Source organism: Ruditapes philippinarum, unplaced genomic scaffold, assembly GCF_026571515.1.
Source record: "Ruditapes philippinarum isolate M1 unplaced genomic scaffold, ASM2657151v2 ctg138_1_1_1_1, whole genome shotgun sequence".
In the NCBI taxonomy this organism is placed as follows: Eukaryota; Metazoa; Mollusca; class Bivalvia; order Venerida; family Veneridae; genus Ruditapes; species Ruditapes philippinarum.
In genome coordinates this window covers 1-72,089 of record NW_026854192.1, presented here as the reverse complement: position 1 = coordinate 72,089, position 72,089 = coordinate 1, and the positions used below count along the sequence as shown (strand labels likewise).

Sequence of the window (72,089 nt, the reverse complement as noted above, 5' to 3'; positions counted from 1 at the left end):
CGTTGGTTATGTGCTTTCGTCTGTGTTTTAATGGATAAAATAAGAGTAATTTCTCCATTTGTATTGGAGAAATAAATTTCCGTTTGTGCCTGAGAAGTAGATGGTGACACAAAGTGTCACAATAAACATTTATTGTTCACTGAAGCCTACTACAGTAACGTTTGTATGTTTTCATATATGCGTATTGTGACACAGCATACACACTTGTCTGAAAAATCATTTACCAACTTTACTCTGAACCAGTAGCGCATGAAGCACAACTATAAAGTTTAATTTGTCTGCATTTCTTATATTACACGAGATAAGGTTCTGTCAGGTTGCCAAATAATAAAAGGGCTCTTTTTGTTCTCAGGGATATATTGTAAATTATTATCGGCGTAAAAGAAAAATAAACCTGGTGAGCAATATTTGCCCTCTGTGTGTATGCTAAAGATATACATTTTAAGTAAATGAACAATTTCAAAGCTAAATCATTATCATATTGCACAAGCGGCGGAAAAACACAAATGCCCTTTATTGTCAAAAGAAAACCATTTAGAATACGGATGAAAAAGGACATGGGAACTATATTATAAATATAACATTTCCTACACAAGGAAAATTAGAACAGAACATGACTGTTCGTACTTCGTATCAGATGGTAAATCTGGAATATCCGGCATCCATGTCAAATAGTTGATATCTTTATTAAATACGTGTAACAGATATATATAAGCTGTTGAAGAAAATATGTAAATCATATTGCAGAACATCTTTTTAAAGAACGTTGCTTGCAATATTCTAAGTGTATTGTTGATTCATTAATATCTATCTAAACTATGGCTTTCATATCATTGTTAAGATCATGTTACCGTTATGAAACAAACAAAATTTACATTTCTCAGTTGAAAATGAAATGCACTTTTTTCAGGTAAATTAAACACTCGTGACATGGTTACTTTGTCGTACTTTGACTGTTCACATTGTCGCACTTTCCGTGCTTTCGTCTGGCGCCCCACAGAGCGAAAGGCGAAGGGACAAAATACGACAAATTAATCACTTTGTCGTATTTTTGCGATTTCGTTAGGCGACCCGCGGTGCAAAAGGCGAAAACACGAAAATACAATAACCTGGTCACTTTGTAGTATTTTTATTATTTTCGTTTTGCGGCCCGCGGAGCAAAAATACGACGTGGCACAAATCAGTCACTTAGACGATGAGGAGACAAGGCATGACTAGTGTAACATTAAAATCTACAGCCGACATTAATATTCCACATGCACGAACATGTTGACTTTTATACGTCCGATTTTATTAGTATTGAATGTTTACGCAATGAATACAAAGACGGCAGTATTGTACAGTATATATAGACTCTAAGCAATATAGACGAAAATTCACTGACGAAAATAAACTTATATTATGGTTTATATATGCTAGCTTACCAAAACATATTTATGTAAACTGAGTTTAGAGGCAACACCTTTCGTTAGGTTCATGTAACATCATTATTTTCAAAGTTGTGCAGGTTGGGCAAAAAAATATGATTTGCTGTCATTGGTTTCCATGAGTTGAGGAAACATTGTCACAGTTTTCCTCTTTACTGTCAAAGAGATAATAAGCATTACATAAATGTAGCATGCTAAGCTTATATTTGTCAGACAACGGAATATACGTGTCTATATAGGTTTTCTATTTTCTTTGTTGCCTTCCAATTTTTGCAGAAAGTTGATAATCATAAGTAACCCATTCAGAATGACAATGTGACATAATGCATTAGATCCATATCAATATTACTTTCATAAGGTTATTGTAACAACATCTGAAATAAAAAAAACTATTTATGAAAACTTATGATGTGCATTTAAACAGTAATAGGATAAAATAGAATATGTATTGCTTTGCCAAGAGCCCGTTTGGCGTTAACAAATGTTTAGATATAATTCAAAGTGGAGCAAGGAATTTTGTTGGCTGCACCCTTCATACACATAATATCTGAAGATAATTACATCGTCCTTTACACTATAATCACATTGTTTAAACATGATGACGCAAAATTGGATTGTTGAAACTTGAAACAGAACACGATGTCGTGATAAACCTTTGCGAATTACTATATTAAACAAGCATAAATTTTATAATTGTGCATACATTCACGTAGCTGTAAAAAAGGAATGATACGCATCTTGTTACTTCTAATGGTGCATGCCGTCGCTAATGGACACTAAATAGTTAATTGTTGTCAGTAAAAAAATGTATAACATAATAATAAGTCTGAGGTATAAAAGAAGCAAAGATGTTTTTGAATTTATGCTTTACAAATATTTCCTGACAAATCTGGTTAATAAAATGGTTTAAAGATTCTCGGGTTCCAGCTCAATGAGATTTTTTACGTATTTGACTTTGTTTAAATAGTAAAAACAGGAAAGATTAAAGGACGCCTGACAAAGCAAAATTGTCATGTTTTCAAGTTCTGTTTGATTTAGTCTGTCCGCAATGTCAGAGAGGGTGAAGCAGAAATCAACAAGACATAAAATATGGTACTTGTATGACGTTAGAACCATTTGCAGGTGTGTTCTGACGTTGTGGATCATCGAATCTCTACAATATTTTTATAACTCGTCATTAAGTGAATAGCAAAAGTACTTCGTTCGACCATGAATCTACAGAGCGCTTGGAAAACTTTTAGCAAAATTTACATCATTCTATTAGCGACAGTGAGTTGTTGATTTTGCTTAATCTTGATATACAATGTAACGAAGCATTTCGTATCAGACATCTTAAAGTTAAAAATAATCCTAAAGCGGTAGTCTATTCAGTGTTGTATCCGAATGATGTCATTAGAAAATAAAATAAATATAATTTGAACTTCGTAACAACATTAATATGAAGTATGTTTATATGATAAAAAAGAGAGTTTACTTTGTTTTAGTATGTTTTTGTACGTTTATGTTTACGCCTTTCTGTTTTTATTTCACAACGTTTCTCTTCATCTTTGATAAAAATGCTTTTCAAAAAGTGCCGAAAGCATGGTATGCGACGGACAGAATGATGAGCATAGACAGTGAGGTGTCATATCCTATTGCTGTCTCGTCCTATTCGTTATTAAGATGATTAAGATACAGAAATTCTAACGATTACGAAAATCTAACGAAACTGATTGGCTCAAAATATTTATCTAAAATTAGAATATACTTTATTTGGTTAGGTTTTGCCTCACAACATGGCGAGGTCATACGGCGATTTTTTTTATCTTCACTGATATAAAATGACCTCAGGTGTCCCTCTGTGCAATTATTTCAGACTCAAACGGGCGGCTTGGTAGGACCACCGACGTTCCGTACCTGGATAGCTTCCTCGTATGACATGAAAGAATTAAAAGTGAGGGGCAAGTTGTTTGAAGTCAACGACCTTAACCACTCGACCAAGAACGCCCCTCTGTATATATTCCGTATTAATTGTCGTTTTCGTTTGTTTCATCGGTGTACATAGGCTCACAAAACTTTACATGTACATGTACATGTCTTTATGATTCAGTTAGTTTAAAATATCAAGATATAACATGTATAGTGTATTGGAACAAACCTGTGTATTATTTCTTTTGGGTATTATCGCCTAATGCCACCCCAATGTATGAACTCTAATTAAATGAATGTACGTTGCTAAGCCTATTGTACGCCTTAGGGGCACTTCACACAAGCATATATTGAAGAACATTTTTATCATTCCTCGCTATTTGCTGTGAGTCTCCAGAGAAATGAAAATAAGAGAAAAAAACGAATTTATGTGACATTAATAGTTATAAATAGTTATATTTAAAACGTTTGAATATTATTTATTTGCAAATTATTTAAATACATACAGACCTTAGACTTCACAAATATGTAATATTACGTTTACAGTATGTTTTTGAGAAACGCTTAAGTACTCATGAAATATGAAATAGCCTAAAAGGAATGATTTTGGCTAGCTTTGAGCATATTCTTATACGGTATAATGCATACAGAGTGAGTAATATACATCGGTCTAAACGATAAGGCAAGGATTCATAAAGTGCACGGAAAAAAACTTGATATGCTTGTATTGTTTATATTCTACAACAGATAAGATTCAATCTCGTTGCCAAAAAAACAACATTCGTTCTATCAAAAAGTGATGTAAAACATAACATGTGCAAAAGTAAAACATAGTAAACAATGTTTCCAGTCATCAGAGCTGTTATATTTATTAATTTATCATTAAAAGAACGATTTCATCATCCAAATTATCTATAACTTTGTGATTGTGGAAATACTAGACGGTATTTCGTTTAAAAGAAATTGCAAACTGTTTACAATAACATTGCCAAAGGAAAAGTCAATACTATTTTACTTTGTAGTAATCGAAAAGAATGCCGACTTCAGATATATTATTTCATTTTCTTCAGTTGTTATTCTGTTGAGTTCATAATTGGTTTTATCTGGCTGTTAAAAATAATAAGTGAAAATGTTTTGTAGATTTTACATAAACTATTAAACAGCCCCATGACTAAATAACAAAGCTAAATGAATAGTTCAATGTAAAATGACTTAAGCTCTCTTTCTATACTTTTTAGCGGCAATGTTGATATGTAAGCAATACAATGGGGTTTTGGAGAAAAGAGAGACATTTACGATGTTTCATATGATGAGGCTCAATATAACCGAGCGAGCGATTTCTTACTAATTCATGTGTATGTTTTCATCGTTCTATCGAGACATTTACGACATTGCTTCATGAAGAATATATCATGCTCGAATTTGATATAATGAAAATACTGATTATTGCTAAAAAGTCTTTTTTAAATACATTTTGTATAGAAAAATAGAAAACGACATCTCTGTACATACAGAGAAAATATATTACGACACTGGTAGGCAGTTTTGCGACATTAACAAATAACATGACCAGTTATAAAGAATGCAGTTTCAAAAACATAGCGTTTGCATTATCTTATTCAAATAAGACAGTTTCAGCAAGCATTTTCTACATTTCAATAAAGTTCATGAGTACGTTTTGTAGTTTTTGCATAGATTAAAAATTCCGTTTGTCACCTATTATGAAATTGAAATGTTCATGAGCACATTGTGTAGTTTTGTATAAATAAAAACTCCGTATTTTCACCTATTAATCACATAGGTAAATAATAATACTCAACATAACATATTATAGCTCTAACATCATATACAGAAAAAAACATATTCAGTTATTTAGAAAACACAAAAGGATAAACATTTATGAGCCAAAATGAAACACCAAACAATATTTGGGCTACAAAGGCTTGCAAAAGACCATGTATTACAAAAAGGACCAGTATTAATTTGGCTCATATTGTCAGTTTAGTTTTGTTCACTATATACCGCACTTTCTTACATATTGTATTTTTAACCACAATTTTACACCGCCGTTATTTATGTAATAAGGGCTTTTTGCATGTTTGCACATTTTTGTGGGTTGTTGACTTAAATAATTTCCTTTGTTTACTATTTTGACAATACATGTATTCTACTGTTAAGAATACTTTCTATTTTTCATATTAAGATTTGAATGAATGTTTTACTATCCGAATCTTAGATGTTTTGGCTGCATGATATCTAGGATTGTATTTATTTAATAGCTCGTATTCTGCGTATTCTGATAGAATGATTTAATTAGGTTCGTAAAATGAGCGTGCTGGGAACCCATTTGATGGCAGCAGTACGTACGTGCCGATATCTATTATACGCTTCCGATTCGGTTGTCACATTATAGACAGTTGCACTTACAAATAGTCCTTACAGAAAATAGATGATATGGTACGTGACTTAAATGATGTCAAATATGTTATGTTGCACTAAATCATCAATCAGCCGAAATATATGGTATTGTGTTGAATAACAGTTTCGGTTATTGTTTTTTTTACAAATATATCTATCTAATCAGCAGCTTTTATTTGCTAACAAATTTGTTGTTGTTGCATTTTTATTTTGTTATTTCTGTTATTGGACGTTGTTGTCTATGTCGAATTAATTCTTAAATAGTATCTTTTATGTAACAAAATCTATTTTTAAAAAAACAAGCCCTTAGGAAAGGCCATGAAAAAAAGCTCTTTTATTAAAATTTATACTTATTGTACTGGCATATTTCAACTGGTAATGTCTGTTGCCAAGTGGTTACATAAAACTACCGGCTGTAATTTACCTTCTCCACCACCGCTACAGGTTGAATTCCCGTCAGGGACAATGGATTTTTTTATGCGAGAAAGCTATCCAGCTAGCTTACGGAATGTCGTTGGATCTTCTTAGGTGCCAACTCTTGCCTGTATTAATGCACTTAGCGGCATCTGAGGTATACCTCCACCAGTAAGGCTGGAAAGATGTCATTTGATCTTGACAATCTCGACATGATTTAAAACCAACACAAATATTTAGCATCATCAAAACATGACCCTAATTCTGCAAATTTTGGCTTTAAGAATCATTAAACTCGAGAACAGACCAAGTTGTTATTTCAAAGCACGTCAACATAATCTAGGAGGTGTTATCAATAAGCAGCAAATTACAAAACGTTACATTATTTTTGTATTCTGATTAAATTTCAATGAATATGGAGTTAAAGTTAATGCTCTAAAGAAATTTAAAAAAATAGAATTTTAGAAAATTGTTTTAAATGCGACATGCGTATGTTTTTATTGTTTAAATAGGCGTCATAAGTTTTAGCAGCAATTACTTTAAAATCAATGATAACATGTTTATTCTTAGCATTTAAGCACATAGTTTCCACAGGGAATCGTAATACAATAACACTTTTTGTATAACCAATTATTACTATTGCCGTAAAAAATGAAAAACAGGCAGACAAGCTTTACTTTACAAGACACTCTTTAAAAAATCACAGCTCTCTGTCTTATCCCCACTTACATACAATAAACAGCTATAGAAATATGACTTCTTTCTTTCTTAAAAAGTAACAATGAAGATGTTTAGCATTTGTTTTGTTTATTTTTCAAGACAGGTTTCCGAAAATGCATGTGTTAAAAAGACATTTCAGTTCCGATGTTTTTATCAACAATAAGTTAGTTAATACTTGATTAGTCTTGATTCGTCCTATGACAAAAGTATAAGATCTGTCATTGTCTCATAAGTTCAAGTACGGGATATGCCAATGTTTTATATGAGATGGTTTCGATATAAATATGTCTAAATTCATTCGTTCAATTATTTTATTGATAAAATTGCAATTACTGGCACTTATTGACTTGTAATTATGTGAGGTAATACAAGAAACAGTGGCAATATATAGATTATTTATATAAATCATTGGGGTTTTGTTATTTTCGCATGACAAAAAGGCGATATTTTATTTCAGTAGCATGTTATAAGAATAAAAAACATTTTATCAAATTTTCATTAAAATTTAAAAACTTGTTTAATGACGTCTGTTTGGCAAAAACAGACCACAAAGAAACTTTATTTCGTGCTGGCATTCCCCTAACCACTGATTTTTTTTTCTAAAAATGTTCTTTGTTATCACTTTCACTTTTTTTAGTTGATGTGCTTGTGCTATTTGTTGTTGGTTTTCTTTCTTTTTGTTGATGGTGTTTTTAGGGGGTTCTCTTTTTATCTTTAATACTTTGACAGGAACTCCAAAGAAGTATTTTTATATGACGGGACTAGAAATAGTTGCTCGAGATTTCTGTATAATTCATGTGCAACTCCAACGCAGTAGTGTCCCTTTGTTTCGCTACACTGACTACTGCCATCACAGGATTTTTTATTAAAATTTAATTCATAAAGAATTTTTTTTATTGAAAACGTTAATATATTATTTAAATTGTTGAATTAAGACAATAATAAATATATCATGTTGCGGATACGTTCGGTCATGTACGTAAAAGGTAGTAATATAAAAGTAGAATGCTTGTAAAAAAAACATCAAAACTTTTGTTTGAAATTGTATTCAGTTTAGTTTATTACACTTGTTTCCAAATTTGAAGTTGTTGTTTTTTTTGTCACAAAAATACTTGGTCATGAAGTGTAAAGCTGATGCATGTGAATTTTAGGTGTTGACAATTTGTTTACGCATGATTTAATTTTAGCCTGGTTCCACGTAAACTACAGACAGTTGCACAGGCCATTTGTATATTTGTATTATTTGTATACGGGTATACTAAAACACTGGTCTTCCCAATTGAAAATGTAAATAAAAATGTTTTGCAACAAGGCAAGAAATTTAAAATTGGTCATGAAGTGTAAAGCTGATGCATGTGAATGTTACATTGAATTTTTTTTATTGACGACTCGCAAAATAAATCGTGCCATTCCGCGGTAAATCATGCGTCTTATAAGACTCGGCTGCTTTGCCGAATCAATGATACCAGTTTGATGCATAAGCAGGTCACAAGAGCTAAAATAAGACTTTGAAAAGATCCTCCCAGAAACTACGATGCCCACAGCCTAGATATTTGGCATGTAGCATCAACTTGTAGACTACTACAAAGGTTATGTAAAACATGCCACTGGGGTCAAAAATGGTCCCGCCCAGTGGGTCACGTAGTTTACATTGGCTTATAAAAGAAAATAATCATAAGTATTTTTGTATGAAAATGCTATGCCTAGAGATAAGATATTTAGCATGTAGTATTGCCTAATAGACCTCAACAAAACTCACCCCTGGGGGAAAATATGGCCCCACCCTGGTGTGAAATTATTTTACATAAACTTGTTAAGTAAAATAACCGAAACGACCTTTCTTCAGAAACTACAATGCCCTGAGCTTTGGTGTATTTGGCATGTAACATCGCTTTGTGGTCTTCTACTAAATTTATATAAAAATAATGTCCCAGGCTCAAAAATTCTCCCACCCGAGTGTAACTAAGTTTAAGTAAAGTTGTTTAGAAAAAAGGTTGATGTCTTTTTTGTGAAATTACATGCCAACAGTTTAGCTTTTTGGCCTGTAGCATCTAATTGACCTCTACAAAATTACATAGGTCATGTCCCTGGGATTATAAAAGCCCCACACCGATGTCACTTATTTAACACAGACTTGTATAGTATTGTTGTCTCTAAAATCTCTTCTCAAGAGCTTAGATACATTGCACGAAGCATCACCTTGTGGTCCTCTATAAAAGTTATATAAACCAGGCTCCGTGGGTCAAAATTCATCAAACACGGGGGTCTCTTAGTTTCTATAACTTGTATAGAAAGGTGCGTTTAAGTCTTCTTTAGTGAAACTACAATGACAAGAACATAAATATTTAACATGTACTATTAAATTGTATAATTCATGTCCCTAGGTCAAAACGGCCCCGCTCTATGGGTCACTTATTTAACAATTAATCAGCCTGGAGAAAGGAAGTGACAAATCCAATGTGAGCTCATTACTGGCTTTAACCTTTTCTAGCAATGTTTTCAGGTAGGCGGTTGAGCACCTTCATGACCCTTTTGTTTGCTTCTGAAGAAGGTTGGTAATTTTGTTTCTAGAACAAGGCCTGCAAGGATAAGATATACAGCTGTGTGATTTAACATGAAAACAATTCGGTGTCGTTTGTTTCCGTTATTTGCAGGAATCTTGTCAGAGTTCCCTATTTACTGACAAAATGAGAATTAGTGTATAAACCCGATAATGGAAAGCGGCAAAATATGTGCCAATAATAGATAGCAGTTTTTTCTTTCTCATACAAAGAAAAAGCATTGATAACTTGATTAAAAAAGAACGGTGCATTTAAGCAGAAAAGAAATATTACTAGTACAATAATATATGTCAGCATTTTAATATTGCTTATCGCTTTAAAGGAAAATTGTGTGATACATGTAAAATACAGGCCCATCATTTGTATGGCTTGTGAGTGAGTATGTGTTACTCTTTCAGTACAAATTTGTTTTATGCTAAATGGTTTTACGCTAAAAATTTCAAATCAGTAATGTCAGTATTTTGGTAACATGGTTATCACACACCTGTTATTACCTCTCAATGGCCGACATACGAAAATCAAACCAAAAATAACTATTATCAATAAAGAATTAATTGAAACCCAGATATGATTTCAATTGATTTTCCGAAGTAGAGGAAATTGAAACAGCGAAAAGGTCAATGCACACACCAATGTGAAAACAGCGAACAATTAGAAATCAACCCAGGCGCCAATAATCAAGAGAATGCTACGCAACATATTAAAAGCAACGGTTTAGCGCCTTGAAACTTGTATGAGGAAAAATGTGTTAAATTATTGAAATAGAGCTTGGAAGTGACAGCTGTTAAATGTTTCCATTGTTTTTCATTTTCTCGTTGATCAGACGGATTTGAATTTTCATGTGTGTCAAAATCAATATAAATGCTATATTATGTTTGTATTCTTTTCTTGAAATAAACGGGCCTTAAACATGGTTCCAAAAAAAAAGAAAATATTTTCTATTCTCTTCAAAGTCTTTTTTATTCTATTATCCAATCTACTACGTTTTATACATTAACTCTCGTCTTCAATGTGATTCTAATATATGTTTTATGTGAATAGGTTCGTGATAACAGATTCCACTTTATTATTTTAAAACAGCTATATTCAGATCTCTAAATTATTTATTAGAATATACAATAAAGATAAATGAAGTGTGTAGATGGACGTCTTTTGGTAAAAGATAAGATCATTACAAATAAGTAATGTAATTGTGCAAAATTTCTTAAACAGCTTTATTGTTTCAATTATGGTAATAGTAATCAAACATTTAAAGAATTAATGTCTTGAGGATAAGACTAAACCTAATGGTCTCGATTTTCATAAAAGTAGACACGAGAGATTTAAATCTAATACAAAATAGAAAACGTATAGACATAAAATAGTTGGATATGAAGCCGTGTTGAAATATGAGTAGACTTTAATATAAGAATCGTGGACAAAAGTAATTATGTTTCAACAGTGATTAAAGTAAATATTTTCGAAACAATACAAACATCTTATTAATTAACTACAAATTTTATTAATTCTTCTTACATTTAGTATGAAGTTTTTTACAATTATTTAAAAAAATTTAAACGCTTTATTAGTTTATACATTTTTTACTATTTACTAGTGTATAGCTTCCATTGTTGAGCAAAATCTCAGGTGAATAGAACCACTCACGTTATGTAAGCTAGCTTCATACTTATTCAGGTGAAAGATTCCGTAGTCAATGGTAGGATTCGAACCCACAAAAGTGAGAGGCAAGTGATTTCAAGCCAACGATCTTTAACAACTCACGTGAACGCACATATTGATAATTCCGTTTAGAATACAGTTTATCGCATTTTATTCACATTTGGCTTATTAACAAATATTTTAATAATATAATGCGACTGCAAGTGAAATCTTGTGTAATCTTCAAGTAAAAAGTGGTCATTTCGGTGGAACGGTCATCACATTTTATTGCAGCAAGAAAATGGTATGCAGTTTTCTTGTTTTGATCACATATCATTTCTAGATCTAGCTTTTGCATGTTATATACAGAGTAAATGATTATTTACAATCAACAGGGAGGCTGGCTAATTTCAAACATCTTAATAGATTTTTGTTAACACATATTTTCTTGAACATTAGAAGTGGCATGTCTAGAAAACATTAGTTGTCTCGCGGGAAATGTTTGCCAAAAGTTATTGTAATCTTTTGTAAATCTTGTTACATCTTAAATTGAAGAATATCTGTTATGATGTATTGGGGCAACTTGATGTGAGATAATTTCATAAATTCTGAACAAATAACGAGCTATATTTGTGATATTTCCAAATAAAGGATTTTCTAAGAGTTGTATTTCTTTTTGCGACTGACAATGGTTTGTTGTACAAAGCTGCATGATACATTTTTGTGCTGTGTTTATCATGCTATATGTTTTGAAATTAAGAGGAAATAATTTTATCATACATTTATAAAGTTGTGCACTTTATTTCAGAAAATAAAATTGAAAAAAGCAACAACATAAATCTCTATACTTCATTTTTCCTGCCTGTTTTATGATTATGATATGGTAAAAACTTAAAAGAAACAGAAACAAGAGCCATGTCAACATGGCCATCCCCCGCCGAATGTGTTTGCTCATTGGAAGAATGTATATGTAGTAGAGCAGAATAACTCCATTTTAAGAGGTCTTTTGGTAATGAAAACTGATGGCTATAGTGGTTACAGATTTGAAACCTATGTGACTACTGATGGCTGAAAATAACAAAGGGCAATAACTGAAAAATAATGTAGGGTAGGTTATCATTCTTGTGTGCTGCATCCCTCCTCAGTAAAATCTATCCACCTAAGTTTCAAGTTGATACCTCAAATACTTTTAAGAAAGAAATTGAATTGAAAAATTAAGTATGAAAAATAACAAAGGGCAATAACTCAAAAATTATAAAAGGTAGAGTTATCATTCTTGTGCACTGCACACCTCCTGAGTTAGATCTATGCACCTATAAAGTTTCATGTTGATATCTCAAAGGCTTTTTGATTTTTGCTCTGGACAAAAATTAATTTTGAAAAATAACAAAGGGCAATAACTAAACAATTATGCAGGGTAGAGTTATCGTTCTTGTGCACTGCACTCCTCCTCAATGAGATCCATCCAGCTATGAAGTTTCAAGTTGATACCTCAAATACTTTTTGAGATAAGCTCAGGACAAAATAGCATGACAAAGAACAAAGGGCAATAACTCAAAAATTGTATAGGGAAGAGTTATCATTCTTGCGCACAGCATTCCTCCTCAATAAGATCTATCCACCTATGACATTTCATGTTGATATCTCAAACACTTTTTGAGTTATGCTCCACTCAGGTAAAATATTAAGTATGAAAAATAACAAAGGGCAATAACTCAAAAATTATGAAAGGTAGAGTTATCATTCTTGTGCACTGCACACCTCCTGAGTGAGATCTATGCACCTATGAAGTTTCATGTTGATATCTCATAGGCTTTTTGAGTTATGCTCTGGACAAAAATCAATTTTGAAAAATAACAAAGGGCAATAACTCAAAAATTATGCAGGGTAGAGTTATCATTCTTTTGCACTGCACTCCTCCTCAATGAGGTCTATCCACCTATGAGGTTTCAAGTTGATAACTCAAATACATTGAGAGATATGCTCCGGACAAAAATGTCGGACGGAAGGACGGAAGGTCGGACGGACGGAGACTATTACTATATCCCCCGCCGCCTTTTCGGCGGGGGATAATAAACATCTTACTGTAAACTGCTTTGATAGATTGGCTTACAGTGTATTGATTTCAAAATTAAAACAACACCTTAAATTCTTAAGTAATATCTTAGTGACAGTTAAAACCGAAAAAATCGTACTGGGAGATAAAGTAAAATCGTCTTTCATATCATGGTTTATATTTGCTTGGCGAATAAAAAACCCCTCAGAAAATGGTCTCTTGACAAAGTAAATAAATCTTGTTACCACTATGAAGACTTGTAGCAAGGTTTGTATTCATTAAGTAATGGTTAATAGAAGACATCATGAAAATTAATTATTAATATCACCAAGATTTATAAGCACTTTTCATATTATAAAGCAGAGATACCTTTAAATAAAATTTCTCAAGACCACCGATCAGGATATCTTTGTTTTTGGATACGGTGCATATTATACAAGCAATCATTAAGACATAAAATTAAATTATATATTCCAAAGCTTTCCTTTACTCTGTTTGATCGGTTAATAATGATAATAATCAAATGATATCTTTAATGGAGATAGAAAATGGCCTAATAGAGAACAAACTTTTCATGGCATGTTATAATGAGTCAAAATTATATGAAAAATTCTATAAGCATGAATTTAATTACATTTTTCTTGGTGGTTTATCAACATATATTAAAACATTGGTAACGTAAAACTCTGTTTGATGAGTATTATTAACGCAGAATGATGTGCTTCTATCTGTCGAACAGTGCAATATACCTGTCTCTTAATATGATTTTTACTAAATTAACACGTAGTAACAAAAGGCTATCCAAAAAATATAAGGATTCTCGGAGATCAATAATCAAATGCAATCAATGATATGGGTATGTTCGTGAGATTAGTTTGTAAATATAGGACAGTCCAATTGTTAGGGTTTCAACAGTATACTAATTATGTCAGAATTAAAAATGAAGTTATTTCTTCTTAAAATGTCGGTATTTCACTCGCCGAGAAAGAACATACATTTTACATTTACTAGATAGAGCTTACATTATATCCAAAACATCGACCTTTCTTACAAATTTGGCTTATGTTAACAGTCTAATACTAGCAGTTCTCAAACGCTTATTGTTGTAAATGTGTTCGTAGTTTCTAGCGTCAAACATGCAAATGCTTGTACATAATCAAAAACAATTTACCATAATTAACAGACATGTGAGATTGATCTCAACCCAACGAATATCAAGCAAACATTGTTATTGCACGGATGTTCAATATTTAGAAAACAATTAATGAAGATATTTGTTTTGAAAAAAAATACAAGGACTTCAATTGCATCTCTAAAATTAAGGAAATAAAAAGGGTCATTAAACACACTATTGTCAATGCAGCAAACAACTTTAAATCATCTTAGGTGTCAAAAATCGAGAGAAAGAAAATTAAATTCAACGTTCATTTGCACAGAAACATGCAGGAACAAAATATGTTATGTCTCATTTTTAAGCAAGGCAAGACGAAAAACAGAAAATGTGATTGAAAACAATTGTATGAAATTATAAAAAAAGACAGAATCAAAATATTCTTAGTTACTCTGAACACTTTTTTTCAGGCATTGTGTGCCATTGAACAAAATAAAATTGAATAAAATTTCCATTCAGATTTCTGTTTTGAAACATTCACTTTGGCAAATATGATGCCAGTAACCTGTCACATTAAAAATTTCTTAAAGGCTTATTGCTAATTCTCCAACAGGTGTCTACAAAATTTGGCTGATTTAACCCTATTCAATTTGTTGTAAAAACGCTTGCTATTGATTAACACAATAATCTGGTACTAAAATGTTAAAAGGATAGGATTTGTTTTAATTGTTAAATAAACAATCCATAATTTATTTTTAAAGCGGTAACAAAAGCCACGACAATAAGATTAGCTTGAAGTCAGGGTTATTCGGGAGTGTCAAAAGTTTTATTTGTCCAAACAACGTTTAAACAATTTTTTCGTAAAGTTACAAATGGTCAATCAAACTGTATTAATTGCTCTTCTATAAATATAGACTTATTTGGACGTTTTATGCTTCTAATAACGGAAATGAAACGTTTGAAGGATCGGTCGGGATAAAATGGAAACATAATATGTATAAATGTCAGGCCAGTTGAAACTAAGCTAAGTAGTTCTAGTTTATATAAAGTACAAACTGTAAAGTACACATATCTTAGACCGATGCAAATACGTTATTGATCAAATCACTCCTACCGTATGGTAATGGTGAAGATGGTTCTCAAATTAATTTGTTAAGAATTAAGAGTATACGAGTACATGTAGTTAACAAGAGTTACATAGTGAATCAAATGAGGAGGGCCCACGTATCACTGGCGGTATAAAGTACATATTTTGACCTTCCCGATTTGCTGCTTGCCGAAGACCTTAATCAGTCCTATGTGTATCATTGTTGGAACACTTTGGACACATTGGCACCTGAGTTAAACCACTGACATTATGTCAGCTAACTGGATAGTTCCCTCAAATAAACAAATCCATGATCTCTATCGGAATTAGAGCCAAATCCATTGGGCAAAAGTGATTTGATGCAAGTGATCTAAGCAACCCTAATAGAATATTCATCAAAAATATATACACAATCATGCATGCAACCATGTTTTTAATACATGATGGAATCGTGACGGTTTAGAAAATCCAGTTTAAATTGAAAGATGCAACAGTTGTAAGGTAGAAAATATATTTTATACGCTTAGATCCCAGTGCATAATATCTACCAAGACCTATTGATGCCTAATGTATGTAACTTCAATTATAAAGAAGAGAGTAAATAATACATGTTTTTTTGTATTTATGTGTATTATTATTTTTTCCATTGAATGATTTTCCGCTGAGTTAAGGCCCTGGAAAAAAAGCGTTTTGGTCCGTGCATGCTCTTTGTGTTTTCTGCTTTACAATAGCTAATACATGTTACAATACATGAGACTTATACAGATCACTTTTTTGTCGTCTGGAATTCCGCCCGTCTGTCTGTTAGAAAACTTTTATTGACAACTCCTCTAAATCCATCCAAACTTGTACAGAAATGATCACTACCAAGTTTAGTTGTGCATATCGTAAGCATTTTCCAGTTCATTGATTTTAGTCAGAATTATGGCCCTTTATTTTTTATTTTTTTTTTTTTTAAGTTTTGTCTACTAATCTAATGATATTGATGTCATTTGACTGAAACTGGTACTTCAAGTACTTGTGCATATTTTATGGGTTATCTGGTTAAATGATTTTTGGCCGAGTTATGGCCCTTAAATACAAAAGCGTTTTGACATGTTAATAATTTTTGCGTGCCTTATTACACAGTAGCTGTATCGTGCTACAAAATAGCCATGACATATAGGGAGCAAACTGTCCAATCACTCCTCAATACAACTGCTTAATTGGTTATCATCAGGTGACACATGTGATGGCCGATCGCTCTTGATTACCTTAGAAGCATGATTTTGTACTATTTTTAAAAGTCCATTGGGAAATGCAACATGCCAAATATTAAAGCCGTAGGAATTGTTGTATCTCAGTAGATGTTTAATGTTATTAATATGTAATAAGTGACCCTGAAGAGGGGGCATTTTTATTTCAAGGGCATTATTTATATACATTCTTAGAGGCCCACTAAGAAATGCTTCATGCAAAATATCTAGGCTAGTGTCATAGTTAGTTTTAACCAAGAAGGCTTAAATGTATTTTAGATAAGTCTTTATACACTGCGTGATTCCGAGGTTGGGCTAAATGTAACTCCACGGGCATGATTTATATTAGTTTTGTAGAAGGATATATTGTAATGCTACATGCTAAATATCTTTGTTTTGGACATTGCAAATTTTAGGACAGGTAATCTATACCAATTTTTGACCCAGTATCATAATTATAAATTTTTGTTCACCAGGCAATGCTAAATATTTAAGCTCTGGTCTTTCTTGTTTCCACAAGGTGGCTTATATACCCGAGGCTCATCTGTATAATTATTTATAAACTAAGTGATCCAATGGACAGAGTTATAATATAATAAGGTAATGCTGCATGCCAACAAATATCTTTGGGCAATATTTTCTTACAATATTTTTTTAGCTGTTTTGCTTAAAACTTGAACCATTTACATAACTTTTGTAGAGGACCACCTAATAAATGTTTATTCCTGTGAAGCAGTCAAAGTTCACCATGTGTTTTTTGATGATATGTTGTTACAAAAGTGTCCATAACGACAAATGAGGGAAACTTGCCATCACAAAGGTTCAAAGGTGAACACTAAAATATGACCTGGCTACTTTATGTGAAGAACTATAATTTACTGGTGGTTAAATAAAGTTTAAATAATATAAGAAATGTAACTTCTATCATGTATGATTATGTATACATGCAAACATGTACATTTTGTTTAGAAATACAAATACTGAAAAAGAAGAGATATTTGCAAGACTAATAAAGTATCATCTATTCGTATCATGTTTTCCTATCTTTATTTCTATTTTAAAAATCTAATTTTGTTCATCTCAACTAGCATCTATAAATTTCACTAATTATTTGTTCATAAAAAGCAAATGAATCAGTTAACACACTTCTAGTTTCAGAGTTTATTATTTAATCTACTGCACTATATAAATCTATATTACAAACATATTATACAGCCATCAATATACAACACTGCCTCATGATGTTAAGTTAACAAGCAAATAGAACTATACATGTCCTTCAATATCTTTATGAGAATATAGAATACTCAAGAAAAGAGTAGTTTATCAAACAATTACCTTATAAGTAAACATACAGTTATAAGTATAGTAAATAACTCACAGGTTGTTGTAAAACGTTTAACCACTAGCCTGCTGCCAGCAACTGATTCAACACATGTGACCAGTGCAGACCAAGATCAACTGGCACATCTATGCTGTGTGGTCATGGTCTGCACTTTTCACTCTTCAGTCAGAACATATTTCTAAAATCTCTCTAAACATGATGAATGGTTTTGTACAAAGTGAAAAATAGACAATTTCATTTATTAATAAAATATTCACAGTGGTAAAGCTTAATCTAATCCACATATCATTTTCTGTCTCAAGTAAAAGTAATGATGTCTTGATTAACTTGATTAACATATTTTTAACATATTTTTAAAAACAAGTATAGAAATTGTGTTGTCAACATTATAGAGTTTGTTCAGACAGTACAGGGGTACAGCCACTGGTGGCATATATCAGTAATTATCACTCATGGTTCTGAACTATTTAATGATATAAGAATAATTATCATCACTTTCTGTATATGAGTGAAAAAAAAGAAGAAATACATGTTCTTTTATCATAATAAATGTATATCAACAGTGAATAAAACATTATCTAATCATTTAAATACCAAACAGTATTTTATTACAGTATTCCGTGAACTAATAACTCGTAAATAATATTTACATCAAATGTATTATTCTTAATATTTAATTTATGCATTTCCAAGTTAAATACATAATTATAGTTATAAATGAATATATTCTACAGACCTGTGCTAATATTTAGAAGATTTTAATCAGACAACCTTTCACAAATAAATTTATATCTAATATCCCTGTATTTTTACATATTTTGTAAATCAATAATCAATACTGAGAACTAAATAAGAATTTTAAATACATGTATATTAGAACATTAGAATTCATAAGAAGATATTATCTTATTCTTTAAATAACTATTCATACCATCCATTGCTTTTAGAAGATCAAGGTAGCTAAAATTGAAAGAAAAAAAACACAAAACTTTTTTATGATAACAGCCGTTATAGTAAATTTGAAGTTCTCTAACAATTTCAAATCACTTTATAATATAAGATCATTGTAACTAAACTTTTGTAAAATAATGTAAATTTATTATGTATACCTGTATACCATCTGCTATTACAATATCTATCATGTTTATCAGATATATCACAGCAGTTTGCAATCAAAGTCAATTCAAATAAATTAAATGTACATAATTGAGTAGATCATGCTTCTGTCGTTGTCATGCCAACATTTTCTGGCACATTGACTGAAGATACATCCGATGGTAACACATCATATCCTAACTTCTTCATGTCCTTCATCACAACATTGAATGATACTGTCACAAAACCTTGTGATCTCACTCTAGTAACTGAAACATAAAACATAGATTTATTCATTTATTTCAACCTTTACATTGCTGTATTAATCCTGAAATATTACCATATAAGTACTTTTTTCTGCGGGAAGTTTATTTCTGCTATTTCTGCGGTTCATAACGACACCACAGATTTAAAAACTGCAGAAAATTAAGCCTTTCCCTATGTATATGTCGGAATATTTTAACTACCAGTATTGTATAATTAAATTACCATGTATAATTAAATTACATGTATCGTTATCTGCTTTTGTAGATATTAATGGTATTGGGATTTTTTTCTTTACGTATCCATCGTGATTAAACGATTAGAAACAAATCCCTACTTTGCTTGTTTTATTTGTTTAAATAATCATCATTTTCTCAGAATAGCATGATACTTACAAATTCTCGATAAAAATTTATAGTGCATATCATTGCAATTAAATACTAAAATTGTGTTCATGTGCGGTTTATACCGTTGTTAATATCGCTGTTTTAATTTTCTCATTTAAAAAAATATTTAACAATATCATTATCAAAGACATGATTAAAAAAATAACCCTTGTTATTGTAATAAATGCCAGTAAACAGTCTTTTGTATTTATACAATACATGTAACATGTGTCTATGTGCGATTTGCCATTGTTTATTTTTCACACTTAACTTCACAATTCAACTTTAAAGAAACAATCGACATTCTTTTACTCAAATTGTGTTTGCATGTTGTTGTTTTTTTATTTTATTTACGTGTATAAACCGATATATGATGATTACAAAAAAATGCATACTTAGTCGTCTGCATTTTAAACCAGAAGTAATGTAACATCAACAAATCTTGAAATGTTGTCAGTTTTCACTTGTTTATTTTGTACAAATATCTTAATAAAAATGCAGAAATAAAACACATCAATGTGAGAAAGATGACACCGTAGAAATAAGATACACAGAAATTTAAAACCCCTTATTTTGACAAAAATCGCAGAATATTAAGCCCGCAGAAATAAGTACTTATACAGTACATTATAAAACTACTACAGCTAGTGTCATACAAAAAGCAGTTACAGGCTGCCTTTTCCCCAGCTCAACATAAGAAAATTTATAATTCTTGTACATTTATATATGAACAATATTTCTACCCATGAAGTTTCAAGATGATATATGTTGGCCATATTTGCCCCTGACAGTCAATCATTATTGGATCCAATCAATCAATAAGCCTCATTTCTGTTTCCAATCAATATCAAATGCATATTGTACCCTGTATGGCCTTGTTTTCATTTTCAGAGCCAAAAATATCTATATCAAATGCATTTAGTAAATCAAATGCATATCAAACTCCATCTAGTTTTGTTTTCATTTCCAGAGTCCAAAAGTTTGTATCAAATATCCTTATTAAACAGTTCTCTCAAATGTCAATAACCTCATAGTCTCATCAAAACATTTACAATTCAAAGAAACAATATGATGACAATTACATTTCTACAAAACAATGACTTGGTAGCTGCAATCATTCTTCAATCAAAACTGCAAATTAACAATTAAATTAAGTGCATCGTACAATTAACGTGCATTCCACAGATTTCAGCCACAGTTGTGACAATGCATCGATAAAATGTATTAAGAAAACAATAATGCAGTGTTCTGCAAATTAAATGAAAATTTCCATTTATTCAAATTTTAGAAAATGAACCAGAATGTTTTATTTTAAATTCAGGAACATGAATTGATCATTTCTCTGTTTTGCAAACAAGTTCACATAAATCTGTCTATTTGAGGAACAATAGATCACCTCTAAAAATAAAGTCCAAAATAGTAACAGCTATCAAACTGACCATACATTTGACTATTCTCAGTACTATAATGGTAGAATAAGAGCCATCAGGACTTAGTATAGTCATTCAGCAAATATCCATGCCAGAATTGTAAGATTTTTAAAGAGCTTGACACTCCTAAAATTATTGAAGGGAATATCTTCATTGGATATAAATATAAAACTTGCATCAATTACCTGAATAAACATAAGTTTATAGAGGAGTGTGATTCAATCACACTTCATGCTTAAGTTGAACTATAATTTTGATCCTGAAGGTATGCTTCAATTATATATAAATGTCTTAAATGGTTAATGAAATATGAAATCGCAAAACCTTCAACAAGTCATAGATCCCTACTCTGATCTTTCATTTGAATAACAATTTATTTAACCACAAACATTGGTGCTCTTTTGTTAACATATAGGTTGTGGTGAAATTTTTATTGTGTCCACTAATCTTATAATTAGAATTAAACAGGTCAGGGATCTATGCAGTATTACCAAACACCAAACACTAAGGTAATTGGTCGAGTTCCTCAAATAATTGAGCTGATTCTTGTCACAAATGTTCTTGTCAATAGTTGTACTATGATGCAAAATCACATGTTTTAATCACCTGTCATGAAATGTCATTTTTTTTTTAAATTCCCTAAACAGGCTTTACTAAAATCATTCAACAGATGTATCTCTTTTACATGAATACATAATACATGTTTTACTATCTTGATGTTTACCTTCTCTGCCTTCACCCTGTGAGACTACACGAGGATCAATGTATTCTGGACGTCTTCCTAGAAACCATGATGTAAGCTTCTGTAATGTTGAGGATGATTCAGGAACAAACATGGCCAATTTTCTCTTGTGTCTGAAATAACACAAATTAAAATACACTTAAAAAAACATGACTGTATAAAATTTAGAAATAGACTATTACCTTTTAGTTCAAATACTAACAATTATGTCGTAAATCCATAAGCTAGAGATAGAATGTTTATATATAGACCAGACATCTCAGTAATTGAGTAATTTAAAGTTGACTTGGCAATAGGTTATTATATATCAATGGAGGAATGTTAATTGAAGTCACTGCCTGTCCTCAATTAGCATGAAAATATGTTGATAAAAGTCTTTGGTCTCATCTCTTCAAATGGTTTATGAGATCTAGACTTAGTCATGTTTTGTGTTTAAAGAGGTGCAAAGTGCAAAATGCTATAACATGCCCTAATATAATACAACATTAAGATGAAGATGATATATGCAGATATTATGTATAATTTCAATGGCAGGAAAACATTATATCAAGGACAGGATTGTATTATTTCAAGAACCAATTAAATATTATATTATTTCAAGGGCATGATTGCATTATTTCAAGGACAGGATTGCAATATTTCAAGGGCATGATTGCATTATTTCAAGGACTGGATTGCAATATTTCAAGGGCATGATTGCATTATTTCAAGGGCATGATTGCATTATTTCAAGGACAGGATTGCATTATTTCAAGGTTATGAATGCATTATTTCAAGAAACAATAGTTAATTATTTCAAGGACAGGGTGTACATTTTTTCAAGGATAGGATTTTATAATTTCAAGGACAGAATCACATTATTTAAAGGACGGGACTCCATTATTTCTGGCTTATGATAGAAATAGGAAGAATCAACAACCAACAATTACACAAAGTACATTTTTTTATAGAATGAAGTATTAGGAATTCAACAATGACATAATACATGTTTAGCCACAGATGACCATAGGATATTCAACAAGAAAGTTAGATAAACAAAACTATGTGAACTTTGTTTTAAACAATATTATACAAACTTTGCCCTGCTTTAATTGTATTTAGAAGACTAAATTTGTATAGCCATTAGCATTATACACAAGAAACAGTATCAAAAGCAATTCTAAGTCATGTGAATTGTCCACTTCAACATTTTCATATATAATTAATTGTGTTATTTGGTCCATATTTTCACAGCTCTAAGCTCTTAACACTGCCTAATTGCAAGTCACAAGTTCACACTTGTCCTCTAGCAATGATAATCTTTATGAGGCAGAAGAATTCCTCAGCAATTTCTCTTTATTAAGGCAATTACTTGGACAATATTCCACTAACAAGCAGTTTTTCCTAAACTGAATATATTAATATAAACTTGCTTCTGGCAGTTGTATATTTAAGTGGATGTGATGATTAACAAGTTAGCTTTTATTACTCACGTTAACATAAAAGCATAAATATAAATTGACTGGTGAGGTGTTTTGACTAACCTGAGATTTATATTGTTTGTTTGTTTTATAGGTGTTTAGGTCACAGCAGCACTGTAACAGTCATTAAGCTTTAATGGTGGGAATTATGACCTCAGGTGCCCCTTCCTGCATTATTACATGCATGAGCAGGCACCTTATTAGAACAACGTACTTTCCATAAGCTAACTAGACAGCTTCCTCACATTAAAAAATTCAAAGTTCCACATCGGATAAGAAAGAATAGCGGTAAAGTGCAAGTGATTTGAAGTTTGCAATCTTGATTGCTCAGTCCCCTGAGATTTTTAAGTTCAAAAAAGCATTTCAAAGACATTAATTTTTGTTTCTCTATCCATTCAACTTAAACAAGAAATTCAGTTCAGCCAATCTGTAATTAATTGGTAGGATATATGTAAGAACTTAAAGAGAATCCAGCAAATTTTAAACATTAAATGACTTCCCTCTAATAGTGACCTAAATAGTAAAAATGGAATAAATAATGAATGTGTATCTAGTATATTAGATATTAAAAATTGAGACTTCATCAGCAGGGGCATAGCCTGGCCTCAATGTGTAGGCCAACATCTATGGGGGGTAGGGGGATGCACTCCCCAAGACATGTTTTTGCATGCTATGGCCTATAGGAAGCGATGCCACTGCCACCAATATCTAGAAAACAGTTGAGGGGTTTAAGGGTAGAAGAACAGAAGTATTCAGTTTGCAATAATTTATTTTTTATTTTATCTATTTATTTTGTTGTTTGGAGGGAGGGGTTGATGGTTTGGTTTTACATAGCACCAACACATTATAGGTCATATGGTGACTTTCAAACTTTACTATAGAGGTAGACTTCATGTGCCCTTCCATGCATAGTTCTAGGCACGAACAGGCACCTGAGTTGAATCACAGATGTTCAATTAGCTATCTATCTATTAGCTTTAAGTGCAAGGTTACCCCTCTCAGTAACTATAAAACACTTTTTTTTGTCTCTGCCTTTTAATCCTGATAAATGAAACTTTACAAAGCAGAGACTAGTTAATTATTTCAACTTAAGAAATTTCATTTTTCAGGCTAAAATTACTAATCTACTTATGTTATTCTCATATATTTTAAACAAAAAGTTCAATTCAATGTTTTAACCTTAGGTTATAAATCTGTACTTTTACCAACAACAAAGCCTTTTTTGTTAAAACAGATAAACAATAAGCATTTAAACCAGCATATCTCTTGTCTTAAGACTTGCAATTTAAGAATCATTTTCATGCTAAAATAAGGTAAATATTGTATAATCGTATCTGGCATTCTATCTATCAAAGAATCTTAAATTCAATTCCCATCCACTACAATCAAAATGCATTATAGATAATACTACAATAAGATTTATTTGAAAAGTCATGCTAAGCTATCATTATGTGTTGTTTTGAATCTCATTTCTTCTTAACCACATCAAAGTTATAGTTTTGTATTTCAAAAACTATTGAGCAAAGTTTTGTTCAACAATATCTATTTAAGCTCCATTTGGAAGAAAGCTTGAAATTATATGAGCCACTCTTAGATCCACTTTCAGAAACTAATCATGATTGTATAGGGTGTTATACTGGCCATTGGTGATGTGTCAGTGAGTGTGTCTATTAATTTCCATAAACCTTCACTTGTTACTTTTCTACTTTATTGAGAAGAAAACAATTACATATTACTGTGACCTTGATCTTTGAGCTAATAGCCTCATAATAAAGAGGGTTCATATATTTGTCAAATTGCTGCTATTACATTTCATAAACCTACGCTTACTCTTTCCCAAGTATTTTGGCACACAAGAACTTTTATAGTATCAATGTGACTTTATACTAATTAATTAACTCAAAGTCGATATGGATTATCTACTGGCCATGGGCAATGTCCTAACTATTTTTCACAAACCTTGGATGATTTCTTCTAAAGTTATTGAACAGACAATTAGTATCAACTTAAAGTCACCGTGACCTTTGCATTGTGATCATATAACAGATAGGGGTCATCTACTGGCCATAGATAACATCCTTTCCATATTTCAAGTTACCGTAAAATTCCTATTAAACGCCCCCGGGGGCTAAACATTTTCCAAAAGGGGGGCTATACCTGTACGAAAAATCAGCATGGCTTTTATGAAAAACAGGACCGATTCAGGCCTGTTTTGAACCAGAATTGGCAAAATCAGGGTAAAATAGACATGGACCCTGAATTTTCAAGAAATCTCACATGGGAATTCAAGTTTTTTCTACCCTGACATCGTCTTCATTTTGGTAAAAGTCAGGGTGGAAGCAGGAATATTTGCACTTTGAAAATATTTTGACATAGATTTTACTGACTTGGAGAAATATAAGGAAAATCTACCCAGATATTTCAATGTTAGAAAATTTTCAAGAACCAGTTTCAATACAATCTTAAAAGTTCTTCATTTCCAGCCTGATTTTTCTTAGTTAGAGTTATTAGAAATGAATATTGTAAGACACTTATAGTACAGTTTACATTGCTGTTTAGATAAAATTGAATTTTTAATTCAGAAGAAAATATATTATAATGTCTATTTCTGGAAAGTTTCAGTTGATTTATGGTAAACTTCATTTAACAAAAATTCTTTTCATTTTCTGAATTATTCTCTATTATTTTTTTTGAAATTATGTAGATTATTTAGCTCAGCATGATTTATTGTTATCAATAAAATTGATAATTGTCACTGGGAATTGATTGTATTTATATTTAACTTATGATAAAAAAAAATATTTAATGCATTAATTGGTCAGCAATAAGTAATGTACAAGATGTTTAGTTTATATCCATCATCTCACAATCTGTACAGAATCTCCTACTTGTAAGGTCAGCTTCCAGTTTATATAAACAAATAACCTTCAAGAGGAACTTTTTACAGTATTTCAAAATACTATATGTTAAACTGGGCTATCTGGCAGATGAAAATAGAGAAGTTACCACAGATTGACCGACTGCAGTTTAAAATCCAGAGCAAATATCACACCCTGAAAATTATTTCCAGCATGGTCATTTTCTTTAGAAAGATTGGAGGCTTTAGTTGTGATTTTAATTCAAATAAATCAACTTACAATTATATATTAATGCATAAATGAGTTTTGATAGTTACATAGAAAATGAGATTTAAGAATTCAACTACCCCAGCTATACAGAACTTTCTTGGGAAATTTATTGTGAAATTTATATATAACATGGAGCGTAATAGATGTGTTAAACTTCGTTATTCAATTTAAAAAAAATGGAGGGAAATAAGCAGCCAATTGTAACAGATAAATGGTAAGTTATAATTGAATTACAGTTTCTAAATATTTTCAATTTTTCATAAAATTATGAATTCTGTAAGCTCATTATTCAAAAAAGGTTTTAAATAACTTTCCAGGAAACCTGTTTAAAAATATGGAGGGAAAATGAAATCATTCTTAATTTTTCTAAATAAACAATACATTTTGATCATTCCATTTTAGAAAAAACAAGATTGCATTTGAGAAAAATGCTATGCCACCGCAATGTTCAAATTTCATAGCTGTACATCAAAGGACAAGAAAGTAGGTTACATCATCAAAATCTAGGTCACCTGATATCAAAGTTCAATTTTACAACTAAAACTGTGCACATGGTCAAAATGTCATTGCCGTACATTAAAGGACAAAGAAAGTAGGTCACTGTCCCTTGGGCAAGGCATAATTTTTGACCCAAGGGTTTAATTCAAAACAATCTTGATACAGGTCCACCAAACAACATTTCAAGTCAAATATCTAAGCTATGGCTTTCTCCCATTCAGAAAACATTTGTTTTATTTTCTGTTTTTACTGTGTACATAATGAGAATCACTGCCCCCGGCAGGGCCAATTTTGACACCAGGGGAAAAAAATTTTTAACAACTTTGGTACAGGACCTATAAAATGATATTATATATCAAACATCAAAGCTCTATGCCTTGTACCTTCAGACAAAAATATTTTTTATTTTTTCACTATATGTACATAATGATCATCAATGACCCCCGGGGCAGAACCAATTTTGACCCCAGGGCTATAATTTTAACAATCTTGCAAGAGGTTCACTACACAATGTTTCATGCAAAATATCTTAACTCTAGCCTTTGTAAATTTAGAGAAGATGATTTTTTAAGTTTTTTACTATATACATATAAGGAAAACATATGGCCCCCGGGGCGGGGCTAATTTTGACACAAGAGGCTAAATTTGAATAACTTTTGTAGAGTACCTTAAGATGATAATTATTTAACAAATATTAAAGCTCTACGCCTTGTACCTTCAGACAATAAGATTCTTTGATTTTTTACTATATGTATATATTGAAATCAATGACCCCAGGGCAGGGGGCAATTTTGACCCCAGGGCTATAATTTGAACAATCTTGCTAGAGGTTTACTACACAATGTTTCATGGCAAAATATCTAACCTCTAGCATTTGTCAATTGCTAGAAGAATTTTATTTTTTGAAGTTTTTACTATATACATATAATATAGCATAATGGAAAACCAATGACCACCGCGGGCGGGGCCATTTTGACCCCGGGCTATAATTTGAACAATCTGGGTAGAGGTCTACCAGACAATGCCTTATGCAAAATATCTAAGCTCTAGGCCTTTTGGGTCTTTACAAGAAGGTGTTTTAAGTTTTTTCTATAAGTACATATAGTGAAAATCAATGACCCCGGGGCGGGGCCGATTTTGACCCAAGGGCTATTATTTGAACAATCTTGGTAAGGGTCTACCAGACGATGCCTTATGCAAAATATCTAAGCTCTAGGCCTTTTGGGTCTGTACAAGAAGGTATTTTAAGTTTTTACTATATGTACATAGTGAAAATCAATGACCCCCGGGGCGGGGCCAATTTTGACCCCAGGGCTATAATTTGAACAATCTTGTTAGAGGTCTACCAGACAATGCCTTATGCAAAATATCTAAGCTCTAGGCCCCTTTTGGGTCTTTACAAGAAGATTTTTTAATTTATTCTTATAATTCCTTTTGGTTGCCATGGCAACCAGATTTCTGCATGGAATTAAATTCTTTGAACAACTTTTGGAAGCCCTTCACCCAAGGAACAATCCTGCCAAGTTTGGTTGAAATTGGACCAGTGGTTTTTCACAAGAAGATTTTTTAAGTTCACTATATAATCTATATAACACACACACAAACACACACACAAACACACACACACACAGGTGAATCGCTATATGCCACCGCATCGCAGATGCTGCGGTGGCATAAAAACTGAAGTCTTAAAATGTACCGTAATAAAAATTATGACATGATTTTTCTACTTCCAAAATTTAGGTTGAAGCCAAATATTTCAGTAACATGTGACAAGAGGATAAATGGTGTTGTTGGACCAAAAGAATACAATAGAAGAAATATTACTGGTAATTTTTATTTTTTTCATTTTCTATCATTTACTTTTAAATTAGTTTCAGTTTTAATTATTAAAAGTATTCATTCCTGCAAATTTTATGGAATTAATGACTTCATGAAGTCAGTTCATATATGTTTATAATGCTCAGTAGCTTCTTTAAAATAATTTCTTCAATCATTTGTGCTTTTGTTGTTTTGATTGCAATAAATGAAACATTATACCTTTAAAACTACATTGTATGGATATATTTCTTATTAAGGTGTTACATTTTCTTTTAAATTAATATATAAATTGAAAATTGACTATAGTATATTCCTACACTACTTTCATATATTTACAGATTGTGTAGTCCAGAGACTATAGTGTGGAATTATGTAATACAGTGTGCAGCTACCTAGTGGAAATATCAAACATGAATGACTTTTGAAATGTATTTAATTGTATGAAAATCAAATAGAGATAAGTGAAAAAAAAATCTCAATTATTATTTTGTCAAATATCAAAAAGAATAGGAATCTGGGTGGATTTTTATTTTAATTTAAGGGTGGGTTTTGCAAAATTTTGGGGCGGGAAAATAACAGGAGGAAAAAAGGTCTGGCCTGACTTTTTAAACAGAAATCAGGGTGAATTATGGCTCATCTAAATATTTCAAATTAATCCCACCCTGAAATTGCTCTTAATTTAACTAGAAGTAAATCTATTTTTAGAAATCTGTGTGAGTGAAAATTTTGCCCTGGATTTCCATTTCAGGGTGGTATTTTTTCTGGCTCATTTAAATATTTCGTTGAATCCACCCTGAAAACACTATATATTGTATACTGCAAAATCTAAAAATAGATTTCTGTCTTCTCTATAGTCAACTGAATAGCTTAAAAAACCTGGCTGGGAATAAATTTCTGATCCCATGTCAAATCAGGGTGTAGTCAGGGTAGGCATTTTCGTACAGGTTATTAAAACACCTTTTTTCCTAAATCCAAAAATCATTGTAAATACATTTAGTGTTAGCAAGTGTTGTTAATAGCATTATTAATAATTAAAGTTTTAAAGTTCATATGATACATTTTTGTGTTTACTTTAAAATAAAATGGATTCTGAATGATTTGAATAAAATATTGTATTTACTCATGAGTTCAGCACAGATGAGTAGATTTTTTCCATATCAAAAAGCCTGGGGGGGCCTTTATTAGAGCAGGGGCGTTTATTAGGAATTTTACGGTATTTAGCAGATAATGATTTTACACCAAGTGTCACTGTAAACTTGACTTTTGACCTCATTATCTCATAATAGATAGATTTAGTCATCTATTATCAATAGTCAAAGTCCTTATAAATTTTGTTTAACAAACCAAAGGATCTGTGACCTTGACCTCAAAATTATAATGGGTCATCTACTGATAAATGGCTATCTTTCTATCAAGATTCTCAAACCTAGACTAATTCCTTCACAAACTATTGAGTGGTGAAGGATTTTACACTTAGTATAAATGTGACTTTGATGTTCATCCTCAAAATTAATAGGTGTGATCTACTGGACATTCTAACACGACCCGCATTTTTCCCCATTGAACATAGAAGAACCGAAAGTGTGTGTTATTATGCAATAAAATCACAGTTTGACATTCTATATTTAGACATGTGACGTAATCATTATAAACATGAGGTAACCACTAAAATGTGACGCGCTGAAAATAAGTACGGAAACTAATCAGGCGCAATTTAGGTTAATATCAGGTACGGCAGCATTTATGTGTTGATGTCGTGTTAGAATCGAAATAATATATCCAAATCGGTGATTTACGCCCTTGTGATATAATTCCTCGCATCCGAACTCCAAACAGTGATGTTATTGAGCGATAAAATCACAGTTTGGGATATATTATTTCTTAATTACCATCCTTCCAACAAAATATGAAGACATCACACCTAAAAGTTCTTATATAATTAAGCGGACATCACTGTGACTGGGGGAAGACACTGACAAACACTTTAAACCCTTCCATAACTGAATTTTTCTTCCAGAATATAAAATAAACTGGAAGAGTTATAACTAAACAATGATAAAAAAATTAAAACCCTAACAATATGAGCAAGGGCACTTTGTTTTCTTGAAATCCATTATTCAAAAAATTCACAAATCTAATAACTTGTATTTTCTTTCAGAAAACCTGGGGAACAAAATGTCATATGCATGTTGCATCATGTTATAAAAGAAAGAAAAACAGAAAAATAAGTCAGTGATTATGTCAAACAATGTGTAATAAAAGCTTTCTTTAATTAATCATGAAATAATAAATACAGCGTTATCTTCCCATTCTGTCTGAGATTACTTTAATTACATAGTAAAATGACAATGTGTAATTACTGATGTAATTAGACAAAGGATTATAAAAGACAGGATTGGCCACTATCCAATCCTTTGGATAAAAGTTGATATCTTAAAAGTTTTTTTCAGACTGCATCAAGAGATCATTTTCTATTATGTTATATAAGTTGTCCTTAATTAACACTAATCATGCAGGACAAGATAAACTATAAAGAAAGCCAGTAAACAGCTATCTGGTGGTAAAATTAATGTTATTCAATGATTATTTGTTGGACAAAAATAATACTAATGCCTTTCCTTGATTAACACTTAGTTAATAACATGTGAGTGCAGATATGTGCAGGTCACTGCAGGAAAAGAAGGTATGGTAATAATATAACAGGCTCAAAATCCAGAGACTCCTAAAATCTACTACTTAAAATAGTAAAGAAAACAATGAAACTCACACATGATGATTGATATTTCACTTTTTCATCAGGTAGGCATAACAACCAAACATTGACATTTGAAAAATCAAAATCAGGTTTGCCAACACTAAACATTTTTAATACCTTTGAAATGTTGATGTATTGCATATCATAAGGAAAACTTCCAAACTTAAAATGCTGTTGCTTTTATTTCACCTCTGGTTTGCATAAATATCTTCTATTTGTAAAAGAGATTTCCATTGATTATATCTTCATTTTCAAATGGCACTAATGATTCAACTTGTATTATGTTGTCTTGGTGATATAACCTCTGCACTACAGTCTATACTGTTTTTAAATGTTCGTTTCTAAGTTTTGTTATAGAAATTTTTGATTTGTTTTCCAATTAAATATTCATCTTTTAGTTGAAAATGCTTTTTGAATATTGATGTTGCTTTTGTTCATTTTAACATGTTAAATATTTTTTTCATTTTTTAAATGAGATTCAAATCTTAAAAAATTGTCTGATATTTTATTTCAAGATTTATAATATATCCCCTAACAGTTTTAAATGTTTCAATTACATTTTAATTTCAAGAAATTTATACAATATGAAATCCTTGATGATTTTGTGGATATTACAAGCAAAAAACATTAATTAATCTAACACAATACATTGATCTTACTTAAATGATATGTTCCACAAATTTATTGAAGAAACATTTTTAACAGGAAACATGTTCTATTTCTTTGTAAAATAAAGTATATCATTAAATTTGGTCATTTTTTGTAAGGGACTTTTAATATAGAAGTCAGAGTGTTGAAACATTGGTGCAAAAACAAAACATGAACAAGAGCACCGCTAGGAGGTGCATTATATGCCCGAAAGTGTTTTGTTTTTTTTAGTAAGGATAAAGCATTTGTAAGACATGGGAATTAGCTGTTCATCCTTTAAAATTTTACAGCTGTAGGTTGATTAATACTTAAGTTATTAATAATGACCTTAACCTTTGACCTTGTGACCCCAAAATCAATAGGGGTCTTCTACCTTATATGGACAATTATCCTAAGAAGTTTGAATATTGTGGGCCAAATAGAACTTTAGTTATGCTCCGGAAACTGTTTTCAATTTTAAGGTAATAGTGACCTTGACCTTTGACCTTGTGACCCAAAATTCAATAGGGGTCTTCGACTTAATATGGACAATCATCCTATGAAGTCTGAATATAGTGGACCAAATGGAACTTACGTTATGCTCCGGAAACTGTTTTTGGTTTTAAGGTAATTGTGACCTTGACCTTTAACCTAGTGACCCCAAAATCAATAGGGGTCTTTTGCCCAATGTGGACAATCATCCTATGAAGTTTGAATATTGTGGGCCAAATGGAACTTAAGTTGTGCTTCGGAAACTGTTTTCAGTATTAAGGTAATAGTGACCTTGACCTTTGACCTTGTGACCCCAAAATCAATAGGGGTCTCCTACCCAATATGGACAATCATCCTATGAAGTTTGAATATTGTGGGTCAAATGGAACTTAAGTTATGCTCCGGAAACTGTTTTCAATTTTAAGGTAATAGTGACCTTTGACCTTGTGACCCCAAAATCAATAGGGGTCTTCTACCCAATATGGACAATCATCCTATGAAGTTTGAACATTGTGGGCCGAATGGAACTTAAGTTATGCTCCGGAAACTGTTTTCAGTATCAAGGTATCAGTGACCTTGACCTTTGACTTTGTGACCCCAAAATCAATAGGGGTCTTCTACCCAATATGGACAATCATCCTATGAAGTTTGAACATTGTGGGTCAAATGGAACTTAAGTTATGCTCCGGAAACTGTTTTCAGTTTTAAGGTAATAGTGACCTTGACCTTTGACCTTTTGACTTCAAAATCAATAGGGGTCTTCTACCCAATATGGACAATCATCCTATGAAGTTTGAATATTGTAGGTCAAATGGAACTTAAGTTATGTTCTGGAAACTAATTTCATTTTTAAAGTAATAGTGACCTTGACCTTTGACCTTGTGACCCCAAAATCAATAGGGGTCTTCTACCCAATATGGACAATCATCCTATGAAATTTGAACATTGATGGCCGAATGGAACTTAAGTTATGCTCCGGAAACTGTTTTCAGTATCAAGGTAACAGTGACCTTGACCTTTGACCTTGTGATCCTAAACTCAATAGGGGTCTTTTACCCAATATGGACAATCATCCTATGAAGTTTGAACATTGTGGGTCAAATGGAACTTAAGTTATGCTCCGGAAACTGTTTTCAGTTTTAAGGTAATAGTGACCTTAACCTTTGACCTTTTGACCCCAAAATCAATAGGGGTTTTCTACCCAATATGGACAATCATCCTATGAAGTTTGAATGGAACTTAAGTTATGCTCCGGAAACCAAATTGCTAACGGACGGACGGACGGAAGTTCTAACAGGAGAGTAGTTATGTGGCTACTCTATTGTTCTCTCTATTGTTCTTTTTAGCCACACAAAAGAAAATAGCCACATAAAAGCATTACGGAATGAATGACATCAAAGAGAAAAAACAGTTACCTATTGTCCCTCTAGTCACCTAATTACTCTCCTGTGAGTGCGGACGTACGTACGGAGGGACGGACAGACGTTCTCACAGGACAGTAATTATGTGGCTACTCTATTGTTCTCTCTATTGTTCTTTTTAGCCACACAAAAGAAAATAGCCACATAAAAGCATTACGGAATGAATGACATCAAAGAGAAAGAACAGTTACCTATTGTCCCTCTAGCCACATAATTACTGTCCTGTGAGTGCGGACGGACAGACAGACGGACACCAGGGGGTATAACATAATATGCCCTTTCGGGCATATAAAAAGGTAAGAATATATCATTTGTCTTTCCATCCTAAGATGATACACTCTAAAAAACATTCAACTTTTCTCTCTTAAATATTTAAAGTATGGGATTCTTCACATGAACCTGGAAGTGTTAATATTGCATTACAATGATTTTGAAATGCTTAATACCAGCCCAAACAGTTACATAATCTGTTCAGATTGTACAGAAAGCCTACTGACATTGCTCTATATTAACAAAATAAACAACACATTAATGACTGCAGTGTAGTGAGTAGTAATTTACCCTAGTCACAGACTTCACAACAACAGAAACCAATACTTTTCCTGTCTTAAGAGATTAATTTAAGGAACAGCATACCATAATATTTCTAATTAACGCCCATACCCTTGCCATAATTTGGACAAAAAACGGCCATTTTTCAGCACAAAGTTGAAAAATCAACTGCACCTTTTTTACGCCCATTTATTGGACAAAATTGAACATATTTGAGCTCACATTCTTTATTTCCTTTTTCACATTGGAATAAACATCCCTTTTCTTGTCCTTCTTTCCATGTGCACAGTTATTAAATGCCACCACCTTTTACAAAAGTTTTGTTTTGATGACAACCAGGCTGCTCCATGTATTTAGGCACTGATTTCACCAATAAGTCCATCTTTAAATATTTTTTAAAGAGACTGACAATTATAAATTCCTCCAGTATATGTCCAACAGCACAACCATTATTATACAATAATTGTGCTTTTTCTATATTCATTTTCTGGTTCCAAATCCATCAGGTATCCCCTTTAATAACAAGTCATTGAATTAATGAATGGCCCGGGGGCCTATGGCCAGTGAAAATTAGTTTGGGCCAGTGTAAATTTTAAGAAAACTTAGTTAAATATATAGTAGAATAAATTCAAAACTTGAATTCGGGCCAGTAAATTCAAAATCTTAAATTCAATGACTAATTTACTAATAACATATTTTAATGATTCCATGTGTTTTGTTAATGTGTATTAGATATAAAGGTATACAAATAAAAAATTCAGGTTTACAAAAAGAGATGCCAGGTTCAATGTGTTGGGCTCCAACATGGGAAATTAGATCTGATTAAATAATTTTAAACAGCAGACTATTGTCTTTTACTATCAAAATCCCAAATCCTATGCTTGTGTCAGATAAATCGGTAAGAACTATTCTTGTTTTAACATCATGAGGAAACACGAGTCATATACTGTGAAATAATTCTAATAAAAGCCCAGGCGTTAAATTGAATTACTACGGTAATTAGAATATGAACTTTAACATTAAGCTTAACTGTAACCATTTAAAGTTTAACACATAAAAAAGCTTTTAACAAGTCTCTCATTCTTATTTAGAAGTACAAAAGTAAAACCGACTTTCTCTAGAGAGCAAGTGCCTTGAAATGATCAATGTAAATGTTTCATTAAAATCACCAAAAGGTTATACAAGTACTGGCTGTAAGTGGTATTTATATACACAGCATGTTTTTTAAGAGAAAAAAAAAACATGAAAAAGATAGCATGAAAATATGTTGGCAATGTTCAAATAATATGTGAAAGCAGAAAACTGAAGAAAATTGAAAGCAACAGTTATGCTACTTGATACAATTATGTTTGAAGCCAATAATTCAAGTTAAACTAAAGAAAAATCTAATCTGCCAAACAGAGAGACTGTTCAATTTCTATAATTATGCTTATGAAACAGGGGCATAAATTTCTTAAATGGAATTCATCGTTAGTAGGGTTTTACACAGTATAGGTCATATGGTGACTTTCCATATTTACTGCTGGAAGAAAACCTCTGGTGCCCTTCTGTGCATTATTTCAAGCACAAACAAACACCTGAGTAGAACCACAAACAATCTGTCAACTAGGTTGATAGCTTCTACACATGAAAGAATCCAAAGACCATGTTGGATTTGAACCCACAGCAAAGAGGGGCAAGAGGTTTGAAGTTGGCAACCTTATCCACTTTCAAACAAGTTAATATTTAACAGCAATCATTTATGTACCAGTACTCAATGCATTAAACATAACTGACCATTGTTATGAATCAATTTTTAATAAAAAATTTCAAAATCTATATATATAATGTTTCTATGTTTAAATAATCCTATCGAAATAAAAACATTTGATATTAAATAGCCACAGATAAGTCATAATTTATGTAATATGTAAACATTCTTAAAATGACTGCCTCTTTATATCTATAGTTAATATCTACTTGAGATAAACAAGATGACAGAAGAACAAAATCTCACCCTGCCCCTAGCCCTATCACCCCTTCCCCCCCCCCCCGCCTTCCTCAAAAAGAAAAAGTGAAGGCAAAATGGTACAAAACCCAATGTACATGTATAAGTGACCTTTGACCTAACCAAAGAAATAGTAATAATGAACTTGAGTCAATGAGTGCAATGTCTGAAGTTTGAATGATATAATAGTTAATAAACAAATACAAATTGATTTTCAAACAGACAATCATCCAATCAACATATGCAAAACATTAGATGAGAAGGTAATATTAGTATTACCAACAAAAGGAGCGGTGGCCAAGTTGTTAAGGTGTCTGCCTTTTAACCCAGGGATCATGGGTTCGAGCCCTATTCAGGTCATGACCATGTTTCTTCATATAACACCAGTACTGGTTGGTTCAAGAAAGATTAATTTAATTTGCAAGAACTTATTTCACAATCAAGCTTAAATAAATATAGGATATTGAATGAGTGAAAGTTCAATTCTGAATTTATTGCACGAGTTGAATAAAATTATATCATGCGAGCCTCTGTCGAGCATAATACTATTTTATTCAACAAGTTCAATAAATTCAGTAATGAACTTACATGAATTTAATATTCTATTTATAACACACCCAAAATAAAGATTGTTTAAATTGAAAAAAAGTCATTTTTCACTGACGCGCCTATAGTATAACGCTAACAATTAGCGTGTCTTTACACTATGTTTGTATAAAGCTAATGACGTCACATCAAAATATATGCACGGCCGTGCAATACCATTCGCAAAATTGGCACAGGTGTAAGATAAATATGTTTAAACCAGTAATACTAAGATTGTGATGGGAGGACAGACAATATAAAATCTGCTACAACAAGGCTTACCTCCCTGGTGTGATCGGTATATGACAAACTCCATATCCTCTTACAACATCATGTCCAAATACATCTGGTCCATAACAGTGAACAACCACTTGTGGCCCTACAAAATACACTTTAATTATATACGGCTATATATATACAGGGCTGTAACAAAAAAGACTTACAGACTCTAACATTGTGTTTTCAATAATAACAGAATCCTCTTTCTTCTATATTTTCTGTAAAATTAAATTAAAGCTAAAAAAATGTTTTATAAAAAAATCCAGTAGTGTTTTAGGAACATGATTTAAAATTTAAATTGTTCTAATTTTTTTTGTAACATTAAATTAAAGGGGAGTAAAAATAAAATTGCACAGTATGACATTTTTTTTCTAAAGATTTCATATGGATTTTGCCATTTAAATGAGAGGTTGTACCTAAGAATATAACAGATGCATTCAGCAATGTGCTATAAAATTGAAATTGGGACATAAATGTTAAATAATTGTAAGAATTAAAGGCAATTATGTAGTTTTGGCTGAAAAGTAATGATTGCAAATTGAAGAATGGGAGGTTTGCCTGAAATATAAATGTGATGTTTCAGAATAAACAGCTGAATTAAACTGCATGAGTATGGGCTTGTTTTAAAGAGAAAAAATATCAAACTGAAATAGTTTAATACCACTTTATGATTCACAAGGACAAGTTTAAAATAAAGTATTAGGTTATGTAATAGAAAGAGCATTAAAACACAAGGCTATCAGATTTGCATGAGGAAGATAGAATATAAATCAGATTGACTTTTCTATAGTTATCTCCCTGTCTCTTTCCCTGTCATTGCAATGAGCAAACCCCAGAATAAATGAGCCAATCAATGAGCATGCTCTAGACAGATAGTGACAAAGCAAACAACTAATACCTGCCCTCCAGCTCATGCACTTTGCATGTATTGGTATATAATTTAACTCTCAGACATGTTTTCAATAGTAGAGTCTCCAAACTATGATACAAGTAAAACTTATTATGTTTTATGCATCAATAACTAATGTACCACAGAATTTACCCTACATTTCTTGACTACACCCAAGAATAAATGGGAACATAAGGAGGTGGTATAATACTGTGATTATATGGGCTGTGTAAAGACTGAATGTCCACCAACAGTCTACCAAGGATAAAGCTGTAAAATCAGTGGATATGCCAATGGTTTGACATTAATACTAATAAATGCTTTTATTTTTTATTTTTATGATAATCACAACAAAGACCAGACAGAAACTCTCCTGTTTAGATTGTCAAAACAAAAGTTTCTCTCACAGTTAAGTTTTTCCCTTGCAATATCAAGATAGCAATAGCAATCATCATGTAAGACTGGCATATGTGTCAAAGAATATTTAACAAAACCTAACCTGTAGATATTGTGAAGGAACATGTATTTGAAAAAAAATAATGCTAGATACAATGTATATAAATCTTATCATATGATAAGGAACAAACATTTGAAGTTTGAAGTAATTATATAAAGAGTGAAGAAATGAAGAAGTTACAGTAAAAAATAACAATTTTTAAAGGGATATTCTAAGTACAAAGAGGAGATAATTCTGCAAATGTTGGTTCTACAGTTAAACGAAAATTCTAAATTTAAGTGGAAATAATTCTAAGAACTTTATCTAAAGATTAGTAACAAGTATCTGAAGTTTGAAGTCAATACTTCAAGAAAAACTTCAAAACTTCAAGAAATAAAGAAGTTACAATGAAATAAAACAATTTTTAAGCAATTTTTTAGGTTCAGTGGGCTTGAGTTATAAATCCTGTTACATGTACATATAATGTGGTATTGATAAGAAACATATTTGAAGTTTGAAGTAAATCCCTTAAGTAATAAAGAAGTTTTACTGCACAAAAACATTAAATTCTACATTTGAAAAAAAATAATATCAGAAAACATCTTCATACTTACAGCCATGTGGATTTGTACTTTTAAATGTAACATCTAGAGGAAAATTCCACACAAAATGTTGTCTTTCATCCTGGCTTTTCTTGGTTGTCTGAGTAATTCCTTCCTCTAAACCCTGTATAACATAACAGATTCCATATACAATAACAATCAAAAAACATATACATGGGACAGTGGAATTAATCTGACTTTCACTTACAGAGGTCCAATACTTTCTCAACATTGCTTTTAAAGGACAAGACTGAATATACAAATATATGTCCGGAAAGGCCAATCTGCACAGTGGCTAGGCCAGCATTTTATTTCTTTGTAACATTTAGAGTAAATTATCTCTTCTTTCTGCCACTTCATCTCCTTTAGCTTAATTCAAACATTTAAGCATAGGATTTAGACAAAAACAGTTGTATATAATCATATTCAATATTTACTTTTGTTTTAACATTAGTTCTAGAAGTCAAACATCCTAGATGCATGTGAAAAGATTAGACTGACAAAAAAATTAATTATATATATTGATTATTAGTGCAAATGCATATCCCTCATTTTTTTTTCCATTTAATTTCCTCAAAATTCTATTCTAATGGCATTTGTGTCTAAAAATTTCAATTCAAAAGCATTTACACTGATTTGTGCATCTGTTTTATTCTAAAAAATTAAAGTATTTTAACAACTCTGCAGCTATTGCACAAATTAACATTCATGTGCATTGCAGGTGTTAGTTTAATGCATTATTTCTATCTGGAGGTATTCATCAGCAGACTAAAACATTAAAAGCACTGAATATTAACTATTCCATCATTGGCAGAATTTTTGAAAGCATGGTAATGTGTGAAAATATAAAAAAAATTAATTTCATACCAAAATACAACAATTCTACATTTTAGAACCGGCTAAATCAAGAGAAATCTTGGGACAAATACTGTAGCAACAAAAAACTAAGACTACAAGTATGTAGCTTCGTGTTCAACTTTACGAAGGCAAGGACAGGAGCTTAAAGATTCAGGTTGATCACCACAACCTTTTTGTCAAAAAATTGATACCGTATAAAAAAACTAGTTCAAAACTAACATAATATCTGTACAGCATTAAACTTTTTTAAAGTGGCATACATCAGAGAGCCTTTTAAATAAATTTATTAATTTATAAAATATAATGAGAATTTTATTTCATGCTTTCTTACATTGTACCTCAAAATGTTTCAGGGGAGTTAACCAATAATGGATGTCATTATTTATTATTTCATAATTAGTCTCCCTTAGTAAGGAAAGACGCAGTTCTTTCATAACAGTGAGCATTTCCCCAAATTTTTAAGTAATTCTGTACAATACTCATAATTTTGGTAATTTCATATTTGACTGTTAAAAGATAACATATAACATGACTTTACATGCAGTGCTGTGTATCAAAAGTGTTAAAATAGATACTGTATGATATATCGTATTAAACGTCTAATATTTCTTTAGCATTATGCAATTGACATTGTTTTTAAAAGTGTAATTTTTTTCTGAAAAAAAAACACTCCAACCAATGTCTCTAGACGACTAAAATTTTAGACTACCTGTGAACCTTCCAATTACCTCCCTTGAGTTTATTTATTATACTTACAGATGTTATAAGCCAATCTTGTCCATATGTGAAGCAATATTTACAGTAGAGATCATCAAACTCTGGAAACTGAAAAACACATAACAAAAAATTTAACATTAATATATTTCACTTAGATTAAAATCTTTGCAATGTTCTAGACAAAGATAAACATGTATTTTTGTAACTTACCAGCAAAAGCACAAAACAGACAATGTCTAGACACTTACTGAATCTTTAATCAACTGAATAAAAATGATTTACCTTCCTTGCATGTCTTGCATGTCTTTGTTAATTTTAATTGCCAAATCTATATTATGCTAATTTAACAACTTGCAATACGTGTATACGGTGGTTAACATTATTTTTCTCAGGCTTTCCAAGCAAATCAACACCAAGAATATTGTTTCCATTCAAGTGTAGAATTGATATTTTTACTGTCACTGATAACTATGTTGATCTTGGGTTGGCCCTTAACGAGTTTCTTGACTATAATTTTACAGCAAAATTTGTTGCTAAGGCAGCTAGAAGGGCTCTTGGACTAGTTAATTTAAGCAACTTGAAGGTATGCCTTTCAATGTATTCTATTGTTTGATCCGTTATACATGTAAGTTAAAGTTCAGCTTTTTGGGGTACAAGAACATACTTGTGTATTGAAGCAGTACAGAACCAAGCAATGAGGTTTTTCATAGGGACAGACTGATACACTCCAAATGCTACAGTTGCTTGTGAAATGGGCTGGCAACCTATCTGTAATAAATAACTTAAATGTGTGACGAGTTCTTGGTGTCCATCTGCAAGTATGAACAGTATGAGAATAAATTGTGAAGTAAATATGTACTGTTTTAAGTAGGCAGGTAGAACTTGTAAGAACTGCCTGTTTACTGGTATTTTAGAGTAAAAGAAATTTTTGAAAAATATAACTGTGGTGAATTTTTAGTTCTTAATAATGTTTAAAATAAAACATGTTTGGTGGAAAAGCTAACCAGTTCATATCTGAATGAGTATTTGGATGAATGGATTAAGTCACTACATACAATAAATAGTAGTTCTGGGCAAGGTGGAAATATGTTGAGGACTTACAGAACCTTTAAGTTTAGTTATGAAACAGAAGCATATGTAACTGCTATCCTGTCGAATAAGCATAGAGCAGCATTTGCAAAATTTTGATGTGGGGTAGCCCCATTAGACTTGAAACTGGCATATATGATAGATTAGCTTTAAACCAAAGAATTTGTCCAGTCTGTTAAACTGGCATTGGAGATGAGAAACATGTTATTTTGTATTGTCTAAATTATGAGGATATTAGGAAAGATTTATTTGCCAGAGCAGAAAATGCAAATGAGCAATTTTTAAGGCTGTCCGATGACAATAAACTGCCATTCATTTTTTCCAAATATGGAAATTGTAAAATGTGCAGCAAAATCCTGCTTCATTATTCTTAAAAGTAGAACTAACTGGTTGTATTCCTCAGAACAGCTGTCTCTTATAATGTTACTTTTAAATTATTAAAGATTTTACCCAACAAACTGAGACTTTATCATTATGTTACTGAGAAATGTTAGTAAGAAATGTTACTAATCAGTGTATTTATAAGGATTAAAATGATGTAACATTTTAATACTTTTAATTGACAACTCTCAATGTCTCTTGAAAGGGAGTAAACAAACTCACGGTTAATGATTAGTAACTCACTATCTGATTCCTAAACTTTATTTTATTTTTTATTTTGTAAGCAATGTTATATGTAGAGTTACTTAAATTTGAACAATGTTTTATTCTAATTTATATAGGTCTTATCATTTCAATTATGCGAAATAATTTTATCCAGAAAAATATTTTATAGGTCAGAAATCTGTTGCTACTTGGTCAAATTTTTATTGTTTTAAATAAGATAACATAACTAGGGTATACACTATGAAGCAATTACTCCAGAAATTCTTTTAGAACAAGATAAGCAGGCATATGAATGTGGAATGAGAAGAGAGGTAACTCTGTAAGTTATGTCATAAGTTCTTGCAGAGTTGCCTCCCTTCCATTAGATTACTTTTACAGTCTCTTGTGATTCTGATTAGAATGGCCGTACACAAACAACTTTTATCTTGTAAAATTATGCAATTGAATTGTTTTTATGTTGTTATGTATGGATGAGACTCAAATAAAGAATATACATATTTATATTCTATAACCATTAGAGTAAATGTGTGTGACATATTATTTGAAAATATCTGTTGATTACAATTACACAATGACTTGACTGAGTAACACTTTGAGGAGTGCTATGTTGTGAATTATGTGCATAACCTGTTGTTTGATGCCACATGTATATAGTTGTACAATGACTGAACTTATAATATAACCTGACTGACTTAATATGGTGTCCAATTGACGATTATTTTTTGTGCTAGATAATGAATGCCACCTGGACTGTAACAGTAACTCTATATTTTTTTTTCTTCAAAAAAAAGTCCAGCTAATAAAATGAACAAGAACATTAACAGCCGAGAAAAAGGACTTTCTTAAAAATATCTGTCAAAATTTCATGCTTGACAACTAATATATGTGTTCCAATAAAGATAAAGGAAACAGAAAACGTTTGATTATGTATGCTCAGTACTTCTGTGAAAAGGAAATAAAGTGTGCTTACTAAACAACGTTGAAATTAAAGAAACTAGTGCAAATGCAGAAGTGCTCACAAATAAAATTTTGGATGAACTGAAATCTAAGGGTCTTAATTTAATGAACTTCATTGGTATTGGAACAGATGGAGAAAGTGTGATGACTGGTAGAAACAATGGAGTAGTTAAACGGTTAAGTGAAACATGTCCGTCTCTAGTTGGGGTACACTGTGCAGCACATCATTGTGCTTTGGCTGCATCACAGGCTACTAAAGGAATTCCTGAAATGGAAAGTTATCAGAGAACAGTGACTAATGTGTTCAGGTTTTTCAGCAATTCAGCATTGAGAGAGAACAAGCTCAGAGAAATATCACAACTTCTGAACCAACCAACACTCAAGTATGCCGATATTCATTCTGTCCGTTGGTTGTCAATGGAAAATGCTGTTGGTGTTTTGTACAGGACATACCCATCTCTTTATGTGACACTTTCTCATATGGCAGCATGTGGAGACATTGTTGCTAAATCTTTACTTAATGATATTTCACAATTCAAATTCATTTCTTTGGCACACTGGCTTATGGACAGTCTCCCCTTTCTAGGCAGACTGAGTAAAACATTTCAGAATGCAGAACATGACTTCAGTAAAGTGGCCCCTATGGTAAATAGTGTCTGTGAATCACTAGAGGATTTACTGATTTGTGAGGGTGTTTTTGTGGACAAACTTACTCAGTTTATTAAGGTTCAGAATGACAGTGATTCTGTGGTATATACTAGACCTTTGAGTGAATCAACAAGTAAAACTGTTCTGGAAAATAAGAACTCAAACATGGAATTTGAAGGGTTCAGTGATGATGACAGTGAGGATCAGGAACAGTCAGCTGATATTGACTTTTCTCAGGAAGTGAAACTAAAATACTACCAGCAACAACAACAAAGTCAGTCTAAAATCATGGAGAAATATGTAAATGCAATAGTCAGCAATCTTAAAGATAGATTTGAACAATCAGAATTACTTGCGTGCATGAATGCAATTGTTCCTAGCAACCTCCAACGTGGTAGTTATGGTCTCAAGGAAATATATACTCTAGCTAGTCACTTTTCAAAACAACTTAAGATAGATGTTGACAGTTGTGTGTCAGAATACAAACAATATAAAAGCCTTGTGATGGGAAGCTATGAGAAGGAATCTGTAATTGAAATATGTGACATAATGAACAAAAAGTATGAGAAGGAGATCCCAAATATGTGTCAGTTGTTAAAATGGTGTGTAGTCATACCCATGACAAGTGCCCAGTGTGAACGAGGGTTTTCTACACAGAACCGTATAAAGACAAAACTTAGATGCAGACTGAATATCAACAGTCTTGTTTCCCTCATGAGAATTTCAGAAGATGGCCCTGACATTAAACAGTTTGACTTTTTCCCAGCCCTATTAAAGTGGAAGACTAAGTGTAAAAGAAAACTTCACAGTCTCTGATATGTTACAGGTTGATTGACTGAAATTTGAAAGTGCTACCAGTTCTGTCAATGAATATTTGTGTGACATCAAATTTGCTTTCCACTTAAAATGTCAGTGCATATATTTAAATACTTTTAGGAAGAGACTTCTAAGATGACTAATACTACAGCACATTTTGTTTAAGTATTTTTGATGTCAGTTTGTAGAGTGTTTTGATTATGAGATATGTTTATTTACCTGTTTGACTGAAATAATATTGACTAAAGCACACTTTTTCAGTACTTTTGATGTCCAATGACTTTGTATGTTTGTAGATTCAAGATACTGTAAGATATATACATCTCCATGATGACATGTTTGACTGATGTGTTAAAGCACTCTTTTTCAGTATTTTTGATGTACAAGGGTTAAAATGAGTTTGTAAAAAGTTTATTTAGTATAAATTGACTAAGTATGTTTAGAATTAAGACCACAGTTCATTTCACAATGTTTGTCATTATACTAATATTTATTTAAACTAAAATTGTTACAAATATTTATTGTTTACAATAAACTGTTATATACATGCATTTGTTTCTATTTCCATTTGGCCATCCCGAACTTATATATAATAAACTTGAAATAAATATTTATAAATGGAACATCAACACCTCCATAAATTGTACCAACTTCTCCCTATTCCCAAAAACTTCTCCTTGTTTTCTATGGAGGGAGAAGTCACTTCTCCTTTAAAATCAGGGCTAGCGTGATCCCTGGTATAAGTGAATATAAATAAATATAAAAGTGATGAGACCAATATGAAGTAGTGGCGAAAGTTTGTCAAAAGAAGAGGGGCTAAGACCTTCCATGAGAGCCCAGAATCATCCTACAGGTATCATACAGGTATAACTTAAACATTCTTGAAGGAAAATAAATAATTTAAATAATAAAAAACATGATGCCATGTTGATTATAGAAGTTGGGCCAATCATTTCTAAACTTGGTCGAAACATTATCAGTTTTGATACTGGTAAGTGATAACCCAACAGTTAAGACGATAGATTTCTGTTCTTTTAGATAGATAAAGAGGACATTTTATTTCATAACAGGGTCTTTCAAATAGAATGCTCTGAAAACACGCTATGTAAATCCTTCTCGCTTCAATTAAACATGTTTCGGTACAACTCAGTATAGTTTGCTATACACAAATTATGTAAGTGTTCAAGAAAAGGGCAAAAATTAAATACAGGAGCAAAAATGAAAAATCTAATAACATGATGTTCTTTAAAAATCTTTAAACTTATGAAAAAAAGATAAATATGTCATAAAATAATGTTTTTAAAGCCATGATCTGTTGAAAAACATAGATTGCTTGTTCAGAATATTTGCCAACAAATGGCACTATTTTGAAAATGCATCAAATGAAACACCAACTATTTGTAAATAACATTGTAAAATATTATAAAATCTTTACATGATAGTGATTCCATTAAATAACACTTTTATCTTTCATTGAACTGCATCAATTTAAAAAAAAAGCTCATGAGATGTAGATTTTTACCTTGACAACGACAATTCCTAATTTAATTGCAAATTTATAAAATTGTTATTTTTTAAAGTAAAAACTGATAATGTTATGTATAGGCAGGATTAGTTTTAAGTAATTTTTAATAAATCTAGCGAAACATTGTCTTAAAATTTGATTTTGAATGCTGATGTACTATGTCCGATGTCAGGGTCAGCTTGGCCCTAAAACGTACTTGGTCCCCTAGTCAGCTTGGCCATATTCCAACTCCGCACGGGTCAACTCGACACATATGGTAATGATTACTTTTATTACTTTTTATATGTTTCATCATAACTTTCATTGTTTAACATTTTCACAGTACTTAACAGACCTCTACTCAAGGTTATTGTAAACTTTTATTGATGAAAGTACCAATTTGTATGTGAATTTGTAGAGATGGGAAGAATTAACAATTTATATGCACGTTTTGCCTACTTTAGATGTTTTTTTGTACAATATATCGTTCAAACAGCATTTGTCGTGTTAAAGAACAAATAGTGTTAAATACAATTACAGTGTAAGAAATTAGGATTTGAATTGACTTAAGGCTGGTCGGACTGCCAGATTGGAATATTCACTAGCCCAAAAGACATTTCACTAGCACGATTCATTTGTTCAAAACAGTTGTTTATATTTCCTCTAAAATTACAGTAGCCTGGGGTCAGTATCTCGAAGCTATCGTTAGCATAACGACTGTCGTAAGCCTATCGTTAAGGTTTTCACTGCTATCTCGAAGCTCTCGTAATTAACGAATAATCGTTAAAATGCCCAATTATTAACGGATGCGTAGAGGGTGTCGTAAAGTTCTCGTTACTATCAGTTTGGCTCAAAAGTAAGCATACTGCATATTTAAAATACACAGAAAATGAGAATTATATCCACTTATTGATAAAAAATGATGAACATACATAAATATGATATTTTATTTCTTTTTATCACATATCAAACATATGTAAGAGCTCTTTGAACTATATTTGAATGCGGATGAAAAAAAATCATATCATAAGCATCGAAAGGAATAAACTCCGTTATGTGCAATTTTGCGCAAGAAAATATAAATAAATATCTGCATGTATATAATGTTTAAAGTGCAACAAAATTCGGTAATTTTTACAGAATTATATTTCGAAAAGTAAACTGTGACGTAATGACATCATGAAGAAAATGCATTACGTTCTGCAAAAAATCAGTACAACAAATAGGCATGAAATATATAGAAATTTTGTTTGTTTTACATTTCAAATTGAAATGTATTTCTCTTGCCAGCACCTTCTGTTATATTTTAATTTATAATACATATTACATAATCCTTTGTTAAAGTCAAAATAAATTAACAGCAACCGTGTAAACATAGTGATTATCCAATGAAAATCGACGTGACAAATGTGAGGATATTTCAATATAAGTTATAAAGATTTTTGACAGATTGCATCATAGGAACTTGAACTTCTATCAATATTAACGATAATATCATTATAGTTTATTTATACTGTATAGGGGGTATATTTTGGATATCATCGTTAATATTGATCAAATGTCAAGTTCCTGTGGTTGCATGGTTCAAGTGCGACATTTAGCGGCGTTGCGACATATAACGGCGCCACACATGTCCTCATATAAACGGTTATATTACACACAACCGTTTATAGACGGCCATAATTATAACATGTCAGGAATGTTTATAACGAATTTTTGAATCTTTGAAATTTTATCATGTTTCGTGAAAATATTCCATATTTCCCTCAAAAAATAAACCTCTTCTTAATATTTCTTTAAATCTTGACACATCGTTGTGACGATTACAATCGTTTTCTTTTAACTTACATTAGAAAAAAGAATTCTAGTTTATTTATGGTGAGACCATTTGCATATACCAGTACATACTCCATTAATTCAGCGTTTACATTGTAAACTAAGCAAAGTTATGGACTGAGTTGAATCTTAATTTATTGTCCTTATATGTGTTTAAATACTAGTAAACGGACTATTCAAAATAGATACTACGACGACTGAGTGTTCGCTATTTACATTCATTTAGATATTTGCAGTTTCAATATTTCATCCATGAAAGCAACATTTTCAAGTTTGAATCTTTCCTGAAAAAACATGTTGCTATAGCCTCAAAAAAATAGGGAGGGTTATCTGCCCCTAGATTTTATGCCGGGTATTGAGAAGAGGCTCGGCCAGTATACTGGCTTTGACTGAGTAAAGTGTTTGAATGTCTGAATCCACTTGCAGCCGTTGCTGCACAATCTTCAGTCTCTGCAGTTCTATATACAGTCGTTATTCCTCCGTTTCTAGTTTTGCAGTTTCTATTTTAAGTTTTTTCTTTTCAGTAGAATTCAAGCAGTTTCAGAGGAATTTCCAGCATTTGCAACTCGTCTTGGTTTACGTTTTGTTTCGGACATTTTTTCCTGCTTTAACACAGTGTTCGCGGTATTCAAATGGTAACATAACTCAATTAAGAAATAAAATCGACCTGAGAGGTGTATATCGGCTATTTAACACCGGTTTGGAGTTTTGATGCGTAGGAATTGACCACGAAGGCCGTAGGCCTGAGTGGTTATTTTTTTCGCATCAAAACGACAAAACCGGTGTTAAATAGCCGATATACACCTCTTAGGCCGATGTTATTTCGATTCTATCACGATAAAATAAGGAAGATCACTAATGTTATTTTTTCAAGCGGAAATAACTTCCGGTGCCGATTTTCGTATAACGCTGTTCGATTTTCGCACCCAACTGTTGCAAAGATATAGAAATTATTAAACAAAATAAATAATAAGAAAAAAAAACGTTATCTTATCAAGTTTCAACAATAAATACTTACGTCGTATTGTGTTTACATCAGTGCCCCATTTATCAAAATAACGTCAGCTTCTTTATGAATGAGTTGTTTACTTACGATGACGTCATTACGCTGCTTACGGATTGGCACCGTTTTGTCAAACAATTTATTAACTGGATCAATATGGATCAAATATGTGGCGTTAGTGTATGTGAGATATTATTTCGGTATTGTATGAAAAGAAAACATTATAAGAACTGAAAATATAAATAAAAATGCTTTTTATTGTTGCTTTAAAAGGCTTTGTAAACTATATAATCGAGGGTAAAAACATAACAGCCGCATATACAAGTAGTCCCTAACCAGTGTTTATTGGCAGTTTAACACCGTTTTTTTCCCTTCTTTGTCTATAGTGACAAAACCACGTGGAGTGATAGAATCGTAAATAACTAACGAGTAAGGAACGAACGATTGCTTAACTATCGCTTTCGAGATACCCGCGCTAGTCTCTCGTTCAACAACCTTCCGTCAATCGCTAGCACGTTCGTAAACGCAAATATAACGATAGCTTCGAGAGACTAACCCCTGGTCGGGCTTGTTACTGTGAAAAGTTGGTAGCCCAAATAGAAATTTAGTAGTCAGGGGCTATCTGACTACTGCTAATTTCGAACACTGCAATTACATGTCAATTTAAAGATCAATATGTAACATTTATTGTCTTGATATCTCTTTGATCTTTACAAAGATAATTTCAAATAATACGTATATGCAGAGATCTGCCGAGAATTTGAAAGTACTGGGCCCTGGGACCACTTGGTCTGAAAATGATGGGCCATTTTGACCAAAGTATGGGCCTTGGGAAAATAAGTAAACATTGACCTAAATGACTGTTAAAAAGTTTGTAGATAATTGAATTTCCTTTGTAATGGAACTTAACTCATATTTTATGACAAGTGGTTCACTTATGATTCAGTATTTAACAAAGAAGATAACGAATAATTAAAAAAATGCCTAGACGGTAACTTTCTAACTAATATTAATTGCAGGCAAAACATTTTTTCAAATGGCTGCTCAAAAATCTGATTTGCATAATTTATCCACATAATTTCTAATGTCTAATACTGTGCATTATCCATTTAATTGTTCCTACTTTGCACCAAATGTCCCTGTCACAATGTATATTGACGGATTTTATTACTCCTTGTATACCTCTGTGTAGAAGCATACATCAAAGACACTTGCCGACAGACTTTTTGATCATGAAAAAAGTCATGCACAATGTTTCCCTGATTGGTTAATCACCCTGTCAAATATTCTGATGACGAAATAGACATATTTTTTTACACTTCATCAGCCAAAGTTTGCGTGAACTTGAGTGACCTTAAGGGAAATCAAGCTGTACACATGTCAGATTATACTGTAACTTACAGCTTTTCTAAAAATAGCAACACTTTTTTTTCAGTTACCGATAATCATTTTAAATATTAAGTAGTTGTTTAATTTTTTTGTTTTATTGGATTAAATTTACGGTAGTAGAAATGAGTATCTGTGTGGGAAAGGGATTATGAGAAGAAATGTGGTAAGTAGAAAAAAGTGAACAAAAGCTATAGGAGAATGGATAAACTCAAGAATATGCGTATTTACAGGGGAATGGGTTGCTGTTGGTACCAGTTTTGACTGGATGACTAAATAACCCAGCGGACAGTTTTTTTTCATATAAGTCTGGCACAGATTACAGATTTTAGATGTGCCCTTGGCCCTTTGCTGCCGATTTTCCTGCACCATTCTCATTTTTTAGCGCCAAAGGCGCAAAAACGCGTCCTCGGCAGATCTCTGTACATGTACACTGCAAACTTTTTCAATTTTTGTTTGTTAGTGATCAAACCCCTGAATGATTTTATAGTATACTGTGCTCCTCTTAGTTCACGGTACGTAATGCTTTGAAACCAGAAAGATAACAACAAATGAATCTTATGGTACAAAAATTGTCATAAGCAATAACATATAGGTATTTTCTACTGTATGGCACAAGGAAACAACAATATATTCAGGCAAAGTCAATTTTAATGGACCAAGCGTAGACCATATGGCGGCCATTTTGAAAATAGTATGTCATCATTTAAATCGCGGTAATTGTGTTACATTTCATGTTTTTCATGCTTCAGTTTAAATTTCTACATGTTATTTTGCTTGATTTTAAATATGTGTTTATGTGTATGAATAAAATATGTCAATTCTGACCAAGTTTAACACCGGTCATATGAAAATATGCCATTACCGTGAATTAAGTGATAACGCGGAATTAGTGATGTTGAGTATAATTTACTCCTTAATTTTTTTTATAAACTAAACAATCTAAATAATCTATATCCTAATAAGGTTTTAATAGAGGACCGAGTTGACCTGTGCCGAGGTTGGTATAGGGCCGAGTTGACCCTTAATACCATGCCTGATCACAGTCGGAAAATAACCAAATCACGTGACTGATCCGCGACATATTTTTTCGAAAATTGGTGCTACTCCAGACCATTCTATATGAAAGACTGTTCACAATGATGCCAAAACAAACATTTAATCTTACCATGGATGTTTTCTTATTTTATTATTTTGAATTGTGGTGAATCCCACTAAAGTGGAATGAGCTGTTAAGGAACAAATTGTCATTGGGGTGAATCATTATAAATTCAGTTGAGTGTTTACAAAATCAGATTTTCTATGTTCACATCTAATTTATAAATTACCTTTTTCAACTTATTAAAAAATCTCAACTTGAAATTCCGTATCTTTATACAAGATTATTAAGTTGCTGAAGCTTAGCAGCCAGCATCAAAACTGGATAAGATAATTGTAGGTCGTATGAATTACAGTCAACCCGGCCCCAAGTCAACCCGGCCTCAAAATTGGTCAACCCGGCCCCAAAATTGGTCAATCCAGCCCCACAGTATTTTTATTTGGTCAATGCGGCCCCAAAATTGGTCAGTGCGGCCCCAAAATCGGTCATTCCGGTCCAAAAATATATATTTTTCAAAAAAAAACTATTTAAGTCATTTTGTTGTAAGATGAATAAAAATGATTTATTATTGAATTAAGATTATTTACTATAGAACAATAGTTAAAAAACATGAACTGGCATAAAATTGTCGGTAAATTTAATTTAAAACAGTAAATTATGCATTTGTTGCTTGTTTGTCAGGCCTCGACACTTTCTTTTTCTGCAGGTGGTACGCCGGACCACTAGATTTGAAAGTTAGGTGGTCCTTTCACATTGTTCGAAATTAGCAGTAGTCCTATAGCCCCTGACTACTAAATTTCTCCTCGGGCTACCAACTTTTCAAAGTAACAAGCCCGACCAGGCTATTGTATTTTCAGAGGCAATATAAACAACTGTTTTGAACAAATGAATTGTGCTAGTGAAATGTCTTTTGGGCTAGTGAATATTCCAATCTGATAGTCCGACCAGCCTAGTGGATTCAAATCCTAATTTCTTACACTGCTTTCAGAAGCCAGGTGGTCAGTTATCATTATAATATCATTTTACTGCAAATGTAGAAATGAAATGTTTAAACTTGATGACAAAGATATGTTATTAACCTTTAAAGAAAACAGATATTTCAGATATGTATTTTTTATCTAATCAGAAAAGAGAGAGCAAGTCAGTATATAGGTATTCTATTGTAGAGTTATTTGTTTGTTTGTTTTAATCTCATTCAAAAATACACAACAGAGCTCTTATTTATGTTAACTTTTATATTGAAGTGATTTCTCCCTCAACCCAAGTTAGGGAATAGTGAAACCATTTGTGTCTGTTATTTTCTTACTGTTATTCAAATATTTATTGCTGATACGTGGTACGTCTTATAGTTATGATAATAACATAGTATCTTTTATAGATTAACATTTATTATTTTATTTCTTGAAAAGTGTTTAATTTTAAAGCAAAATAAATAATAAAAAATTGGGCCGGGTTGACCAGAAATAACATTGGTTTGGGGCCGGGATGACCAATTTGGGGCCGGGCTGACTTGGGACCGGGTTGTTGACTTGTACCGAGGTCGTATACATCTGTACATACGAGTTTCAACCTGCATTAGAAAAGTTGTTAACGAAGAAAAGCTCATGTTTGGTTCCAGTTATATATCTATTTGAAATCATTTTTCGAGACAAAAGAAAAATGCCCAAGCTCACAAAAAAATACTTAAATGTACAGGTGATTATTACCTCTGCAGTCTCTATTTGTCCACTAACCATTACAAGAAAAACTGAACTTGCCGCCATGTTTGTTTACATCACATCGGCTCTAATAAAATTCGTGCAACGTGCAGTTTAATGTAAATGGCATGGCACTACTAAATTATCGACGGTCTCCGCGAATTGATAGTAGTAAACATACCCATAGGTGTCATTGATAAACTATCGGTTAGATCTATAAACACTGCAAATGAATTATGTTATACATGTAAAAGAGTGAAATAAGGAAATTATCATACATATTAATTATAAACTTGTAAAATATACTTTTTTCCAACTGAGTTTCTTATATTGTTTGATGGTTTCGATATTTTTTTTTATTTAGATATATACATTAATGCATGTGTAAAATACTTACTATAATATCTGTACTAAAATTCTAAAACATTACCAAGAAAAAAATGACGCCGCATTTTATAATAACATTAAAACAAAATGTATATTTGAAATATTTCTTTAAGGATACCAAACAAATAAAAAAAAACTAAATAAATGTGTGACACTTTTTTTGACGATTCCTTAATTTGATTATAACATATACCGCGGAGCTATATATTGTAGAAAATGTATGATTTGGGTTATTTATAAAATACAATATAATTAACTTTTAAGCAATTTCATTCATAATAGACCTTTTTGAAATGTTTCACGAGGTAACTTGTTACACAATGTCGTTAAAATCAAAGTCACATTTAAATCGTTACAAGGCACAGTTTAAATTTCTTGGACCTTAAATTTTAGTTTATTTAAACTTCTTATCATCATTTATTACTCTATTAATCTGAACTTCACATGGGAGTAATCCTTACACATTTATGCGAATAAAAATGCACTTACAGATTTTAGCACTTATTATTCAGATGCCTGTCAGGAATGAGCTGAAACTTATACAAACACGCTTATGCTAATAGAAAACAAAAATATTCATGATTACAATTACTTCCTCCAGGTAAACAATAAAATCTTCATGTTAAATGGTGCATTTTACGTGCACATTTTGAAATGGAACTGTCTGCATATTTTTCACAAAGTTTCAGACTTTATTAAATTTGTGTTGAAATTACATTTTAGTTTTGCAAAAGTCAAAGAAAATTAACTATATGTTTACTGATTTCTAGGGTTAAACTATTTAACAAAAATAATTTTCCAGACATGCAGTTGCTTTTAAATGGCTCTACTATAGAAAAAAAAGCCTAATAATTTATAACATAAACACGCGATGCTTTGGAAATGGTTTTTGATTTAAATTTTACATCACTTAATTACACTTCAGTGTAATTATATTTATAAAGAGTTAAAACAAGCTGAATATATATACAAGAAAGAATCATCATCATCTTGAAGGGGGCTATTTTTAATTTACTAGTACATATATTTCGACCTACTAATTTAAGAGTTCTTAGGCTAATTTACACAATAGACGCTAATTGTGCCTCATCATTGACCAAGAGTAATCTATGAAAAGCATCTGTATTACCTGGAATCGAAAACATAATATTGAGAAATTGCCAGAGGCATTCAGTGTTTTGAATAACAGGAAACTCAGCAGGTGTCCATGCTCCAAGTGACTTACATTTAAAATAGAGAGAAATAAAGAATCCCTAAAGAAAGCTTGAAAATGTTGCAGGCTCGGTTTGATTGAGATTGTTCATGGACGGTAATGGAAAGTGCAAGGTACCGTCCACGCCCCCTAGCACCGGATTAAGCAGAATTCAACATTTAATCATGGTAATGGTGAAATTTTGAATTTAGAAACATCCGCAGATGTGTTCATACGGCGGTTATCATGGTACCTTCAATGTGACACTTTCATGCCATTCCATGAGAAGCGTCGTATTGTCCCCAAGTGAAAGAATGCGTGTGCCCTAAACTAGAAAACAATAGGCGGAACGAAATAAAATGGAACTTTAAAAGGGGAGCAGAGGTTATGAAGCCTGCGTTTCACAGATATGACGTCGAAAGACAAATTTAAAAAGCGGGCAAAATATCTTAAGGGTGATTCAACATTATTCAAGTAGGAATATTGGAGCCACCCAACTAGAAAAATCCAAAAAAAAGTAAAAATTAAAAGTACCACAAACACAACAATAATGTCGTGCTGAACGATCTTTAAGGATCGAAAATATAAGCCAGTTTTGGCTACTATTTTACCCTTAATATGTCATCTTTAAAGATAAAAACTATTTTAAGCGTGTATGTGGGCTTCAGCCCCCTAAGCCCCCCCCCCCTTCCCCCAGTGGATCCGGGCCTGAGCCACTGCTCCCAAATATCAAGAAAATTTTAGTAAGAAACATATAGCGGGATATATCACGGAAATATACAACCTCTTTCATAAATATCTTGATTTATTATATAAATCTCAGGATTAAAAAAAAAGAATTCTGTCTTGTATCTTTTAAAGTGATATTATGCTCATCTTTTACTGCCAAATAGAGATAAATTAGATGTATATTTCAACTGATTTACAATTTTAGTAGCGATTGAGCAATATTAATAATTACTTTAATTACAAATGTTTAGGATAAAACATAAAATTGTCTAAAAACTCTTTTTAATAAATTAAAGCATTACCGATAATTGCCAAGAATATTTATAAATGTTTATATTGGTCGTGGGGGTTATTGATAATTCCGGTGACACAAAAAACAAAATATGTCAAAATGTTTAACTTATTTTAATTTTTACCTGAACACTGAGTATTTTTTCTCGGACTGGCATAATGTCACTTTTACATATCTATAGATGTTAAAAACATACTGATGTGTAACATGCGTAACATATTATTTGTAATTTTTGTTTAAAAATTACTTGTACATTACACAAAAAAAGAGAGAAAGGAAACATTATCAGAAGATAAAATATAATCACTTTATGGATTGAAAATTTATGTATAATCACAATTGTCATGTTTTGCATGTTAACTTGTTGGAACAATTTAAATCTTAGATATTGCCAAAAATGAAAATTAATTGCAACTTACAGGGATTTTTTTCCAGGAAGATCGTAAAGCTTTATTTGTTATATCCATGAGATACAATAATTTGTTTTGGTTAAATCATCAACATAGCGTGTCATAATAAAAAAAGTTATGTAATAGTCTCAATCAGTTTATTGGCAATCTAAGGAAAGATTAAGTAATAAAAACTAAAACCAATTTCCAAGATATGTGGGCTGGGCAGCACCGCCTGACTTAAAATTAAAATATTCTCAGTTTGAAAACTAGCAAGTAACTGTTTAGTTAACACTAATTTTTAGGTTTTTATCCTTTTCTATCCAAAATCCATATATACAACTACAAATATTTTATTGCATTAAAACAACATGTTCCATAGCAATACAATTTTTTTTATACAAAGACATGGTTTACAGAAGAGGACAATAATATAATATATGTATCTGCATTAAAGATGATAAGTTATTTCGCAAGTTTGCATAGTATATATATTTTGCTAAATTATTAATTATTATTAATCAAACAACAAACTCTGATTATTATTTACACCCAAAACATAGAAAACCAAATAACGTGTACTGCGTAACGCATCTATGGTTCCTAATTTCATTACGGGCATATTATGCCTTAGAAACAAATAAAATTTAACTTTTTTATAAAGGACAAACTTGACTTTTTTAGTTTTAATATAATGTTTGAATAATGGTTTCAGAGAACGTTAGATGTTTAAATACATGTACCTGATGAAAGTAGCTATAAATGTGAAATAATTTGTCATAAAAGTAGCAAATTGTTTACAAAGTAGTATTTAACTTCCAAACAAAATACTATTTCACTATAATAAGTGAACTTATTTCCAAAAAGCAACAGATGGAATAGATGGTGCAGGTAATTGACAATGAGAAATTTTTGGATGACATAAAAATACACCAAAATTAAAACGCTTTTGAGAAATATAAATAAAAATCATTTCTGAGATAATTGGCCTCAATCAAATATGTCGTTTCGATGCTAGCAGCATATAATGGATAGCAGAATATAACAGGGTGCACTATGGCTAATATACATGAAATTGACAAGAAAATATTCCAGCCTATCTTGAAAACGTATCTTGGGGAGGGTTGGGGAAGCTCTGAAGCAATTGGCCATTACTATATCGATTTCAGAAAAGCCGGGATCCAGTGATTTGACCACCTGTCATTGATGTTAAAAGATTTTTTTATATCAATTATGTTAAGCATATCTTATGATCTATTCCAATCCAATAATAATAATAATAATAATAATAATAATAAAAAAAAAAATAATAATAATCATTAATATATAAATAAACTTAAAATTAAGGTACTTAAGGTATTATCTATCTATTTAGGCATAGATCTTAAATAAAAATCCGGAAAATATGATTCCTAAAAAGCATTAATCACATCAAAGTTACACAAAAGTTCCAGACTCGCTTTCATTGAGTCTGTTCATGAGGGATATAATGAAAATGTGCAACATCCCTCATGTCCTCTAGCACCTTCAAAGTGCTGTTATCAATGATCCCGAAGGACCAGAAAAATATAACAACCCTGAAGTGAAGTACAGCAACTTTTTTACAGCTGCCACACGGCACTTGCCACCTAGCTGAGGAAAGAGTGATCCCTCGGAACAAAATCAGATAAAGATTGCAGACTCTGTTTGATTGGGTATTGTCGCGGCCATTATATACATACGATCTAATTGAAGAAAAAAAATAACGTTCTATTGCCAATCTTACTATTTGAGAGACCGGTGTACACAATGATCCCTATATATTTATAAGACGATCCCGGATCCCGGGTGGTATAAATTCCGGATCCCTGAACAGTTTATTCTAGCGTTTTGATTGGGTATTCGGCGATTTTTGCATCCAATAGGATGCCGTCTTTTGTAAAACCGCCATGTGAGATTCTACGGAGTGATGGATGCATACTGTTGAATGCTCACTGCAGAACCTGTGGTAACCGCTTGGACACCGTGTGATGTACAGCCTCTGTGTTAAGTGTTATAATCAAATAAAAGGTTTCCGAAAATGCAACAAAATGGGGGTATGAAATATGTCTGTACCTTTGATAGTTGAGGAATAATTGGATTTTGAAAATGTAATTTGTCACTTATCGCACATTACTCTGGCTAAGCACCCTGGGTTGGTAAACAGGTCTGAGAAATACCTTGAATCACACATTATCTATATATACACACATGATCTGTATATTTACAAAAATATAAATCTGTAAATTTAAAGAATCACAGTCCAAATAAAACAGTATTTCCGCCCTGCGCATCGAAAAACAAAAATCCGCATTCCAGTTCCACATTTAAAGAAACTTTCTGTAACATTCATTATAAATATTCGCCTCCAGCCAGTAGTCACAATTGTCTGATTCGCATCCAATCCACAGCTTCTGATTGGTTCTAGAATTGTCTGCGTACTTTTTCCCGCATACTCTGCAATGTCTATCATTGCCGATACCATTGCATTATTATCAATGAGGGCTCACTGGACCGCAACATCTGATGTGGTTTTTCCTCTCTGTCTTATCGCTTTGAGGGATAAATAGGCATCTGAGCAGCTTGGCATATCCACATTCTGCCTTGTCTGTTTAAAAAATAATTATGTTTACATTGAATTTTACATTGCTCACTGTTGCTATCCAAATGATTTAATAGTGCTAACCTGTCAAATGAAATACATAAACTTAGTTACACAATTACATTGCAGGAACTGATAGTGAAGAAGATTCAGATTAATATATACTTCATCTACATACCTGTCCATTTGTCGGCGTGTCTGTGTCTTTGGAACTTTTTGATGTATAATACTGGTCTCTAATTTGCAGGGTTATATCATCCCCAGTCATTGTTGCATATTCTAGAGCCTGGAATGTTTGTATGTAATTAATTAATTTAATTTAGTTATATACAAGTTATTGTTATTAAATTTCAAATATCAATAGTTTAACATTAACTTACTACTGAATATAAAAAGGTATTACCTTCTTAAATAGTCCATTTTTTCAGCTATGGCGGACCTGTTGCCTCTTGTTTTTGTCTTCAATGAAACATACTTCGACCAGGGCTCCAGATAATTTTTTAGGGCAATGAGTATTTACTCATTGATTTTTTTGTGAATGAGTAAAACTTGAAATCTGAAATTTGACAGGAGTATTTTTACTCCTTAAAATGTATGTAAAAGAGTAAAAGATTTATTATGCTTCCATGTTTATTGCATTATTATATGTGTAATACAAGATATGTCAAAGTCATTTCTTTTTCTTTTTGGACTCCCTTGGTTTATAATCTTGCATTTCCAAACGGCATACGTTTTATCTGAACCTGAGGCATGTTTCTGTTGCTCATACGTGGCAGCGCTAATTATTTCATTAATTATAACCGTCACAATTACTTTTGGGTCAATTTTTTTTTCGGCTGAAAATATGAGTCAATCATTTTAACTTTTGACAGCGACATTGTACCGGGTTAATTCCACCACCTTACTATACATACGATAACAACCGATGATAGTCGGAACTACAGGAAGTTACCGTTAGACGTTGCAAAGCATTCATATGAAGTTATTTCCACCACCATACTATGCATACGATAACAACCGATAATGGTCGCAAATACAGGAAGTTACCGGTAGACGCTTGCAAAGCGTTTAGACGAAATTGAAAATAAAATAATCACCGAGTTTACTTTTGGTTACGTTTACGCGAAAGAAATGTTGCTCAATGCGTAACCTGAATTTTGTGTGCGTTTTCATACGCTTAAATTCTGTTTTGAATGCGTAAACGTGTTATTTCCATGCGTAATTTACGCGTATACGCATCTTATCTGGAGCCCCTTCTTTTTGACAATGCAGCTACCGGTGCCTTTCCCTTCTTGTGGGCTGTCTGCCTTTTACGTCCCAACTGAAAGGGATGCTGTGGGAAAAAGAAAATTTAGTGAAAAGAATATGTTCATTTGATAAAAACACTAAAGCTTTAATTATATTAAATTTAAGTTTTAAATTGTTTCAAAATGACTATTTTGATATAATATATGAATATGTATGATATTTTAAGATACAATAATAATTGGAAATAAGAAAGATAACTGCCGAACTTGAAAATCAAGCTCCTGGCTGCTGCAGCTGCGTGATGCTAAAAAAACGTAACCAGTCTATATAATTAGTCACATTTTCAAGATGGCAGACAGCAACACCAAGTTACGACAGTGTAACATTTTATAATGTATATTTATGTTTGTTTATATCTCTAATTTATATTTGCTTTAATTCAGTTCAAAATTGCGGAACAAAGTATGAAATAGGTATGTTATTGAAAAAATAACTTTTTAAAACGTGTACATACCGATGTTGCCATGTTTTCAAGTAGTTTTTCTTACGGGATTTTTGTGTTTATATGTTGCACGGGAAAAACAAGGTTTTTCGAAAGGCATTTCTGTGTTTTTACAAAACATCGATTTTGTAAATATTAAGGGTGTAACGGTTTACCGGTATACCGATATATTGCAATGTGAAAAAATAAATTTCGTACCGCGGTACGATTTTTGGAAAACCGGTATTTTATAAAAATCATAATTTTCAATTAATTGCCTTCTAATTTTGTACAAATTTCACATAAAATCTTTAATTGGCCAATTTTGTTGGCGCCAACGTAAGATAAAAGTATCCGACAACTAGTACACTTAGAGGTCAATAAGCGGCCGCATAATTTACATAAGCGGCCCAGATGTGAAAGGTCACACGCGACTACTTTTGTTTATCAAATTGTGTGACACTTTACTTTCTATTTATTCCTTACATTTTTATTAAGTTTCTACTAAAAATATATACATATGATAATAATATATAAATGTTACTCCATCTTTACATCAAAACATATACAAGACAATACGTATTGCAATATATTGCAATACGCTTCAGCAAAATGGCAATATATTGCAATACGGTTTTTGCTGTATTGTTACACCCCTAGTAAATATACAGATCATGTGTGTATATATAGATAATGTGTGATTCAAGGTATTTCTTAGACCTGCTTATCCCTCATTACTCTGGCTAAGCACCCTGGGTTGGTAAAGACTTGAAACCTTCTTCAGCAGTGCCGTTGCCGACAGTTGTTTCGCATGATAGCTGTAAGCAGAAAAATTAAATGAAAGTATTAAAGAGTCAACAATTATAATATAAATGTATATTCATTTGAATGATATTATACAAATTAGAAATTAACATTAATTATATTTATATTGTATCACACACATTTTTCATGATCAATTATCAGTCTGTGATCATTATACTAGCTCTGTTCAAATATATTACTAATGAAATTCAACTTGACATCGATTTATTATGCCCCCACAATGTGGGAGCATATAGCGTTGCACTTGTCCGTCCGTCAGTCCGTCCGTACGTCCCGATATCTTGTGAACGCAACTCCTCTTAAACCGCATGGCAGATTTTGCTTAAACTTACAGGGATGAACAACCTTAATGTGTAGATGGCAGTAAAGGAAGGAATTTTTGCTGCGACCAAATTTAACAGAATAATGGCCCTTTGTTGAGTTTTTCACTAGATACTATGTAGAAATTTTGTGAACGCTACTCCTCTAAAACCGCATGGCAGATTTTGCTTAAACTTACAGGGATGAACAACCTTAATGTGTAGATGGTAGTAAAGGAAGGAATTTTTGCTGCGACCAAATTTTACAGAATTATGGCCCTTTGTTGATTTTTTCACTATATACTATGTAGAAATTTTGTGAACGCAACTCCTCTTAAACCGCATGGCAGATTTTGCTTAAACTTACAGGGATGAACAACCTTCATGTGTAGATGGTAGTAAAGGAAGGAATTTTTGCTGCGACCAAATTTTACAGAATTATGGCCCTTTGTTGATTTTTTAACTATATACTATGTAGAAATTTTGTGAATGCAACTCCTCTTAAACAGGATGGCAGATTTTGCTTAAACTTCCAAGGATGAACAACCTTTATGTGTAGATGTTAGTAAAGGAAGGATTTTTTGCTGCAACAAAAATTTAACAGAATTATGGCCCTTTGTTGATTTTTTCATTATATACTATGTAGAAATTTTGTGAACGCAACTCCTCTTAAACCGGATGGCAGATTTTGCTTAAACTTCCAGGGATTAACAACCTTAATGTGTAGATGGTAGTAAAGGTAGGAATTTTTACTGCGACCAAATTTAACAGAATTATGGCCCTTTGTTGATTTTTAGTTTTCAACTTGTGGCACATGTAGTCCAAAAAATATTTGACCTAGAGTCATAAGATTGACAGAACAGAGGCGTGTGGGGGCATCCGTGTCCTATGGACACATTTCTAGTTTTTTTCTACGTTTGTAGTATCATACAAAATAAATTAAGGAATCCATAAATTAAAATATGTAAATCGTTGATAAACTACACAAAAAATGTAAGGGTCATTTTTATGCCCCCACAATGTGGGAGCATATAGCGTTGCACTTGTCCGTCTGTCTGTCCGTTCGTCTGTATGTCCCGAAATCTTGTGAACGCAACTCCTCTTAAACCGGATGGCAGATTTTGCTTAAACTTCCAGGGATTAACAACCTTAATGTGTAGATGGTAGGTAAGGAAGGAATTTTTGCTGCGGCCAAATTTAACAGATTATGGCCCTTTGTTGATTTTTTCACTATATACTATGTAGAAATTTTGTGAACGCAACTCCTCTTAAACCGGATCGCAGATTTTGCTTAAACTTTCAGGGATTAACAACCTTAATGTGTAGATGGTAGTACAGGAAGGAATTTTTGCTGCGACCAAATTTATAGAATTATGGCCCTTTGTTGATTTTTTCACTATATACTATGTAGAAATTTTGTGAATGCAACTCCTTTTAAACCGGATGGCAGACTTTGCTTAAACTTCCAGGGATTAACAACCTTAATCTGTAGATGGTAGTAAAGGAAGGAATATTCGCTGCAACCAAATTTAACAGAATTATGGCACTTTGTTGATTTTTACATTTCAACTTGTGGCAAATGTAGTCCAAAAAAAAATTTGACCTAGAGTCATAAGATTGACAGAACAGTGGCGTGTGGGGGCATCTGTGTCCTATGGACACATTTCTAGTGTTTACCTGTTATGCACGACGTTTGATTCCTGGTATGACCTTTCACACTCAACCGACACTATGCTATCGTTGTTTTCTGTTGTTTCCATGGACTCAACCGAAGCTGGCATCTCTGTTTCCATGGACTCTTCTTAGGTAGATGTATCATGCTTGCGCAATTGCTGACATCCACAACATGTGAACAACAGCTCCGTGTTTCCATGTATGGCATCCCTGTATACATTGCGTCTGTGATATGCCTAAAATATGTAATAAATTAAACCAAAACCCTAAATTATAATTAAAATTTTGTTCATTTATTTTTGTAGTCATTTATTAAGTCTTGTACAAGAAAAAACAACATTCCATAATTCCACAATAAAAAAGTTTATGCATAGATACAGACAAAGTTGAACAGCATTAAAAGCAGAATATTAAATTAAAAGCATGGCATAAATATTCATTTGAAATCATTTTTATCAAGAGTCTAATATATATGTTTTTTATAATTATACTAAGACTTTTTTCAATTTTGTTAATTATGATTTTATACACAGAGATGGAATCAAGGTAAGTAGAATTACTCATTCAGCTTTAAAGACGGCACAGTCTAAAACGCGGACGTCTTAAGTTGCTGTTGATATAATTTCTTTTAATTTAGATTTTTTTTAATTGGTTCTTTTATAGTTTTTTAATTTAAAGAAATTAAATTTAGATTGATAAAATATATATAATATATCCAGATGTGTCGGACACGTGTAACTAATAAACAGCTAATTTAAAGCAATCAAGTGTGAACAACATGCTACCTGATTAAACGTCTCACTCTTTAATTGGATGGATATCTCTATAAATAAGTATTTTTCGGACAAAATAATCATAACAGAACAGAACATTTACTTTAATTTCTCTCAATTGTCTCAATTTTGTAATGAATTATTTTTAATTGGTACATTTATGTTAAAGTGCAATTCTCAGTTAATAACCTTGTAATTTTTGGCTAATAACATTATTTTAACCAAAATAGGATTTTTCATAAAAATAAGTTAACTTTAGGGCCGATTTGACTAGTTCTGAGGCCGATTTGACTAGTTTTGGGGCCGATTTGACTAGTTTTGGGGCCGATTTGACTTTTTAAAATTGTTGTGTGGCAGATTTGACTAATTTTGAGGCCGAATTGACTAATTTTGGGTTAGATCTGACTTTGGGCCGATTTGACTAGTTTGCATTTCTTTCATTATGGTACTTGTATAATAAAAATTGGAAAATAAATGAATATTTTACAGAAGTTTGAAGTTAGTCTACATTATAAAAATGTGTTGCCAAAATTTGGACAATGTGCTGTGGGATTTCATTTCAGGTCTGTCGCTCATCTATTTCCTGTTTGCCAAATTAGTTAAATTTTCGACATTAATGGTCAGTGGTAGAAAATTTAAATAACAGTTCACAGCCTCATGATATTTTGTATACATATGCAACTCGGCCTTTTCTGTCTTTGACCCATTTTTGGCACATAGATTATCATATGGGTTACATTTTCAAGCAAGCAATATAAGATTATGCCATTCTCAGACTTCCCGAAATACGTCGGTCCGACGGACATGTCCGATAAATTTTGATCAGGTCCGACAATTTTTTATTCCGGATAGGTCCGACTGTCCGGCTTTTATCCAAGCCGCATGTATACAAAATGGCGTTGCTAAAGGTGCCAAACCAGGGAAAGAACGAAAATCTACGTCAGAAGAGTGCGCAGAACAGCAATAAAAGGATGAAAAGAATAGACCTGAGACAAATTTTAATGAAAAATGGAAAAAGAACCATGAATCATTGGTGTATGACAGGGAGGAAATGAAAATGCGCTGTACGGATTGTGCCGATTTTTACGGCGAAAAAATAAAAAACAAAAAGTGTCTCAGAAATACAACCACAAGTTTTTCATTGATTTTGATCAATTTTATTTGGTCCGACAGATTTTGTTTCGGTCCGACAGATTTTCATGGTTTGTCAGACCGAATGTCTGACAGTTTTTTTCAACTTTCGGGAAGTCTGCATTCTCTGAACAAAAACGTGCTGTTGGCAATGACATATGAGTACTTTGTCCATCTACAAATAATATAACGGGCAAAGGAATACCTTTTTCCTTTATGTAGTCATGAAAATGATGGACGAAGGATGTGAATAATTCTCCATCCATCCAGCCATTTACGGAATGGCCTACGGAAAACTGGGTAAATAATAAACGGGGGTATATAATTGCCAAATGCATTGAAACATGCAAGTACAGTTATTTGTGTTTTGTCACTGCTCAGTACTTGATAAACATGTCTAGATCCCTTGGGCGCAAGTACTTAAGATGATTTAACACTGATAGGAAACCCGCTTTCGTCAGTGTTAAAAACTCCTAACAGTAGGTTAGATAGGTGGGAGAAAACTGGGGAAAAACATGAACAGGATAAGTCATAATCACTTACTACTAACTGTTGGTCACTGTTACTGCCAATCCGTCTCCTCTTTGAAAATACTGGACTGTCCTAAAATAATTAAATTTATCATCTTCTTCATTGTTAAATTGATGATCAATTGCTATTCAATAAGTTAATAATACATTAAAGACGTTTTCGGTAGTTTTCTGTACGCATCGTTATGCGCTTCCAAGAAAGATAATCACGGATAATTACTCTTCAAATGAAGGTCAAGTTGAATAGTATTCGGATACGTGTTTAAATTTCGGCTATAAGCAAATAATGAGTAAATAATACAGAATAGATATTTCTAAATGTTCAAAAGGCGATCGGTTCAAAAGAATAAGAGGTTGTTAAGACAACATCACATAAAGGATTTCTCCAAGCATTAGTACGACAGCATTGATGATAATTCTGCGCGCGTTACCCCACCCACTTGTGGTATAGTGACGAAAGTGCGTGACAGCGTCGCGACTTGATTACTGGCAGACATCTGGGCAAAGAAGTTTAAAATGATATATTTTAAAAGTGTTGAATAAAAAAACAAAATTAATATCTAAGAAATGTTCCGAATTTCATTATTTTCTTATTTTATTTAGTATATCACTGATATTTCTTAAGAAAAACAAACACGTCAACATATATATTTTATTTCTATTTTTGAATCCACCATCAAATGTTACTTGATATATCAAAAATGTAAAAAGTTCTATGAAAGAAATTTCTTGATAGCTTTAATTTTTTACAGAATTCATGTTTATTTTTCTCATTTTTTGTTTAGTTAAAAAGCATGAAAACTTATTTTTTAAAGAAATAATTTTTTATGTTCCAATTATCGTTTGTTTTATACAGAACCCTAAGATAAAGCAAGCTTTATATAAAATTATGTTTATTGTGAGTGTAATAAGCTATTTTATACATTATTATAACACAGTTTGGCTATTTTGACAATTTTGAGATATACGGTTACCATGGAAACTGCCATTTTTCAAAAAATCCAACACGCCAACATATATTTTTCTTTTTCTTTTTGAATTTGTCATTAAATTTTACACAACATATAAAAAAATTAGAAAATCCTATGAAACACTTTTTTCAATATCTCTAATTATTCTCAGAATTCATGTTTATTTTTCTCATTTTTTGTTCGGTTGAGGAACATGGAAAACTCATTTTTTAAAGAAATATGTTCAGATTGGCATTTGTTTCATACAGAATCATTAGATAAGATTATCTTTGCATAAAACAATGCTCTTTGTGTGTTTTAAGATATCTTATATATTTTCTATTCGTTATAACACAGTTAGGCTATTTTGACAGTTTTTAGATATACGGTTACCATGGAAACTGCCATTTTACAAGAAATCCAACACGTCAACATATATTTTTCTTTTTATTTTTAAATTCGTCATTAAATTTTACTCATCATACAAAAAATTTAGAAAATTCTATGAAAGGATTAATTTTTCATAAAACTGTAGAAAATGTCTTTAATCGGTGTACTTGATCATCCAAAAAATGCAAGTCACGAATTCATTTGACAGTTCATAGTCAAATCTACTTTCGGTATTGAAGGTCAACTTCGCATGGACAGGGAAAGTAGAGCTAATGCGTTAATTTGATAAATTATTGATACAAAATGAATTGAATAAGGCTAAAAATATTATGGTTTTATTAACTTATTATGCCTACACAATTGTTCAAAATTTGCCTATTTTCAGTAAAATATAAAAATACTTTTCTTCTGTTACCTCGCTACTTGCCAGACTTTGTTGGAAAGCGTTTCTTTACCCTGGTTTTGGTATTTTAGGGAAGTTAAAAATACTTTGCAATACTTGGCATCATTCCAAATATGGAGGTCTCCTGATACGCTTCTATTCAAAATGGCCGCCACCAACGAGTGTCAAAGAATATTTATTGTGTTATTTTACCAAAAAAAACCGAATAAATCGATTTTTTCAAAATGTTTCCGCACCTGCTTCAATTAGAATAAGAATTTGTTTTATAAATCAAAGCATTTTAAAACATGTTATTAAATAATCTTAGTCATCTCAGGTCTTGACACTAACTTTTTCAGCAGGTGGCAGTGTTGCATCTAGGCCGCGCGATTGCGTGATTTGCGCATTTTTTATGCAGATCGCGCATTTTAATGAAGTCAATGCGCGCTAAGTCGCGCATCTGACGATCTTTACAACTTAATTCAATTTATCTTCATTGTATCTTGAACGCTTCTGCCATGTTTGTTTTCACTCTAGGTTATGACTAAAATATGTACTAAATCGCGTGTAGCAGCCAACTGGGTCATCTCGCGTGTATTTTGTAGTATTCGTCAATATTTTATTTTTTCTACTTCCGTTTTTGGGTGGACGATAGCTGTCAAAAATGCCTGAACGTAAAATAAATGAATTCTTTTTGGTACGCCATATGATATTGTAAAGTAAATGTATGTCCCCCACATTTTTTATAAATCCCCCACATTTTTTAGTTGAGTGGGGGACAATCCCCCATAATTTTGAAATTCTAGATGCAACACTGGGTGGTATGCCGGACCACTGGATCCAAAATTCAGGTGGTCCTTTCTGAACACAGGTGGTCCATCTTTTTTTACTCAATTGTTTTTAAGGAAACTTCAGATTTAGAAGAACTACACTTAAAATTGGTGACAGAGACATATTTATTATTAGATTTATAACAACTGAAGAAAACATGTATGTTTTTCTATTTCAATCTAATCAGATAGTAAGTCATTGTAATCCTATTTAGTATTTATTATCTCATTAAAAAATACATGACAGTACTCATACTTCGGTTAAGTGACTTCTTCCGCAACTCAAGTTAGGGAATAGAGAAACCATTTGTGAATGACTTACTTCCTTACTGTTATTCAAATACTCATTGCTGTTTCCTGGTACATCTTATAAGAATAATAATTGCTTTTTATAGATTAACATTTTTAATTAAACTATTAAGTTATTATATTCTTGTCTTTGAAACAATGAAATATTAATGATAAACAGAAAAATTCCTACATTATAATTGAGCTTATCTTCCTCACAGATTTATTATACATGCTTGTTTGTTGAAATTTATATATTTTTGACAAAGTATTTATAACCTTTTAAAGTACTTTAAATAAGACAAAAATGGATCTCTGATCGTTTAAAAAAGTAGCCAAAGATTACTAGATATTTAATTTTTCCTTTGCCTTTGTTTGCACCATTATTCATGTGTTTATCCGATATCCCATAGTGATACAATGTTATAAATTCAATGCAGTACTAGAGACATTTGAATGAATTTTATACTTTAATTATTAAAATAATTTTCTACTTTTTAACTACACTGTTAGCGAGTTAATAAAAAGTTATGGATGTCTTAAGATCTTTTTGAACTAATGAGATGAATGAACATGTACCTGTACATCGGAGAAATGGTTTTAAACAACAATTAAAGAACATGTTTTTCGACCAAATAACCATTTTCCCAGATGAGCCCTGCACCATTTGGAAAATTCAAGTGGTCTAACGGACCAGTTGCCTGTAAAATTAGGTGGTCCTTGCCAAAATCAAGTGGTCTCGGACCAATGGACCACCGCTAATGTCGAAGCCTGGTCATCTTATGTAATTGAAAATCATAAGTAAATACATTATTCCAGAAGGGGATTCATTCATTGACATCCTTAACCTGGAATACTTGTGGGTTTCATAACCCTGATATTTTTACCAGGGTCCTGAGTCGGCCCAGCAAACACATGACGTTGTATCAACGTTGCTCAGACGTTAGAGTCCGACGTTGGATAGACGCTGGAATTTAGTTGTATATGAATGATGTCAGAATCCGATGTCAATCCAAATGTCATAAATCCAACCTCTATATAACATCTATAATAGAAAATAGAAATTGTGGAAAACAAACGTTTCTTGAACTGATTTCACAGTAACGGTTAATAAAATCGGATAAGTGTGGAAAATTATTCTATTCACACAATAATGAATATGATATCATTAATGTTCACTTTTACAATAAATGTTCACTTTTAAAATAAATTAGTAATTTTTTATCTTCATCCTTCTAAAACTAACTTAAAAGTATTAAATTTGGAGATATACTCCTCCATGTGAAGAATTCTGGTATACTAAGCGGCCACCACTGAAGCCTGATTAGTTTCATCTATGAAGACAAACATATATGTCAAATATTAAGCAATTATATCTATATGTAAAAACTTGTTTCGAGGGGCCACTTGTTTTTTTTTTTCTTTAACCTGCAATAGAAAGGTGTATATAATAACCAAAATGGTCTTATATCACTAATATTAATAAAATATTATTACCCACAGATTACCTGGGCAGCAAATTATAAATGAAATGTTTATTGATGATGTAGAACACTCAAAAACTATAACTTCAAATATATGTAATTTTCATGACTGTATACTGGTGCACAAATTCTTTTCAGTGTGATATTAAATCCATTAGAGATTTTGCTAATTGCAAGCTTGCATCAGATTCTGTTGTGACTGATCGTATTTTCAATAGTCCAGTACCTCTGATATTGTCCAGACTTTGGTGGAGCAGGGTTCTTTCACTGGAGGTAATAGATAAATCTAAGTTGTACCTCTTCTTGCACTTTGTTTCTGTATGACTGCACATTGGTTTACGACAGAGCTTGTTTGCTATGGCTGTTGCAATAGGCAGTGGTCTGGTGGTTGAATGGTCTATTGCAACACCAAAGCTTTGCTGGGCAGCCTGGAAACCACCTCTCGGTCGCCAAGAAAATGAAACATCAAATTGTACGTCCGCCGTTCTTTTTTTCCCTGACAGGGTAGTAACGTGTTTGATGTGTTCTTGGTTTTGAATCCTGGATTCCTGGTAAAGAGGAGTTGCACTGTCACTTAAACTGTTCAGATGTTTTTGAATGCAAGTGTGACTAGATGGTTTAATGTTCAAGCAAGTCGAAACAAGACTTACATCATCTATGCCAACTTTTGACTTCAAAATTGGTAAGCCCAGCATTTTATTTAGCGCTCCTGAGGGTGGTCCTCTTGTATTTGACATGGTGTCCGACAAGCTGATGTTTGGAATGACCATCTTGCAACTGTTACACTTTGCCGACATTGTGATGTGAAGGCCTTGTCTCTGGTCAATATTCAATTTCAGCATTGGCAATTTACAATGGTGTACACTTTGTAAAAGCAGTTGCAGTTGTGTGATATTTACAATTATGTTTTCATCCTCTACATCACTCAAAGTTTTATTTTTGTTTTCAAGTTGAGGTCTGAGTTTGTAAGGCATTGTATTCTTATCTTTGCACAAGTGAATAACATCTTGAGCTTCGTCAGTAGGAAGATATTGAAAAGTTCTGTTTTCATAAGTTTGATTCGGTCAGTTTTCACATTTTTTAATATAAGGTACATGTTCCTTTTAAATCTGTTGAAACACTTAACCCAAGATCGCTTGTAGCTACGCCCTCTTAGTAAGGGGTGATATTTCCTCATTTCTACAAAATTCTTAGAAAATCTCTTCAAAAATCCACCTATTATATTAATACAATAAAATCAAAAGTTGTCTTTTTGTATATAATATCCTAAATAATACTCCAGGTGAATACAAATTCTGCATCTGGCTAAAATTTTATCTATTATCTCACCAGAACCACCTCTCAGTTGACGAGAAAATGAAACATCAAATTGTACGTCTGCCGTTCTTTTTTTCCCTGACAGGGTAGTAACGTGTTTGATGTCGTTTCCTGGTTTTGAATCCTGGATTCCTGGTAAAGAGGAGTTGCACTGTCACTTAAACTGTTCAGATGTTTTTGAATGCATGTGTGACTTGGTGGTTTAATGTTCAAGCAAGTCAAAACAAGATTATCATCATCTATGCCAACTTTTGACTTCAAAATTGGTAAGCCCAGCATTTTATTTAGCGCTC

General features: G+C 32.0%; 2 protein-coding genes and 1 long non-coding RNA gene across 3 annotated transcripts; all 3 read right to left on the bottom strand.

Annotated features, from left to right (window-relative positions):
- Positions 1–17,721: 17,721 nt before the first annotated feature.
- On the bottom strand, positions 17,722–53,713 carry LOC132739366 (B9 domain-containing protein 1-like). The gene is made up of 6 exons (XM_060727060.1): positions 53,595–53,713; positions 40,984–41,052; positions 39,382–39,493; positions 37,446–37,542; positions 21,820–21,950; positions 17,722–19,284 (listed from the first exon to the last, which is right to left on the bottom strand). Exons 1-6 carry the CDS (start codon positions 53,649–53,651, stop codon positions 19,136–19,138), a joined length of 615 nt encoding a protein of 204 aa, XP_060583043.1. The 5' UTR covers positions 53,652–53,713; the 3' UTR covers positions 17,722–19,135.
- A 4,890-nt stretch (positions 53,714–58,603) lies between these two features.
- LOC132739365 (uncharacterized) lies at positions 58,604–59,675 on the bottom strand. The gene is made up of 3 exons (XR_009626989.1): positions 59,598–59,675; positions 59,373–59,480; positions 58,604–59,200 (listed from the first exon to the last, which is right to left on the bottom strand). It is a non-coding gene; the product is annotated as an uncharacterized LOC132739365 (long non-coding RNA).
- Positions 59,676–69,786: 10,111 nt separating this feature from the next.
- Positions 69,787–71,795, bottom strand: LOC132739364 (uncharacterized). Its single transcript, XM_060727059.1, has one exon. It carries the CDS (start codon positions 71,451–71,453, stop codon positions 70,614–70,616), a length of 840 nt encoding a protein of 279 aa, XP_060583042.1. The 5' UTR covers positions 71,454–71,795; the 3' UTR covers positions 69,787–70,613.
- Positions 71,796–72,089: the final 294 nt, after the last annotated feature.

What these genes read in the sequence shown, in the direction of transcription:
- LOC132739366 (XM_060727060.1), bottom strand. Translation starts at nt 53,651, where the DNA reads ATGGCGGCAAGTTCAGTTTTTCTTGTAATGGTTAGTGGACAAATAGAG. An exon ending in GACAAATAGAGACTGCAGAG is followed by an intron (nt 41,053 to 53,594) that starts GTAATAATCACC and finishes TGTGTTTTTCAG; the next exon opens with TTTCCAGAGTTTGATGATCT. An exon ending in AAGATTGGCTTATAACATCT is followed by an intron (nt 39,494 to 40,983) that starts GTAAGTATAATA and finishes TATGTTATACAG; the next exon opens with GGTTTAGAGGAAGGAATTAC.
- LOC132739364 (XM_060727059.1), bottom strand. Translation starts at nt 71,453, where the DNA reads ATGCCTTACAAACTCAGACCTCAACTTGAAAACAAAAATAAAACTTTG.